Source organism: Rutidosis leptorrhynchoides, chromosome 9, assembly GCF_046630445.1.
Source record: "Rutidosis leptorrhynchoides isolate AG116_Rl617_1_P2 chromosome 9, CSIRO_AGI_Rlap_v1, whole genome shotgun sequence".
Classification (NCBI taxonomy): Eukaryota; Viridiplantae; Streptophyta; class Magnoliopsida; order Asterales; family Asteraceae; genus Rutidosis; species Rutidosis leptorrhynchoides.
Window position 1 is genome coordinate 242,775,724 of NC_092341.1, and position 72,089 is coordinate 242,847,812.

General features: G+C 33.4%; 2 protein-coding genes across 3 annotated transcripts; both read right to left on the reverse strand.

The window, feature by feature from the left end:
• Window positions 1-5,418: 5,418 nt before the first annotated feature.
• LOC139866616 (uncharacterized) lies at window positions 5,419-8,856 on the reverse strand. Of its 2 annotated transcripts, none has more exons than XM_071854903.1 (8): window positions 8,714-8,856; window positions 8,487-8,597; window positions 8,189-8,393; window positions 7,605-7,663; window positions 7,296-7,348; window positions 6,968-7,190; window positions 6,323-6,431; window positions 5,419-5,910 (listed from the first exon to the last, which is right to left on the reverse strand). In XM_071854903.1, exons 1-8 carry the CDS (start codon window positions 8,822-8,824, stop codon window positions 5,651-5,653), a joined length of 1,131 nt encoding a protein of 376 aa, XP_071711004.1. In that variant the 5' UTR covers window positions 8,825-8,856; the 3' UTR covers window positions 5,419-5,650. The 2 variants fall into 2 exon arrangements, with proteins under 2 accessions (XP_071711004.1, XP_071711003.1); XM_071854902.1 differs by having other exon boundaries at window positions 5,419-5,913.
• An 8,556-nt stretch (window positions 8,857-17,412) lies between these two features.
• Window positions 17,413-18,396, reverse strand: LOC139868633 (uncharacterized). Its single transcript, XM_071856965.1, has one exon. The coding sequence runs from the start codon at window positions 18,394-18,396 to the stop codon at window positions 17,413-17,415; it is 984 nt and encodes a 327-aa protein (XP_071713066.1).
• Window positions 18,397-72,089: the final 53,693 nt, after the last annotated feature.

A 72,089-nucleotide genomic window follows, 5' to 3' on the forward strand; every position in this document is an offset into this window, starting at 1 on the left:
AATCATGTCTCCGGGTAGGTCTCTTAAAATATTGGGTTGTCTATCCATTTTGTGTTTTTAAACTGTAAAATAGACAAGAGTTAGATTCATAAAAAAAATACTTATTAATACAAGCAATTTTTACATATATCATAAAGCATAAGAACACTATATTACATATATTACACCACACGAATACAACTATCTTATTCCGACTCGCTCGTTTCTTCTTCTTCGGTTTTGGTTCGTTTTGCCAAGTTTCTAGGGATATATGATGTTCCCCTAATACGAGCCGTCGTTGTCCACATTGGTTTAGAAAAACCTGGTGGTTTAGAGGTTCCCGGGTCATTGTTACAACTTAAGGACTTCGGGGGTTGACGATACATATAAAGTTCATCGGGGTTGGAATTAGATTTCTCTATTTTTATGCCCTTTCCCTTATTATTTTCTTTTGCCTTTTTAAATTCAGTTGGGGTAATTTCTATAACATCATCGGAATTCTCGTCGGAATCCGATTCATCAGAGAATTTGTAATCCTCCCAATATTTTGCTTCCTTGGCGGAAACACCATTGACCATAATTAACTTTGGTCGGTTGGTTGAGGATTTTCTTTTACTTAACCGTTTTATTATTTCCCCCACCGGTTCTATTTCTTCATCCGGTTCCGATTCTTCTTCCGGTTCCGATTCTTCTTCCGGTTCCGACTCTTCTTCCGGTTCCTCTTCGGGAACGTGTGAATCAGTCCACAAATCATTCCAATTTACTTTTGACTCTTCATTATTATTAGGTGAGTCAATGGGACTTGTTCTAGAGGTAGACATCTATCACATAATATCAAACACGTTAAGAGATTAATATATCACATAATATTCATATGTTAAAAATATATAGTTTCCAACAAAAATGTTAAGCAATCATTTTTAAAGAAAACACGGTCGAAGTCCAGACTCACTAATGCATCCTAACAAACTCGATAAGACACACTAATGCAAATTTTCTGGTTCTCTAAGACCAACGCTCGGATACCAACTGAAATGTCCCGTTCTTATTGATTAAAAACGTTCCATATTAATTGATTTCGTTGCGAGGTTTTGACCTCTATATGAGACGTTTTTCAAAGACTGCATTCATTTTTAAAACAAACCATAACCTTTATTTCATAAATAAAGGTTTAAAAAGCTTTACGTAGATTATCAAATAATGATAATCTAAAATATCCTGTTTACACACGACCATTACATAATGGTTTACAATACAAATATGTTACATCGAAATCAGTTTCTTGAATGCAGTTTTTACACAATATCATACAAACATGGACTCCAAATCTTGTCCTTATTTTAGTATGCAACAGCGGAAGCTCTTAATATTCACCTGAGAATAAACATGCTTTAAACGTCAACAAAAATGTTGGTGAGTTATAGGTTTAACCTATATATATCAAATCGTAACAATAGACCACAAGATTTCATATTTCAATACATATCCCATACATAGAGATAAAAATCATTCATATGGTGAACACCTGGTAACCGACAATAACAAGATGCATATATAAGAATATCCCCATCATTCCGGGACACCCTTCGGATATGATATAAATTTCGAAGTACTAAAGCATCCGGTACTTTGGATGGGGTTTGTTAGGCCCAATAGATCTATCTTTAGGATTCGCGTCAATTAGGGTGTCTGTTCCCTAATTCTTAGATTACCAGACTTAATAAAAAGGGGCATATTCGATTTCGATAATTCAACCATAGAATGTAGTTTCACATACTTGTGTCTATTTTGTAAATCATTTATAAAACCTGCATGTATTCTCATCCCAAAAATATTAGATTTTAAAAGTGGGACTATAACTCACTTTCACAGATTTTTACTTCGTCGGGAAGTAAGACTTGGCCACTGTTGATTCACGAACCTATAACAATATATACATATATATTAAAGTATGTTCAAAATATATTTACAACACTTTTAATATATTTTGATGTTTTAAGTTTATTAAGTCAGCTGTCCTCGTTAGTAACCTATAACTAGTTGTCCACAGTTAGATGTACAGAAATAAATCGATAAATATTATCTTGAATCAATCCACGACCCAGTGTATACGTATCTCAGTATTGATCACAACTCAAACTATATATATTTTGGAATCAACCTCAACCCTGTATAGCTAACTCCAACATTCACATATAGAGTGTCTATGGTTGTTCCGAAATATATATAGATGTGTCGACATGATAGGTCGAAACATTGTATACGTGTCTATGGTATCTCAAGATTACATAATATACAATACAAGTTGATTAAGTTATGGTTGGAATAGATTTGTTACCAATTTTCACGTAGCTAAAATGAAAAAAATTATCCAATCTTGTTTTACCCATAACTTCTTCATTTTAAATCCGTTTTGAGTGAATCAAATTGCTATGGTTTCATATTGAACTCTATTTTATGAATCTAAACAGAAAAAGTATAGGTTTATAGTCGGAAAAATAAGTTACAAGTCGTTTTTGTAAAGGTAGTCATTTCAGTCGAAAGAACGACGTCTAGATGACCATTTTAGAAAACATACTTCCACTTTGAGTTTAACCATAATTTTTGGATATAGTTTCATGTTCATAATAAAAATCATTTTCTCAGAATAACAACTTTTAAATCAAAGTTTATCATAGTTTTTAATTAACTAACCCAAAACAGCCCGCGGTGTTACTACGACGGCGTAAATCCGGTTTTACGGTGTTTTTCGTGTTTCCAGGTTTTAAATCATTAAGTTAGCATATCATATAGATATAGAACATGTGTTTAGTTGATTTTAAAAGTCAAGTTAGAAGGATTAACTTTTGTTTGCGAACAAGTTTAGAATTAACTAAACTATGTTCTAGTGATTACAAGTTTAAACCTTCGAATAAGATAGCTTTATATGTATGAATCGAATGATGTTATGAATATCATTACTACCTTAATTTCCTTGGATAAACCTACTGGAAAAGAGAAAAATGGATCTAGCTTCAATGGATCCTTGGATGGCTCGAAGTTCTTGAAGCAGAATCATGACACGAAAACAAGTTCAAGTAAGATCATCACTTGAAATAAGATTGTTATAGTTATAGAAATTGAACCAAAGTTTGAATATGATTATTACCTTGTATTAGAATGATAACCTACTGTAAGAAACAAAGATTTCTTGAGGTTGGATGATCACCTTACAAGATTGGAAGTGAGCTAGCAAACTTGAAAGTATTCTTGATTTTATGAAACTAGAACTTTTGGAATTTATGAAGAACACTTAGAACTTGAAGATAGAACTTGAGAGAGATCAATTAGATGAAGAAAATTGAAGAATGAAAGTGTTTGTAGGTGTTTTTGGTCGTTGGTGTATGGATTAGATATAAAGGATATGTAATTTTGTTTTCATGTAAATAAGTCATGAATGATTACTCATATTTTTGTAATTTTATGAGATATTTCATGCTAGTTGCCAAATGATGGTTCCCACATGTGTTAGGTGACTCACATGGGCTGCTAAGAGCTGATCATTGGAGTGTATATACCAATAGTACATACATCTAAAAGCTGTGTATTGTACGAGTACGAATACGGGTGCATACGAGTAGAATTGTTGATGAAACTGAACGAGGATGTAATTGTAAGCATTTTTGTTAAGTAGAAGTATTTTGATAAGTGTATTGAAGTCTTTCAAAAGTGTATAAATACATATTAAAACACTACATGTATATACATTTTAACTGAGTCGTTAAGTCATCGTTAGTCGTTACATGTAAGTGTTGTTTTGAAACCTTTAGGTTAACGATCTTGTTAAATGTTGTTAACCCAATGTTTATAATATCAAATGAGATTTTAAATTATTATATTATCATGATATTATCATGTATGAATATCTCTTAATATGATATATATACATTAAATGTCTTTACAACGATAATCGTTACATATATGTCTCGTTTAAAAATCATTAAGTTAGTAGTCTTGTTTTTACATATGTAGTTCATTGTTAATATACTTTATGATATGTTTTCTTATCATAGTATCATGTTAACTATATATATATATCCATATATATGTCATCATATAGTTTTTACAAGTTTTAACGTTCGTGAATCACCGATCAACTTGGGTGGTCAATTGTCTATATGAAACATATTTCAATTAATCAAGTCTTAACAAGTTTGATTGCTTAACATGTTGGAAACATTTAATCATGTAAATATCAATCTCAATTAATATATATAAACATGGAAAAGTTCGGGTCACTACACCTTGTTGCCGCCGTACGCCGCCGCCGTGCCTCCCGTGTTGCCATGAACAGCCTCTCTCTCTCTCATTCTCTCTCTCTACTTCAATTTTTTTGTAGTTATGATTAGATAAAATCCTGAGAAGTTGGCGAGAATCAATTGACAGATTTTAACTTGTATCATATATTTCCAGGACTGCGCAGATCCAATAAGTGAATCAAAAGCTCTATAGCTAATCTGCATTTCTCTATCTAGCTTGAGTTAATAAGCAAATGCATAAAATCCAAATATATCTTGAAGTTTGTAATATGTCAGCACACTTGCTGTTTAGGTAGATCCTTGGACGCTTGGTTATGAAGCAAAACCTTTTTTAAATTTTTATTTTTGGCAAAAAACATAATTAAATACTCCATCCGTCTCATATTAATAGTCCACAGAAAAAAAACATACAAGTTAAAAATAAGTGACTGTTCTTTACTTTACAATTTTACCCCTTAGTTATGGGGAATGATTCTCATACACTGTTTTTTGATCCTCACACACCCTTTTACCCTATTATTAGGGAGGAGTTCAAGTAAATTGGTGTGTGAGGATCAAAAAACAGTGTGTGAGAATCATCCCCCCTTAGTTATTGCCTATCTTTTTGTTTTATATATATGCAAAAGTTAAGGATATAAAGGAAATCTACCTTGTTATTGTTATCTATTTATGAAATGTTATTGTTATCTATTTATGAAAGTGAACTATTAATTTGGAACAGCAAAAAAAAAAAATAATGGACGATCATGATGAGACGGAGGAAGTAAATAAGAGACTCGTATCATCAAAACGATGGAGGAGTCGATAAGTACAAAGGTAATGAGAGACGTACAAACTAACAAAATTCCCTACACAAACAATGCAACCAAAATTGGACGCTTGGTACCTCCCACACTAATTGTGCACAATATTCAATGACTATTATGCCCGTGAACAATAACTTTGACAGTTTTATAAACAGATGTATTTTAATAATTTCACAATTTTTTTAAACAGGAAAATTTCATTAGTTCGCTAGTTTGCTTTTTGCCCCAGGGAAATGGGGCCACACCATACCTTATATATTTATTATACAGTACTATAAAATAAAATGGTACATTCACATGCTAGAAGGGATAAACATTCACACGGTAGAAGAAGTAAAATAAAATGTGCCGGCAACTGATATTATGAACTCAGATCAATGACATGACTTCAGATCCATTTCCCTCGTTTAGGAACTTAACTTTATATATCAACTATCTAAACAAATTAAATAAACTGTTAACACTACAAGTTAAACTACAACAATTTCAATATATTACCTACCATAACATTCTTAAAACATAAGCTTTAAATCGCCTGTAACCCCAAATTGCATTTTCAGACAGATTTTATTGAAAAGGAACAGGAGGACCTTGCTTCTTATTAACAATAGCCATAGCCAGATACCGACTACCCATACCTATGGGCGTCTGCTCATCCGGACCTTCCCAAAACGGGACTTCACCATCCCCAACCAACCGCCAGTACCCTGTTCTTAGAGATTCCGCTTGCTCCTCTGTGCAGTTTTGTAGCAGTGCTTCTACACGAAAATTTATTCCAAGATTACCCAGAAACCGAGACTGAGTGATGGGCCCGTACACACACACGTCTTCTGCACATTGTATCAAAGTTGTCACTTCACATTATATGTTTGGTATTTTCCAATTTAGGTTGCGTTTGAGAAAACATAATCTGAATGATTCAAAGGTTCTGATTATGGTTTTGAATGACAATAACATGTTTGATAATTATTTTGAATGATGTAATAATTTCAATGTATTAACCTTTAAAAAGAGTGAACTCTATGAATGGTGTACCCCAAGTTGCATGTAATGTCCGGATTACCTTTTACATTGGTAATTTTTTATCTTTAAATTACCTTTTTGAGGATTGGTAATTCTTCCATTTTTTTTTATTGAGACTCGCGAGGTATATTAAATATCTGACTATAAAAAGAAAATTCATAGGAGAAATTTTCATATATTTTGGGACGTTGAGCACAAAAAAGGAATAATATAGACCTGAAACTTCCTCAGCGGAGTGTCTAATTGCAGGAAAGTCCACGTAAGCACTTAAATCGGCAGAACCAGGATCATCCAGCATATCAACAAACTTATGTTTTCGAATTGCCTATACCAAGTATAACAAAAACCCATAAGCTTAACGACTGAAACGAGTCGTGTAAAAGAGAAAAAGACATAAAAAAATATCATCTGTTATGCATGATCAATAAATAAGGAAGTAAAAGGATTAAAATACGAAACCTCAAGGTTTGCAAGGATTAAGTAAATATTCTAAACATCACAGAGTGTTATTGAGGTGCAAATCAAACCTTTTAATACGAAAATTTCTCAATTTGGGATATGGGTCAAACGATTCAAAAGATGATCAAAACACACTCAAATGTTAACAACCTCCTAACTTACTATTTACTAGATCAATTCTTTTTTGTATTAGTTATTGGAGTCATGTTTAAAACAGTAACTTTAATGAAATTCAATAAAAGAGACGCAAAAAAATTGGTAGTTCAACGAAACTGAGGTCAAATTCGTTTTGACTGGAGGTCAAAATGTACCCATTAGACCCATTAACCCCCGTATAATTGCAGAGAGCAAACAGAGCATTTCAGGTGTGTTTCCAAAATAGCAATTAGCTTCATTAAATACCTGAAGACTGTCAGAGACTATTCCATCCAAACCGTAATCGATTATTAGTGCTCCACCACCATCACTACTTATTCTCTTGGCAATAGTTTGTGTTAAATCCATTGCTTTAGGGCAAACCTCAACATGTTTGAGTTTAGTTAAATCTTCAGTGTTGGCCCACTTGCAACGTTTTAGAAGATAAAGAGTGGCTGGTGTAGGTTGAGGAGAGAGTACAACACGGAACCTGAAAAGTCAATAGTAAAGGGAAACGATTACTTATGTCAACAGGCTCATGAAAACGTTGTCAACGGCATTAAATGATACGATAAAAGTCCATTTTGAAACGTACTTCGAATCTTCAGCTACGTCAATCATTTTTTCGCACCAGCCACGAGAAGCTTTCTAGAAGAAGCAACAGAACAATGAGTAGTAACGTAAAGAGTAGCTTTCCAACTATATGCTAGTAGTTAATAAACTATTTTTCTGAATATAAAAGTTATAACTACATACAATTTTCTGTTATTTACTATTCAAGAAACCAAAAAAGAAATTTTTTTATGGAAAAGCACTTGGGAAGGAACAAACTTTGTTTTACAGAAAAACCATAACAGATTAAATCAGTAGTAAATGAGAAAATCAACAAAGCAAGTAAATAAACCTGAAATTGATGAACAGGCAAGGCATCGAAGAATTCATGGGCAATAATGATTGTTGGCACTGTATGAAGTAGAAAAATATGAAGTCAGAGAAGGAAATTATCCCTTGAGCCTTTCAGGACTTGAATATTATATATCTGTCTTTCTATCTGCATGTAAAAGTTCAGAACCACACATATCCATTCATATTTCTTAAGAATAAAGCACGACAGGCACAAAAATCAAGGATCAATTGCTGAAAGTAACACTAATATTGATAGTTCCATGTCTTCAAATTAGTTGGTAAAAATGTTTACCATATTCAGAACATATACAAAATGCACAATTAACAATGCAGAACCAATTGTAAATAAGATAGCACAAAAAACGGCATTTGGTTGTTTTTGTAACTCAGAAAAAACTCCAAAATTGTGAGAATAAGCGTATTACTGCATATTCCAATTATTTAGCTAGATATAATTTAAAAAATGACATTTGAGGACTGAATTAATGTCATTAATGCTCTGTAAATACTTAAAGACACTACAAAAAACATGAGATTTGCGAAAACAAATGCAACGAAATGTATAGGTGGTAGCATCCTTACAGCCAGTTGGAACCTCATCTAAGGTCGAGTGCCATGAGACAGGCGTTCCATTCAAGGTGGTAGCAATACTTTCATCAAGATTAGTATCAGCACTATCCTCGTTATTGCATTTTAACGTTATCTTTTGAATCTTTTTTAGTGCTGGACTCACTTCAACCATATGTACGTTTAAGGATTTGGTGAATTTCTCAAACTTTGAAGCACCCTGTAGTGGCAATTGCCATTTTATTGACGTAGAATTAGCAAAATATATGAGTAAAAAGAAGTAAAACAGATAACAAGGATAACAGTACTATACTCGCAGAAGATCAGCCATGAGTGTTCCTCTTCCTGGCCCAAGCTCAACTAGATTGATCCTATCGGGTTGACCCATTTGCTCCCATAAACACATCACCCAAACGCCAACCATCTGTAGCAAAAACAGACTCAATAGGTTAAAAGCCGAATACTTTTTGTGTGTAAGCCCTAATCTAACAATCACAAACTTTAGGAAAATAATAACCAAAGTTCCACATTAAGTATTACCTCTCCAAACATTTGGCTTACTTCGGGTGAAGTTATGAAGTCACCTTCTGCACCAAAAACATCCCGATTGATATAAAACCCAGCCTTGGGATTTATCAACACTTCCTCCATGTACTCAGCGACCGATATTGGACCACCTCTAAACTGAAAAAGATAAAAAACTCACTATCAAAATGAAAGATTTGCCAAAACCACCCAGAAAAGCAAATTAACCGACAAACAACATCCTAAAATGTTTAATATTCCCTGAGATCGTAAAAGGGCTTGATAAACAAATGCGTTATGATTGGAGGGTACGTGGTTTGAACTTCTATCCAAAAACAAACTAGAGTATTCACGTTCATATCTTGATAAACAATCATACTCTAAGCAATAGGGACTACGAGTACCACTCTACTCATAGACAATAGTTAACATTAACATTATCTACATATAACCTACCAATACACATAAACACATTCGATGCTTCATTCTTAATATCAGCTCAAACAATAAAAACCAATAGTACTGAATAATTAAACCGATCCTGATTGATAAAGAAGAAGAATGATAAAATAACAACTATGACCTTAATTATGCTTTTCAGGTGCTTAACAAGTTCGGAATCAGCAGTCGGTTCATGAGAATGATCTGCATCAAGCACACATAGCTCATTACACATCTCAATTAATATTGATAAGTATCAATTAATACAGGTATATATATGTATATGTATATGTATATATAAGAGAAAGAAGTTGAACCAGGAGGATTATTTAATCCGGTCCGGTCTATGGATATTCTGGCGGACGGTTGAGAAGTGAATTCATCGGACAACTGAGACTCCGCCAGATTTTCGACGACCGGAACTTGAGGAGGTGAAGAATAACATCGACGGAGAGAGTCAACAGTGGCTTGTTGATTGAACGGGAAACGACGTCGTTGTGCTGACGAAGCTTGTGCAATGATTTTCCGCAACATTTGGATTGAGTGATTTCTTTCACCTACTAAACCCTTGAATTGAAAGACGGTGGAGTAGGGTATGTGAACAACGGTATTGATATTGATATCTAATTTTATTTTATTTATTATTATTAAGCGAAAGAATCAGTTGGGTTGGGTTGGGGATGTAACTCAGACGGGTCTGGAGCAGCGTTGTAAAAATCGGGATTACTCCATATTAATCCCCTGTTACTATTACTCCTTCAAGATTTCAAAATCAGTTTAATCAACTAGAAAAGTGTAGCGGTGCGTTTCGGGTTACATGATCATATAGTTGACGTAGCGTTATGTATTTACGAAAATAAAAACGCTTTGTTACGGGTGTTTTTGAATACACGTCATTAGTACCTAGTATACCTAATGGCATATGCATTTTTAACGTCATGAAATTTGTGTAAAAATAGAAACATCACCATCGATATTATGTAGGTAGTTTGTGTTGTTTATTATAAGTGTATGTATATGTATTGAAGATAGCTCGAGGTGTTTAGCGTTTTTTGATAAGCGTCCGTTTCGCGTATAGTTAGTCCCGTTGGGTTCTTTAGTTTTTTTCGAGTTGAACGGTGGTGTCGGAAAAATTTAACTCACACCGAGCGAGAAGATAGGGCCCGAAATTCGGGTGAAATTAGTTTCTTTTATTTTAATAAAATTATATATTACACTGTATACCCCTGGAAAAGTGTAAACTTGAGGGACCGTTCTGTAAATTGAGCTGAAGTTGAGGGGCGGATTGCAGTGTGAACGCAAGATCAAAACGACAATCCAAAACAACTGAAACGACAAAAAATACGGGTGTGTTTTAGTATATACGTATAATATAATAATTTGTCAACTTCGCTTAATTAATCAAAAATCATATTTTTCGATTAAAGTAATTATTCGATTGATTAACAAAATCAGTTTAATCAATTTTTCGATTAGTTAGTCAAAAATCATAATTAATCAATATTTTTACATAAGTTTAAATTTAAATTTTAAAGTTTTTAAAGCAAACGATTTTAAACAATTGTAGTAAAATTTATGTTTATATTTATATTTATGTCTATGTTTATTGTTTTATTCTAACTTTATAATATAAATTTGAAATTTATTATTTATATTTATAAAAAAAATAATCTGATAAATTTTTGAATTGCCAATTATCCCTTCCAAAATTCGGTCTATGTGAGTTTTGCAACCTTGAACAGGAGAGATCCTCGTTTTTATTTTCTTTTAACTTTGTATATATTAATTAGTATATTATAAATAATTATATATATTATATTATATTATATTTATGTTAAATATTAAAGTAGACAATGCTAAATGTAGCTATAAGCCTATAAGTGCTACGTTTAATAATATCATATTTAAGTTTATAGATTTTCTTTAATTAATTAAAAAGTTTAAATATTCATTTAATATATACTTTTCTTATATAATTTTAGTATTAATAAAAGTTGTTATAAGAGTTATGTTTAACATTTTCTTAATTTATACTTATATTTATTTTCTGTTTTAAAGACAGATCTCTTAAGCGAAACACTAAGAGTGCGTTTGTTTGCCTCTTAATGGAATGGTTCAGTGCTTAATGCTGAACCATTCAGCATTCAGTGCGTTTGTTTCTGACCTCTGAATGACATATGGAGCTGAATGGTTCAGAATTCAGTGCTGAACCATTCAGAGATGAAACACTCTCTTAACTACTAAGAGCCTAAATTTTCTGTAATTTTCTCCTAAAATTCTATCCTTAACACTTAACTAACAAGTATATTGAATATTTTATTCATGTTACACTTTGATAACGTAATTTTACTCAGTTTATATCGTTAATTCTAAATGATTATTAAACAGCTTATTTTTATTCAGAACAAAATTTACTCAGAGGCATTGAATCATTCAGATTCTAAACCATTCAGCGCTAAATCATTCAGTTTTATCAAATTCACACTAAATCTACTAAATTTTTTTATTAGATCCACTGAGCTTATAGACTATTTATACAATACAAAATTTTAATATGTAGTATACTTAACAAAAATTGATCTGCTATAATTACTTTCACTGTCTATGAGAACTGTTATTACTCTCTGCTTTTTTTTTACCAGCAGTACAGAATCAGAATCCGGAGAGACTTAACCACTCATGCATTCATCTCATACAGTTGCATAACCCGTTCCAACTGTTGCCAAGGAGGAAATCCTATTTATACAATACAAAATTTTAATATGTAGTATACTTAACAAAAATTGATATGCTATAATTACTTTCACTGTCTATGAGAACTGTTATTACTCTCTGCTTTTTTTTTACCAGCAGTACAGAATCAAAATCCGGAGAGACTTAACCACTCGTGCGTTCATCTCATGCAGTTGCATAACCCGTTCCAGCTGTTGCCAAGGAGGAAATCCGACCCAATCTGAAGGCATTGGCGGAAAACATCCCTCCCACTGTCTTCGCAACGCAATGTGCGAAAGACACAATTTGGTGAAATTCAAGGCTCCTTCCTCTTAGTATCAAGATGGGAACCTCGTCATATGTTATTCGCTATTTCTGTTTAAAAACTCACTATTCAAATTCAAATACTATTATTATTCAGCCTTAATTTTTTTTCTTTCTGAAAAGCTGTGAATATCATTAACTCTTAAAAAATTACAAGACGCCATACAACACTAACAAACACCAACATTACAACAATAACAAACACCAAAAGATGTAAACAGTACGAAACACCGAAAAGAACTCCACAAAGAAAACAAGCTCTAAACTAATTCTATGATCCAGATGCTGCACCTTTTGGATTGGCTTTCCAATCTTCGAGGGTAAGGCTGGTGCGTTTACTTCTGACCGAAATCCAAAGATGAGACATTACCTTCAAGCTTGCTAATACATCTTCGTTGAGTATTGCACTATTCTTTTCCTATTTTTCATGAACTAATGTATTCGTCTAACACCAAATTAACCACAATAGCACATACCTTGAGGCTAATGCTAGCTCATCTAGCACCTGCGACCCCATTTGATAATTGCTAGTGATGATGACATTTGAAACGCCATTAGGAAGAGCACTCGAGCAATCCCACCAGTCTAAGAATCCCCTGTAGAGACGAGTAATGAACTTACAGTCAGTAAATAAATGATTCGGGCATTCGGGCGAGACGAGGCAAAAAGGATACAAAATAGAATTATCTTCACGTTCAGCTAATTTTGAACGCGTTGGGATACCATGTTTAATTAAGACGATGCTCACGTTCTGTGTATTTTATATATATATATATATATATATATATATATATATATATATATATATATATATATATATATATATATATATATATATATATATATATATATGGGTAGGATCAAGAGGGAAGTAACCATTCGGGGGGAAGCAAAAACTTTTTTTTTTCGTTTTTTGAAATAACTTTGTTCACGAACATTATAGATGAGATGAAAATATGAACATTTAGTAGAGACACTTTGTGATAAATGTTTTTATTTTGGCGGGAAAACGCTCGAAGAAGTAATATATAACAATTATCGTGTTTTTCGAGCATATGTTGAGGTTTTAGCTATTGGGGTTTAGATATTAGGGTTTAGATATTAGAGTTTATAGGGTTTAGATATTAGAGTTTAGAAATTTAGGATTTAGATTTAGGGTTTAGATTTAGGATTTAGATTGAGTTTTTAACACGAACGGTTTAGAGTTTAGGGTTTAGGGTTTAGGGTTTAGGGTTTGGTGTTTTGAGTTTATGGAATAAACCCAAAACACCAAACCCTAAACCCTAAACCCTAAACTCTAAATCGGGCTAAATTTTACTTCACAAAACATGAAAAAAAGACGTTCATATTCTTCACGAACAATATTATCTTGAATGTTATTTTTGTCGATCGTTTTCCCGCCTAAATAATGACATTCATCACGAAGTGTCTCTTCTAAATGTTCATATTTTCGTGTTATCTTGATGCCGGAAAAAAAAAATTCCAAAAAAACGAAATTTTTTTTTTTTGCTTCCCCCGCTTCCCCCCGATTAGTTACTTCCCCATTGATCCTGCCCATATATATATATATATATATATATATATATATATATATATATATATATATATATATATATATACACACACACACACACACACATATATATATACATCTATATAAATCAAATTTTTTTTGTGAATTGTGGTTGAAAGTTATTTTAGGATGTTTGTATCTATATATTATATCTATATAATTATATATATAATCAATCCGTGAGTTTCTTAATTAAGTCAATATTTTGATTCAATAATACCCCACCACTAAACAATTATATGTATTTAATTTATTTTTACATCCTGCTGAAGAAACCTCCAAACGAATTGAGACTATAGGATTATTTGATTATAATATCACAAAAGATACGCCGTAAATGAATTAAAGATATATGTATGTATATATTAATAAATATATAAAATATTTATATAAATAAATTATGCTCTATATATACAAGGAAAGTCCACCAAAAATCTTGAACGAATTTATTTTTATGTTTGTCGCGAGTTACGTTTCACCGCCATTACCGTTCAACTCGAAATAATTTTACGAATTAAACGCAATAAATGGTATTCGATACGGAGCTTCGATGCAATACCAACGGAGCATTTCTTTTTAACGATAAATATGAAAATAATTTGAATTTACAGTTTAAATCCTTAAAATATTTATGAACATGCAAATATTAATTATACATTACGACTCCCCCGAGTATCCTTATTTTGCTAAAATGACCAACAAATTTTCTAATATAAAACATGCGGGTTACATTTTTATTCAAAAATTAATTGTATATAATATTTGTAAAATATTTTACCACCATCCAATGCGCATGCTCTAAAACCAACACCACGGGCTCTTAAACTCAAAAGAATAATTAAAAAGATATTAAGGCGAGAAAAAAAAAATTGTAGACGCTAAGTTACTAACATCACTTTTAAAATTTTATCGACACCACGGGCTATTATACTCAAAAGAATTTTCAAAATTTGTCAACACCACGAACTTTTAAATAATTGTTATACTTTTTGTAACTTTTTCAGTATCGCTATTTACATATCAATATGAAAATACTATTTACATATCAATATGAAAATACTATTTACATATAAATATGAACTGCAAATTACATTTTTTGCACTGTTTTTTACACACCCGTGCAACACACGGGCTCAAAAAATAGTGTGTGTATATATATATATATATATATATATATATATATATATATATATATATATATATATATATATATATATATATATATATATATATATATATATATATATCCCAAATTCCCAAAAGCCTGGGACATATAAACTATAAAGTCCTTTAATTAGATGTTACTCAGTATTATGTAATTAATAATCCAAATTGTTGTTTAATCGTATACCCTATTCGACGAATTTAGTTTGATTCAAGTTCAAGTGTTGCAGTGGCATGTGCACGCATAGTCTTAACGAGCACTGTATATTTATGTCTTGATAGATATAAAATGTAATGTAATGTAATAACGCAAAGCAATTAAACTTTCTCCAAAACCAAATCTTGGTAACTACATTTTCCAGCATCCAACATTTGATTTTTATGCACGCCATTTTCATCTTCAGGGGAACTCCTAATCTTATCATCATCATTCACAACATCTAAAATCATTAAAATATAAAACATAGACACGCTACAAACCAACACAAACATGTTAAGAACCATCACACTTTGAAACGTAAAAATGTCTGCAAACTGATAAACAAATCCAAACGAGCTAGCCGTGTACAAGAACCATATTGTTAACTTCAACCAAAATTTCTTACTCTTTTTCTCATTTTTAGGCATAGAGTGGTACTTGGACAGGCAGTATTCGAACAATAAGATGGCCGAAAAAACTAATAAAAAACTTAAAACTAATGAATATTCGTTTTGGTGGTACCCTTTTTTAACAAATAACCTAATCGTGTTAGGCATCATGATTAGGAAGTAATAAGGGAACATATGATATTCGTTGTCGTTGGTATTGTTGTGGATCGTTTCATGACGGTTTTGGTTTGTGTTTTTATATACAGGCGTTGTGAGTGACATTTGAACTGATCTAGTTGAGTATGTGATTGGTAAAAGTACTTTGAATTTTTAATCTTGAGGAAAATTTACGTGATGAAACTTGACAACGGAGGAAGTGCGTTTTATACCATAGTAAAGCAATTAAAAGTGATACCTTTTGGAAATTTCCATCGACTTTCAAAGAAAAATGAACCTCACTTCTTTGTCGTTGCGAGTGCAATGAAAGGAAGCTTGAAGGAATGCACTAATACAATTATTATAATTATGATTATGATTTCTAATTATAATAAAGTATTGAAATAATAAAACTAAACTAGAAAAATGAATTTTTAAAGGTTTTTTGTAATTGAAGTTTTTTTTTTTAACAGCGATTGGGATCACCCGAGGGGGACTTTACCACTCGTTGCGATCATCTCCCGTTTCGACTATGCCGATGCAGCGATAATAACCCCGCCCCCATCGCTGCCCGGAGGAAACCTTGAAACCGATCCAAGGGCACGGCCAAGTAAAACCCCCTCCCCTTTACCCCCAAACGATATGGGAAAGGTGCCATGGGTGGATACTTCATGGCAGGGATGAAATTGTGTTTTTAATATGTAGCCAACGGGGGTCGAACTCCTGACCTCCCCTAAAGGAAGCAGGCCACCAACCGCTGGACCACCAACCTTGAAATTGTGTTTTTTTTGTAATTGAAGTTGATATTATATGGTTGTACTTATAGGGCTCCCAACCATGACAAGCGAGGACTAGCTGTCATATCAGCGTCACATCAACACTTTCTTACTATAACTAACTTAGGACAAAACACTCTCAACCCTGACATAATTCCTCAAATAAATTGAAACCCACTTTATGTCAATGTACAAATATAAAAGGTAATTGTACAAGTTTTTTATAATTAAAACATTGCATGACATCCGCCCTTCATTGGGCGTGAGAAAGAAAGAAACCAGGGCGGTTTAGTGCCATCAGCGCCCTCAGGGCGATGATCACGACCAAGATTGTAAAATTCACTATTCGGAGATTGATCGGTCGGAACTTTGAAAGGATTAATTGGCAATTCGGGGATTAATCGGATTGTACTTTGAAGTTTTACATATTAAATTTCAAAAATTATTTGAGTAAATATACAAGAATATCATAAACATAAATTTTAACATAATTGTCTAAAATTATTAATCTTTTTCAAAAACTCTAAAGTTTCAGTTCAAATTCATGTTAAAATATTGACCAATTTTGACTTTGACCGACTTTGATTATCAAATTCGATTTTGACTCATCAATCTACGTTGACCGATTAATTAGACCAATTCCAACCATGGCGCCGTCATGGGCATTTCCTCACTGCCACATCAGCTTTCTCTCTCCTCATTTCTCACCACTTCCTTCCATAACACTCGCATAACACACCATTGCTAACCATGACATACTTCCTCAATTTTTTATTAGTATTATTATTATTATTATTATTATTATTATTATTATTATTATTATTATTATTATTATTATTATTATTATATAACAAATAAAAAATTGTTTTTGAACATCACATTTATTAAACAACAAAGGTTAATACGGTTACATTTTTTTAAAAGGAAAACGACATAAACTTGAACATAAATTAAAAATTACATAAAAAAACACTATTAAACTACTCATCATCGTTGTAACAGTCTTCGTCTTCTTCGTTGTCCTCGTCTTCGTCTTCTTCGTAGTCCTCGTCCTCGTCTTCATCATCATTGGCGGTTGTACCGGAAGGCCCAACTTGTGGTACGTGTCTAACACGAAAATTTGCAGGAAGATTCCAAATGTGTTCGATGAGCTTTTGTCGTAGTAGATGATGAATGGTGGAATCTCGCAATTCTTTATTAACCCGAATGTGCGCTTGAACCCTTTCTTCAATTGATCTCCTTGTACGACGAGAGGGCCTATAGTTTTCTTCAAGGTCACACATTGCCCTTCCGTTGTCCTCGGTGATCATGTTGTGTAACATAACACAAGTGTGCATAATTCTTCGGATTCTTTCAACACAGAATTGTCGGGAAGGGTTTTTAATTATTGCCCAACGACCTTGAAGCACTCTGAAGGCCCGTTCAATATCTTTTCGGGCAGCTTCTTGGAACCTTTTAAATTTTGCACATTCAGGGGTAGGTGGACTTTTGAAAGACTTAACCAAAGTCGCCCATTCAGGATATATCCCATCGGTTAAATAATAACCTTTAGTGAAATTACACCCACTAACCGAAAAATTACACGCAGGTGCATTATCTTGAAGTAGGTCGTTAAATAAATCGGATTGATTAAGCACATTGATGTCATTGTTTGAATCGGCGGGTCCAAAATAAGCGTGCCAAATCCATAAGTCATACGATGCAACCGCTTCTAACATGATTGTTGGGTATCCATGATCGCCTCTTGTATAATGACCTTTGTATCTATATGGGCAGTTTTTCCATGCCCAATGCATGCAATCTAGACTACCCAACATGCCCGGAAAACCGTGTACTTCAGCATGCGCAGTTATAAGACGTTGTACGTCTTGTGGAGTCGATTTTCGCAAATATTCAATAGCATACAAATGAAATACACTTTTACAAAAATTATTCAAACATTCGTATGATGTTTGTTGACCCATATGTAACTACTCATCAAAAGCATCAGATGCAGTACTGTACGCTAATTGTCGTATAGCGGATGTGCATTTTTGAAAAATATTGAAACCAAGCAACCCGGTAGCATCCCGCCTTTGATAAAAATATAAAAAATAATCCGGACTAGGGTTCTTGAGAATAATTAATTATACCTTGGCAAATGCGTATGAAGAGTGGCCGACTCATTCTATAACGTCTGCGAAAATAATCCCCGGGAAAAGTGGGATTATCTGAAAAATAATCATTCCATAAGCGCAAACCGGTTCCCTCTCGATTTCTATATAAAAATCTTCTAGGCGCTCTTGGGATCGGTTCGACGATTTCTTCTTCTTCTTCTTCTAGATCTATCATATCCAGCAGATTGAGTGCGACATTACCAAAATCCGAACTCGCAGCATCTTTTGCATATTTTGTGAGACTATCCAATTTTGGACCCATTTTTAGTGATTTTTTTAGTAATATTGAGGGTTTAAAAGTGTGATATATATTAGTGTAGGATGAGAGTAAAAGTGTGATGTATGTTTATATGGGGATAGTATATATATATATATATATATATATATATATATATATATATATATATATATATATATATATATATATATATATATATATATATATATATATATATATATATTGGAGGTATTGAAAAAAAAATATTACAACGGCTATATAGCCGTTTAAACAGCCACAATCACACACTTCCTTCGTTCTCGAATATGCTTATCGATGAAAAATTCCAGGGCGAAATAGGCGAGGGCGGTGGAGGGCGGCCGAGGGCGGCACCATTGCCGTCGGCGCCCTCCCACGAAGTTGATGAAGACATTCCCCATCACTTGCCGATGGGAATGGTCTTATACGGATTTTGAAAAAAAAAAAAGGGAACAGACTGCTCTTTAAAATGAGTAGTCGGGGATTAGTCAGAAATTAAACGGGTTTTTTTACAACAGTGGTCACGGCGGTGCCTAGGGTGGTACTGAGAGCACTTTTAATGACCATTAATATGTTGTATAAATGGGTTAATGTCAACTTTTACAAGGCAGTAATAAAAAAGTATAAGTGTTTTTTGCACTTTAACAAAACTCGTAAGGACTTTCATTAGAAGAATCTACTAAACATATTTATGGGCTCCATTGTTTTTCGTTCTGATCTTCCCTTGGCGGTCCTTCCTTTTCCCCGGGGTTTTCCTTCTCCGATGTCCATCTTATATTTCGTTGAATCACCACAAGATTTGGATGCTTCAAGTTCACCATTTACCTTCCTCAACGTGCTGACAGGTTTATTATTTTAGAACCGTGTAACGACCCAACCCGTTATCCGACCAAAAATACGCCTTAATTTTTTTTTTCTTATTCAGTGCATCTGGACGGCGTCCAGTTGTGAAGGGCAGGACGGCGTCCAAGCAAATGGGACGGCGTCCAAATGAACTGCCAGGGGCTGTCCCCGGAGTCCAACTTACGCGAACGAAAAACTCGCTTCCCGACACTTTTAGACGAAACGGTTTTCACAACGTGTTATAATAATTAAAACTAAGAGAATTCCACAATAAAATCGTGTTTTACAACACCGGGCCCACATTGACCCAAATTACGACAAGTGGCCATTTCGACCCATTTAGTTCAATTCAAAACATAGACCGAGCATGGTGATTGAGGATACGCTACCTAATCCTAATCAAATCCAAAAGTAAGTCTCCTAAAGCAAACTACGCAAGTTCACTAGCCCCCACGCTTACCCGAGCCACCGCCTCCATGTAAATCTATAAAAATGTAAACAACGAGAGGGTAAGCTAACGTTTAGTGAGTAAGAATATACTACATACATATATATGAATAAAATGGATACGCCATACAAACAAATAATAGCACATACCGGAGCATCCAAGTATAATACTAGCAATCTAAGCATACCGTTCAACCGTTATACAACAAGCTAAAACCCTAACTTGAATATCAAATCTAACAAATGAAATTCGGAGTTAGAACTTACCACAACAACCAAAACGTAGCTAGGAGCGAGATGAACAACTTTAAAACCAAAGATTTTGATCGATTCAAGCTTCTTCTTCCTTTTCTCAAGCTTTCTCACTCTTCTCTCTCTCTAGAACTTGAGGTTGAAGATGAGAGGATAAGTTAGGTGAGAATAAGGTTGAATGAGCTCAACCTTGCTCTTTTGTGGCTTAAAACCGGCCACCAAGTGAAAAGACCAACATATCCCTTTTAAAATCTTAAAATTACACAGCTAGCCCGTCAGACACTTTGGACGGCATCCCACATATTGGACGGCGTCCAACACTTCTTTACTGGACGGCGTCCCAAAACTTGGACGGCGTCCCATTCAACTGAAACAGGAACAGGGTCTTACAACTCTCCCCCACTTAAACATGATCGTGTCCTCGCGATCTGCGCCACTTAATCGCACGGCCCACACTCTATAGTCCCTTGACACACGTTCCAATACGACTTCTACCACATGAATCATTAACTCGATGATCATTCCATTTACCAAATACACATGTGCACACATTTCGAGACATGCAATGCACAAATCATCCGAAAACTACTACAAACGTTTAGCATACATGGAAACATCACGCGTTTCTTCCAATTTCTCTAGGCGATTCTTCCCAACGAATCACCTTTAACACTAAATCGTCATCCGCGATTTATCAAATCCACAAATCCGAGCACTAAAACTTTCTCAATCCCTCACATCGGGAAAAACTCAACCAATCTCTTACCGAGATATCAATCCCTTAGCGTACCCTTGCCAAGTACAATGCTAAAAGTAACCAAGTCTCAACCTAAGGTCAACAACCCGAACGATGAAGACCGAACAAAATGAATCCTTACGGATAACACTTATCACTAAAAATCCCTTGTAGTGCGCAAAACGACCAAGTAACATCATAAGCAAACAGCTAAAACCGATAGTGCCTAAAACGACTATGGCATAACCACAACAAGTAGTATAACATCGCGCACTGCTACACCATAGTGAATCCTAACGGACTACACTAACCATCCACCCCAAACAAATATCCATTAGTGTACTTAACACCGCGTAACACTAACCCCAAGGTGGTGCCTTAACACCGCGACTAACCCACCCAAGTAAATCCATCATACACATACGCGCATCATACGTACGCGTACACAATCCCAACACAATCGAGCAAGAACCGCCCATATCGCACATAGGCACTAAACAATAATTCTCTAGAAGAGAATCCGAAACGCACATCCCATAACTGAGGGATCTCACTTGCTCGTCAAACACGTCCATTATCTCTAAATGAGATTCACCATATTACCACCTCGGTGATAATTTAAATCCAAAACCATAAGTACAATTTATTCCAAATCGTACTTTTACCACAATCGACCAACGTAGGTCTCAACGCTAGCTCCAAATCCATACGATCATCGTCCAATATCAATACACTAGAACATCTTCGTGCGAGAGTTCAAACTCCCCCACTTAGAACTCCGTTCCATAACCACATCACAATACCTTGCTCCAGCCTTGAGCACACGAAGGATTTTAACCTATCCTTAAACACTTCGAACAAAGAGTTTACTACAATTACACAAACTTTAGTCTTGTAATCCTCCGATTGCTCTAGCTTGTCAAATTTCCACCTAGTCACTCATGTACCTAGGGGTTTCTCTCCGGTACCCTAAGTACAATGTAACCGCAACACCATCGTAGTCGAATACCACGCTAGTAGGTATGAAAGAGGCACCTAACATCGCATCACGTAGACTCCATTACCAACATACATCGAGATCAAACACTCGATCTTTAGGGTTTTATCCACCCGTCGAACCTCATGGTTTATCAACTTCAACACGAGAGCAACACGCGCTTAACAATCGACCACTAAAGCCCATACCTATGGCTCGGTAGAAACATTTCTCGAATACTAAGGAATGCTTGGTTGCACCAAGTCTTACCCCCTTCGCCCATCAATCAAAACGTCACCGTAGGGTAATTCCATTAGGAACGTCACCCATAACAATACTATGCTCAACACAAGGAATTTAACAAACCCGAACTCGTCGGCACATAATAAATAATCAAATGACATATTTATTAAAATGAAAAGTACCTTAACGTCTTCTCGTCACACCCGTCCCCGCTAACTCGGGACACTCCGACTTGCGATGTCCTTCTTCTTGGCAATTAAAGCACAATGTGCCATCGCCCTTTGGCACCGAACATTCCCAAGACTTGTGACCCCTCATGCCACAATTGTAACACCTAGACGCACTAGAATCTGATATACTCGTCCGTATACCACCCATGCTCACACTTGCACCCTTAGTCCTCTTACTTGGAGCGTTATACGAAACAACCCTTCTCTTACTTAAAGGTTCACTAACCTTCGATTGCGAATACGATTCGAAACCCCTAGCCATGGCGAATAACTTCGCAAACGAGTTCACTTGACCAAGACTAATCTTGCTCCGCAAATCATCATTCAAAGTTCGATAGAAATCTCCCATCAACAAACTATCTCGTCCTTTATACTCCGGGTAAAAACGAGCCTTCGCCATAAAGGTCATCTTGAGAGTATTCAAATTCATAGATCCTTGTTGCAAATTTCACAAGTCATAACGCAAATCTGACAAATCGGCTTGCGTCCAGAACTCCTCAAAGAATTCCTTCTTAAAATCGTCCCACGATAACCCCATAAACGCTTCACCACCAACGATATCGATTTTACCATCCAACCAATCCTTTGCCCTACCTCGCAACAAGCTAGTAGCGAGTCTCATCTTCTTCTCAGGAGGGCATTCAATAGTACGAAAGCACCCTTCGACATCCGAGATCCACGTTGTGCTTACCAAAGGATCCGGTTTCCCGTCATAGATCGGTGGTTTAGTCCTCATGAAGCTCTTATGACAACACTCCATTTCACCACTATTTCGAGATTCAGAATACTTCTATCCATTTCTTCTCGAAACGCACCCATTTGCTCCGCAACGGCGGCCGCAACTCTAGCATTAAACTCAACGTCGTTCGTCTCGATCCCGTTTCCCGTTGCCATTCTAAGGAATGCAAAGAGATTAGATCATGAACGTATAAAACCATACGCACAATACCGCCCCATATTGCTCAACACTCGTCATACATCACTTTGTTAGACACGATTTGCACCCGTAATAAGGTTTGCAAGTCCTTATTACGCACACACGCCGTATCAACTCGTTAGTACAACAACTATCTTGCTCAATGATATTCGTAACGCAACACTACAACAAAAGTCCACTTATAGGACCTTTTTTTCTAGGACCTTTTAAAATTTAGTCCTAAAAGCCACTTAGATAGGACCATACATAATTTAGGTCCCATTATGATGTACGCTTTTAGAGTTGGGTCCTAAAACGCTATTTTGTGGGACACATTATTTTTTTGTGTCCTATTAGCTCATATTTTCATAGGACACTTAGACAGTAGATCCTATTAGAGGAGCTTATAAGACATTTATTTGTTAGGGTCTCATTATATGTTTATGTAATAAGACACTTGATATGAAGGTGATGTTATGCGAGGTGTATATAAAATAGTTATTAATTTTTGCTGGAAAAAAAACTATTAAATACGATACAATTTTACACAAGATATTTATTTATTTATAGAATGGATATACTTAAACCTTGCTACAACACTTATAGGCAGTGTACCTAATCGTACAGTAGTGTAGTTTTTAGTAAGTCCGGTTCGTTCCACAGGGAAATCTTTAAACAAAGCGTAACGCTATATTAGTTTACTTTTATAAAAATACAAACATATATATAAGTAATATTATTATTATAAAGGGGGGTTTTTACCGTTTAATGACCGGTTTGTCGGTTTTAAAACTTTAGTCGCAGTTAAAACCTAATGTAAAATAAATAAATAAAAGACTTAATTTAAAGCGTAAAGTAAATAACGATAATGAAATTGCGAATAATAAAAGTGCGATAAAATAAAATTGCGATAATTAAAAAGTACGATAATTAAAAGTGCGATTAAATAACAATAAATAAAAGTGCGATAATTAGAAGTGCAATTAAATATAAAATAAAGGAAATTAAATATGAAATAAAAGAATTATGCTTATTTAAACTTCCGTAATCATGATGTTTGACGTGTTGATTTTAGTTTTATGCCCATGGGTTAATTGTCCTTTGTCCTGGATTATTTAATATGTCCGTCTGGTTTTTGTCCATAACAGTCCATCAGTCATAAATATAAAGTGCGAGTGTCCTCATCAAATTATTCTTATACCCGAAGTTAAATATTCCAACTAATTGGGGATTCGAATTGTAACAAGGTTTTAATACTTTGTTTAATGAATACACCAGGTTATCGACTGCGTGTAAACCAAGGTTTTACTACTTTGTTAACAATTACACCAATTACCCTTGAATGTAATTTCACCCCTGTTTTAATTATTCTAGTGGCTATTAATCCATTCCCGTGTCCGGTTAAATGAACGATTATTCGTACATATAAATACCCCGCCCATCGTGTCCGATTGAGTGTATATGGTAATTTATAGGGACGCCCAATTGTAAATCTTTATATTAACATTAACAAACTATCATTTAGTTAAACAAATATAAAGCCCATTAATAGCCCATAGTCTAATTTCCACAAGTGTCGTTCTTTTGTCCAAACCCCAATTATGGTACAAAGCCCAATTACCCAATTTTAGTAATTAGCCCAACATCATGATTACTTCGTTTTAAATAAGCATAATAATAACTTAGCTACGAGACATTAATATAAAAAGGTTGAACATAACTTACAATGATTAAAAATAGCGTAGCGTTACACGGACAGAATTTCGACTTACACCCTTACAACATTCGCTAACATACCCTTATTATTAGAATTATAATTAAAATTAAAATTAAAATATAAATTATATATATATATTTTACGTATATATGAGAGAAGAGAGAAAAATAGATATAAATTGCGATCCGAATTCGGTTGCTTTTATAGGAAAAGTTGATTTTTGGGGCTCCGCGACTCGCGGCAAAATCCTCTTCAAACTCCGCGAGTCGCGGAGAATGAATTTACAGCTCACACCCTTGGAGTCTTTCTCTGCCGACGGTTTTATAATATATATATAATATATATATAATTAATATAATTAATTATATATTATATTATATTTATATGCCTAGTTAACTTGTAATTTTTAGTCCGTTGCGTCGAGCGTTAAGAGTTGACTCTGGTCCCGGTTCCGGATTTTCGAACGTCCTTGCGTACAATTTAATATCTTGTACTTTGCGTTTTGAATCTTGTACTCTTGTAATTTCGAGACGTTTCTTATCAATAATTGGAACCTTTTTTATTGTCTTTTGTACTTTTGAGCTTTTTGGTCGTTTGCGTCTTCAATTCGTCGAATCTGTCTTTTGTCTTCACCTTTTATTATTTAAACGAATATCACTTGTAAATAGAACAATTGCAACTAAAATCTTGTCTTTCTTGAGGAATAATGCTATGAAATATATGTTCGTTTTTAGCATTATCAAATATTCCCACACTTGAGCGTTGCTTATCCTCAAGCAATATTGTCTTGAAATACTAGAATCACTTCTTTATTCTTCACACTTTGTACATCAGTGATTTCTATACGGCGGTATAAACAATGGTAGTAACGATATGGTTTACAGTCCCACATGACTATAAAAATTTAGATCTATTAAGGAAATTGGATCTTTATGAAAACATTTGATCTTTTGAAAATTAAATCTAGTTTTTACCCTAGATAAGTTTTCCGGGATAACCCTTTACCGGTGTTTGCAAAATATTTTTGTGGGTTTGGTGGGGTTCAGAATTGAAAATTTTAGCTCAAAACTTGCTGTTTTGTGTCACCCACTTGCTAACCTTGTATTAGGAAAGCAACACGTCCAGTTTACTTGTTCCGTATATTACCTTTCGGCAAACTACCGTCCGGTTGTAAAGGAAAGCGTTGAACAAGCAACTGTTAAGGCAATGTCCCGTGACATGCTTTTGATTATGGTCTATAATGTGTCGGACGCAATTACTATCCTTGGTATGAGCAATAGTAAAGCTCACCCTTATAATTTTTCGGTCTGGCACAAGGTCCTGTCTTTGACCACTATGCAACCACCGTTCTTACGGTTGACACCCGATTTAGTTCAGGTGACCTAATGAATTCCAGGTGAATTCCTAGGATTTTACGTTCAATGGTAATGAACGCATTGAAAATAGGGTTTTCAGAAAACAAATCGGTTTGTAATTTTGATCAAAATATTTTCTCGTTCAAGCTCGAGTTTAGATATCATTGAATTCCATGAGTTTGTAATTCTCAATCTTTAAGGCCAATCTCTAGGATTGAGTAATATCAGTCTTAAAAGCTGATTTTTAATCTTTAAGGAGATTATCCTTTCTGGGGATCTGATTCATTAGTCTTATCAAGCTAATTTGCACGGTGCCCCCCCATTGTACGAGATAAATCCTTCTCATGGTTAGGATAAATCTGACCACATGGCGACCCTGTTTAATGCTGAGGTCCGTGGATTTCCTGCTGATTTTAGTGATGAATTTTCTAGATTTTTCGTCAACCTACAGCTGGTCTGGACGACAACTTCATGACCTAAATCAAGAAGCGCGTGTCTTTTTCGGAAGACTTTACTTCCTTTTAATGATAGAATTGATTCATCGTGTAGATCCATCTCTTCTTTTCTTTCATCGGGTAAAACAGTTTAGTTTAGTCCAAAGCAAAAGTATTTTCAGTTATTTGTTACAGATATATATGACATATGTTTAAGATAACTTGATAAATTTTCCCACACTTGGCTTTTATTTTCCTTTTTATCGTCCTCTATTCCATTTTAAATGAATTTTAACATTTTAGTTTGTTTCTTAATTTATGTCCTTTCCGAGGTAACAATAATTTCGGTGTTAAAACCTAGTTTTATCGTTCATAAATATGTATAAACATGATTTTGAATTCATTTAATTGAAAATTTTGAAAAATTTTACTAGAATTGGATAGTCAGTATATAAGACTAGGGCTGTTCTTTTTTATCAGAGAGCACTAGATTCTAATACAACTACTGCTTTACTAGTATTTTTAATGGTAACCAAGTGTTTAAGATAAAAATTTTAAAATCCGAAAGAATTTAACCCCTTCCCACACTTAAGATCTTGCAATGCCCTCATTTGCAAGAAATTAGTAACAATTTAAATTATTGAGGGTGATTTGTATGAAAATGATTAAATTTTTACCAAAGGTTCCAAATATATTGGCGTTTGTTTGCTGAATGATAAATGGTGCACATCATTTGTTCATTCCGTCTTGTTGTTATTTCACATATATTTTGCATCTTGTCGTCAAAATTAGTTGCTTTTGCTGAACTTAATGCCAGTCTTTGAAAATGCGTTGTTTTACCCTGTTGTGTACATAAGATAAACTGCAAACATATATACATATTTTTGAAGTTTGGTATATTACCCCACATTCAAAAATTATTAAAATCTAAGGATAAAAGTTAGATAATTATAAAAATGATTACAATATTAACAAAAGTATTAAACATATCAATAATTACAAATTACAAAATAAAAAAAAAATAATAAGTAAACTAAGGATGATATTGGTACCAATAGGGGTTCCAGGCATAACCATAGGTGCTATAGAATGCTTCGGCAGGGTCATACGTAGGATATGGTGGCTGCATCTCTATAGACCAAGGAGGGAAGATGGGTTTCGGTGTAGGAATATAGTTTCTACCTATATGTTGGCAATGAGCTATAATTTGGTTCTGATGAACTTGCCAATCTTCAAATGCTCTCTGTCTAGCATTTTCGTATTCCTGAGAAGCTATAAACCTATGCATTTCTTGCATCTCATTCCCCCCTCCTACATTACCTTGCTGCTGGTTTCTCTCCACCTGTGGATGTCTACCATGGTATCGTACTGCGGCGTTATTTCGCCTCTTCAAAACTTTCGCACCATGGTATACATTTAAACCTATAGTATCACGGGGTTCCGGCTCTTCTAGTAATAATCCCCCCCGACTTATATCCACACCGAGATATTCACCAATCAAAGTAATAAAAATACCACCTCCTATTATGCTATGTGGTCGCATCCCCCGAACCATAGCTGATAAATAATAACCCACACAATATGGTATACTTACAGCGCTTTGTGGGTCTCGAATACACATATGGTAAAACAAATCCTGTTCATTTACTTTTTCTTTGTTCTTACCCCTTTGTGTAATCGAATTAGCTAAAAACCTATGTATCACTCTTAATTCGGCTCTATCTATATCCAAATAAGAGTAATTTCCCCCTTTGAAACGGTGATGGCTTGTCATTTGACTCCACACACCGTGTGTATCAAAATTCTCATCTATCTTTCTACCGTTTAGTATCAATCCTCTACAATCGGCAGACGCTAACTCCTCAGGCGTATATATACGTAAAGCCTGAGCCATGTCCAGTAAAGACATGTGGCGCATCGAACCGCCTAACAAAAATCTAATAAAAGAACGATCGGTTAAACTAGCTACCCGATCATTCAACTCTATACTACATAACAATTCTTCACACCATACTTTATATACAGGTCTACGTATGGTGAATAAACATACCCAGTCATTAAAAGAAGAATTACCATACCTCTGTACAAGTAATTCCCTAATTGGCCCGGCCAATTCTACAGCTTCTAAGGGTCCCCATTCTATGACCCTCGGTACCTCAACAACCTTAGAATGAAGAGTATGCAAACCCCTTTGATATTTTGGATAATCTATCCAAAGTCTGTCAAATCTCAGGTTCGGGTGCAACTCTTCCAAGTGCATATCAGAAAAGGTCATGACTGGATGAGGTATATCCTGCTTGTAGTAGTTATCCACCTCCTGTTGTTCCAAATTCTCAGCAGGAGCATTGCGGGCTTGGGATGAAGATTCACCCCTTTCATTCTGCAAAACACATCAAACACAATTTTTGTGCATCAAAATATGCATTAGTGTCAGCAAAATCATCAATCAAAATAATTACAATGACATTATCAATTTATATCAAACTTAAGCTCATTTTCACATTTTTATCAAATCTACACTTTTTCAAATAAGCATATACGAAAATGTTCGCCAAGTTCATAAGCATTCAACTTAAATAACATGTCAAAATAATCATTACTAGCAATTAAACAAGTCTCAAATGGCATTATCTTTCAAAAATCAAGTTCATGAATTTTAGACTTGAAAAAGTCCACTTTAATTCTCAAAATCATGTTTAGGCTCAAAGTTTGGATCATTTAACTACCTAGACATGTTACACTACTCAATTTAGCAACAATTCATGACAAAAATCGACCATAACCTGTTTATATCAAAAAGCCCCAAATTTGCTCAAGAACACAAACCCTAGATTATTCAAAATTTGAAGTTTAAGGCTTCTAATCATGTTAAACAACATCAATCTAGGTTATACAAGCATAATACATAAACAATTTAAGCCTAATTACACTAAAAAGCATCAAAATCAAATTGGGGAAAAAATAGCTCAAGAACACCAAATTTCGGATTAAATGGTGTTTAGGTGTAGAAATTTACCGTTTTTCTTGAGTAATTCTTAGATAGCATCCTTCTCAACATGATTTTAGCAAAAGATTTGGTGATTAACGGTTAAAAATTGTGATTTTTGGGGTGTTTTTGGGTGGTTTTTCGGAGTATTTCGCAGCTGTTTTTGAGTTTGTTGAGTGTGAAACTGAGCTGTTGCAGCTCTTATTTTTTTTCTGTAATCCGGTCCTCCCGCGAGTCGCGGGGATTTACCCTCCAAACTCCGCGACTAGCGGAGTTTGGTATTTTTTTTTATAATCATTAACTTATTAAAACAATTAAGTAATTAATTTTAAAATTTTGTTTCCCTTGTTATTTAGGACGAGGTCGTTTCGGATCGATGTCCTAGTCCGTCCTTCGACAAAATTTTAAAATTTGTCTTTTTGTAGCGATTGTTTTAAAAGCTAAGATTTTTGGGTTTTTTCAATGTTTTTGGCATACTCTAATTCAATAAGATTAAAAATAATGATAATAAAAGTTCTCGTCCCTCCCTCGGGTAAAGCAATTTCGGTTCAAAGACCTAGTCTTCAACTTACGACGAATTTTAAAAATCATATTCTTAACTTAATGAGATAAAGTAAATTTTTGTTTTTAAATTCACACAACTTAAATATAAAATTCAAAATTAATATTAAAAATTCACACCAAACTTAAAATTGAAATGCATAAAATTAAAAATTCATATTTTAAAAATTACAAGTTCACATCAATCTTAATTTAAAAATTCATATTATAAATTCATACCAAACTTATATTAATTTTTCAAATATTTACAATTTTAAATATATTTTTTTTACAAAGTTTACAATATTAATTTAAGATTTAAATATTAATTTTAAAAACATGGTAAAAATAAAATTTAAAATCTTTTTGGCTTTTTATCCCACTTTAATCAATCAAATATTATCAAAAATATGCGCCCCTCTTTTCGGTAAAGTAATTTCGGTTCCAAGACCTAATTTAACTCATGACGAATTTTTGAAATATTTTAGGTTGATTGATTAAAGATATTTATACCTTAAGAATAAACGTTAAATTTTGCAGTGATGTAATAAATTTTTGAATGATATCAATAATTTCGGTCGCCAAACCTAATTTTATTTAATACCAATTTAATACTTTTTAGCGAACAAATTAGCGTTTATTATCAAAAGGTTAAAAATAAAAATAAAAATAAAAAATGTACAGACATACCTGTGAAATAGATTTCTTAGTTATATGATCTATCCCATTCATAAGATAGTCGGTTTAATTGGTTTTCCATGGCTACATAGGCGTAACCTCGAGCATTCATTATCTTTTCTTCTAAACATATGAACGGTCCGTCTCTGCATAAAGTAACAAATTCGGTATTTGAATAGGTTTGATTATTTGAACATTTACCTCCATGTGACCATTTTCCGCATTTGTGACATCTTTCTAGGTGTCGTGCTCTTCTTTTCGCTGCGGATTTTGATTTTCCTTTACCAAATTGTAACTTATTATCTTCGCATCTGGATTCTTTTCTAACTCCGTCCATTCTTTCTCTGATTACTGATACTATTTCACTCGGTAGTATGTCATTATTACGTTTAGTGATCAAAGCGTGTAGCATTAGACCATGGTTTAGCTCACAGGCAGTCTTCATTTTGTAAAAACCTAAAAAAAATAAAAATTCAGAATGGGGGGAGAAGACTAGTTCTTTAGGGTCTGCTAGGGAAAGACCATTCGGGTTTCATTTTCGAGAACTACACGAAAACAGACAATCTAACTCTAACAGAAATACATATTATCCTTTAAAGACTTGGTTCTCCCCACACTTAGTTAGCTGTGGTGTCGAAATTGTGATTAACTTCGTTGTCGACTTCCATCGGACCATGTATGTAATGTTTAACTCTGTGACCATTAACTTTAAATTCAATCCCATTTGAATTTATCAATTCTATCGTTCCGTATGGGAAAACTCTTTTGACTATGAATGGTCCAGACCATCTTGATTTCAATTTTCCAGGAAATAGCTTGAATCGTGAATTGAAAAGAAGAACTCTGTCTCCTTCTTTAAATTCTTTTGAACTTCTGATTCTTTTATCATGCCATTTCTTCGTTCTTTCTTTATAGATTAACGAATTTTCGTATGCTTCATGTCTTAATTCTTCTAATTCGTTTAGTTGACTTAATCGTAGACGTCCAGCATCATGTAAATCAAGATTACATGTTTTCAAAGCCCAAAATGCTTTATGTTCAATTTCTACTGGAAGATGACATGCTTTTCCATAAACAAGTCTAAAAGGTGTGGTTCCAATTGGAGTTTTGTAGGCTGTTCTAAAAGCCCAGAGTGCATCCTCCAATTTAATGGACCATTCCTTCGGATTTGATCCTACGGTTTTCTCTAGAATACGTTTTAAAGCTCGGTTGGTATTTTCAACTTGTCCACTTGTTTGTGGATGATATGCGGTGGAGATTTTATGAGTTACTCCATATCTTTTAAGAACTTTCTCAAGTTGATTATTACAGAAATGAGTACCCCGATCACTTATTAAAGCTTTCGGTGTTCCAAACCTTGCAAAAAGACGTTTTAAAAAGTTGACTACAACTCGTGCATCGTTAGTTGGGAGAGCTTGTGCTTCCGCCCATTTAGATACATAATCAATGGCTACGAGTATATATAGATTATTATGAGATTTTGGAAATGGACCCATAAAGTCAATACCCCAAATGTCAAATACTTCACATACTTGGATGACATTTTGTGGCATTTCATCACGTTGACTTATTTTTCCGGCCCTTTGACATGCATCACAGGATTTGCAAAGAAGGTGTGCGTCTTTGTAAATTGTAGGCCAATAGAATCCAGCTTCATAAACTTTTCTTGCTGTTAGTTGAGGCCCATAATGCCCTCCTGTTGGTCCTGTGTGACAATGGTTTAAAATTTTACTAGCTTCATCTCCAAATACACATCGGCGTATCATTCCATTGGGACAACTTTTAAACAGATGTGGATCTTCCCAAAAATAGTGTTTTATATCACTGAAGAATTTCTTTCGTCTTTGGTACGATAATCCTTTTTCAAGGAATCCACAAACTAAGTAGTTTGCATAGTCTGCAAACCATGGGATTTCATTATAATCTATCTTCAATAGATATTCATCAGGAAAGTTGTCTTGTATGGCTGATTCATTTAGAACTTCTAATTCGGGATTTTCAAGACGAGAAAGATGATCAGCGGCGAGATTTTCTGCTCCTCTTTTATCTCGGATTTCAATATCAAATTCTTGTAAGAGTAAGATCCAACGGATTAATCTTGGTTTAGCATCTTGTTTTGAAAATAGGTATCTAAGAGAAGAATGGTCGGTATAGACCACCGTTTTTGCTAGAACGAGATATGATCGAAATTTGTCAAAAGCAAAGACAATAGCAAGGAGTTCTTTTTCAGTAGTTGTATAGTTTGTTTGTGCTCCTTGTAACGTCTTACTAGCATAATATATAGGTTGAAATCGTTTTTCAATCCTTTGTCCTAAAACGGCTCCCATTGCAAAATCACTTGCATCGCACATTAGTTCAAATGGTAGATTCCAATTTGGTGTTATCATGATCGGCGCATTAGTGAGTTTTTCTTTAAGAATATTAAAAGATTTGATACACTCATCTGAAAAGATGAATGGAGCATCCTTTTCTAGGAGTTTATTCATAGGAGTGGCAATTTTAGAAAAATCTTTTATGAAACGTCGGTAAAAACCGGCATGCCCTAGAAAACTCCTAACTCCTGTAACATTGGTGGGATGTGGAAGTTTAGCAATTACATCTACTTTAGCTCTATCCACTTCAATTCCTTCTTTTGAAATGTTATGTCCAAGAACGATGCCTTCTTTAACCATGAAATGGCATTTCTCCCAATTAAGTACTAGATTTGATTGTTCGCATCTAATTAGCATTCGTTCCAGATTAACTAGACATGATTTAAATGTATCACCGAAGACTGAAAAGTCATCCATGAATACTTCCATGCATTCTTCTATCATGTCGTGAAAAATCGCCATCATGCACCTTTGAAAGGTTGCAGGGGCGTTACAAAGTCCAAATGGCATGCGTTTGTAAGCAAAAGTACCATAAGGGCACGTGAATGTGGTTTTCTCTTGATCTTCGGGTGCTATTGGAATTTGAAAATATCCGGAAAATCCATCTAGAAAACAATAGTAACTATTTTCGGCTAATCTTTCCAACATTTGATCTATGAAAGGTAAGGGAAAGTGATCTTTTCTGGTGGCGTCATTTAATTTTCTATAATCAATACATACACGCCATCCTGTTACAGTCCTAGTAGGAATAAGCTCATTTTTCTCATTTGTAATGACAGTCATCCCACCCTTCTTAGGTACGCATTGAACTGGGCTTACCCATGGACTATCAGAAATTGGATATATCAAACCTTCATCTAGCAGTTTAATAATCTCTTTCTTAACTACATCTTGCATATTAGGATTTAGTCTTCATTGGCGTTGCACATACGTTTTATGACCTTCTTCCATAAGGATTTTATGTGTGCAATACGAAGGACTTATTCCTTTAATATCATGAATCTTCCATGCAATGGCTGGTTTATGAGCTTTCAACACAGAAATGAGTTGTGATTTCTCATTTTCAGTAAGAGAAGACGATATTATTACAGGTAATTCAGATTCACCATGTAAATAAGCGTATTCCAAATGGTTTGGAAGTGGCTTTAACTCTAATTTCGGAGGTTCTTCTATCGATGATTTATATCGATATCTGTCTTCTTCTTTTAGCATTTGAATTTCTTCTGTTGTTGGTTCATATCCATTAGCTATAAGTGTAGCTAACATTTCAGCTTCATCAATTGGTTCATTACCTTCTCCTAAAGAACATTCTCCTGTTCCTTGTAATTCTGGAAATTCTTCTAATAATTCTGCATGTGCATCTATAGTTTGAATATAATAACATGTATCATCTGCAAATTGTGGTTGTTGCATTGCTCTATCAACTGAAAAGGTAACACTCTCATCCTCTATACTTAGGGTCAGTTTCTTACCGAACACGTCTATCATTGCTTTAGCCGTGTTTAAGAATGGTCTTCCTAATATGAGAGGAACTTGAGAATCTTCTTCCATGTCCAAAACAACAAAATCTACTGGAAATACTAAAGTACCAACTTTAACTAGCATGTTCTCCATTATCCCTCTAGGATATTTTATTGATCTATCGGCTAGTTGTATGCTTATTCTGGTTGGTTTCAATTCTCCAAGGTCTAGTTTAGCGTATAGTGAATACGGCATTAGATTTATACTAGCACCTAAGTCTGCCAATGCTTCTATTGAACTAAGACTACCCAGAAAACATGGAATTGTGAAACTTCCTGGATCAGATAATTTTTCTGGTATCTTATTCAACAGCACTGCTGAACAATTAGCATTCATAGTAACAGCCGAGAGTTCTTCCATTTTCTTTCTATTTGAGATTAGATCTTTCAAGAATTTAGCATATCTTGGCATTCCTGAAATCACATCAATGAAAGGAAGATTTACATTTATCTGTTTAAACATATCCAAAAATTTGGATTGCTCGGCTTCAAGTTTTTCTTTCTTCATTTTACTCGGGTAAGGAAGTGGTGGTTGGTATGGTTTAACATAAGGTTTATCCTTAACTGTGTTATCTTCATTAACCTTTTCAACTACCGGTTCTTTTTCCTTATCTTGATCAGGTTGTGGTTCTTGTGGAGTAGGAATAGTTTCATCAGAAGTTACAGGTATTTCAGGTGATTTAAGTGTTGTACCACTTCTTGTGGTAATAGCTTTAGCTGTTTCATTCCGGGGGTTAGCATTTGTATCACTAGGTAGACTTCCCGGTTTTCTTTCACCTATTAACCTTGCTAGGTTACTTACTTCTTGTTCCAGATTTTGAATAGAAGCTTGTTGATTTCTAAATGCTTGAGCATTTTATTCATTAGTTTGTTTTTGAGATGTGAAAAACTGCGTTTGAGTTTCAACTAGCTTCGTCATCATATCTTCTAAATTCGGCTTTTTATCATCGGTTTGTTGTGGTGGTTTGTTTTGAAAATTTGGTCTTTGCTGATTGTAAGTATTATTGGATACTTGTTGATTGCTAGGACCTTGTTGGTTGTTGTATGGAATATTTCGGTTATAATTCTGGTTTTGATTGTAAATCGGTCTTGGCGGTTGATAATTATTCTGATAATTATTTCCAGGTCTTTGGTTTATGTATGAAATATTCTCTCTTTGTTCCATTGTTAATTCAATACTGAGACAATCTTTTGTCAAATGTGGTCCTCCACACTGCTCACAACTAATTCGTATTGAGTGAATATCCTTAGTCATCTTTTCCATTCGTCTTTCCACAGCATCTATCTTTGCGGAAATGGAATCTAAGTCATGGCTAGAATCGGCTCTAGCTGCTTTAGATGATCTAATGATATCTTTTTCTTGGTGCCACTCATGTGAGTGGGAAGCAGTGTTATCAATAATTTTGTAAGCATCAGTTTCGGTTTTCTTCATAATAGAACCACCAGCTGCTATATCTATGTCTTTCCTTGTAGTGATGTCGCATCCTTGGTAGAATATTTGTACTATTTGACAGGTGTCTAAACCATGTTGCGGACATCCTCTTAACAACTTTCCGTATCTTGTCCACGCCTCATATAGAGTTTCATTTGGTTTCTGTGTGAACGTAACAATTTCTGCCTGAAGTCTTACGGCTTTAGATGCAGGAAAGAATTGTTTAAGAAATTTGTCAACTAAAACATCCCATGTATCAATCGCCCCTTCAGGTAACGATTCCAACCAATCTTTGGCTTCTCCCTTTAAAGTCCAGGGAAATAACATGAGATATATCTGTTCATCCTCCACTTCTCGGATTTTAAATAGTGTGCAGATCCTATTAAAGGTACGTAGATGTTCATTTGGATCTTCCTTCGGCGCACCACTAAATTGGCATTGATTAGTCACCATGTGTAAAATTTGTCCTTTGATTTCATAATCTGGCGCATTAATGTCTGGATGAGTAATTGCGTGACCTTGGCCAGTGCGTTTAGCTCTCATTCGGTCTTCCATACTTATAGGTTCCAGATTCTCCATAATTGAATTTGTTGAATCGGTATCACTAGATGATTCTGATTTAATGGTTCGTTCCTCAACAATCTCTGTTTGAATGATTGGTGGCTCCGGAGGAAAGTTTAGTGGTTCAGGATCTACGAACCGTTCCTGAATATTTTCCGGAGTCTCAATTGTGAGGTTGGGTTCAAAAAATGGATTATCGGAAATTTGAACTGAAGTACTTGGTCGACTGGATGACGATTCTAAAGAAAAATCAACGGCGGTTATATTTGCTAAATGTCTTGATCTAGTTACAGGTGGTGAACGTACAAAAGGTGATGAACGTCTTGCTCGGTGCATTCACTGAATATCCTATTAGTTTTTAAAAAGGAAAGAAAAATTATAATAAGTTATCCAATCAATAGACTTTTCTGATTTTGCCCACATTTCGAATAGCCAAAAGATGCAGCAGAGGGGCAGGATTCGTTTGGTCTCAATATAATTGAGGACTGTTTGGCTCCAATAACCCGGTCCACGTACAAATCCAACTATTACTACGAACCAGAAAATTTTGATGTCTATTAATTTAACCACTTAAAATAAATTTTCGTAATTTTAAGAAATTTAGATAAGAAGTAGAAAAAATTCTAAGTCCTAAAAACTAGAATGGCGAGAAATAAGAGAGAAAAAGAGTTCGTCGCAAAAGGTCGAAAAAGAAAAAAAAATGGTTGAAAAATAAAAGGTGACGGAAAAATAAAAGAAACTTATAAAAACTTAAAAATACTTAACTAACCTAATCTTATTACTACAACTAACTTAAAATTATAATCGCAAATTGAAATTACTAATTGGAATGATAATTGGTACATAGTAAAAGTCGTCTAAAAATATTAAAGCTTACAGGAAAAACTAAATCCCAAATGGAAATAACTTAAAAAGAAACTAAAACTTAAAAAGGCGTCGCAAAATTCTAGAGCACCTAAATCTTAGTCTAAAGAAAAAGCACTTAAGGAATTCTACGGCAAAGTCTAAAAATCTAGGAGTAAAAATAACTATAGCAAAAACTAAGTTTAAAATTAAATATGAGCTAAAAATACAAATATTACGCTACAACGATTAAAAAGGGACAAAATATAAAAATATACAAAAAGTTGTAAAAAGTACAATTTTTATAAAAATATTATTTTTATATTATTTTTTTTTAATAAAACTACTAATTTTACAATTTAATAAAACTAATTTAAACAAAATAAAACAAATTAAATAAAAAGAAATTTTAAAATAAAACTTAATTATAATAATAATACATAATTAGGGTTTATATTAATAATAATTAATAATAATCCGTAATAAATGCTGAATTAGGGCTTCTGTCGGCGTGTCAGAAAGTCTTCGCGAGTCGCGGTAGTTAATGAAGAAAACCCCGCGAGTCGCGGGGTTCCAGAATTCAGATGACAGCTTTAAATTTGACGCGTTTTTTTCTTTATTATTTTTTTTTATTTTCTGTTTTTAATTTTTTTTCTATAAATAAAAGATAGTTAATAAAACTTATATTTTTATAAACTAAAATAAAAATAAAGAAACTTATAAAACTTAAATATTTAACAAAATCTTAAAAATACTTATATTTTTGTTTTTCTTTTTATATTTTCGAATAATTAAAACGTATTTTTATAAAAACGAATTTTAATAAAAGTTAACTAAAAATCTTTTTTTTTTATATTAGCGTTGCGCTTCCGGCGTTTAAGAGTGTCTCCGGCAGCGGCGCCAAAAATACTTGATGTTATGCGAGGTGTATATAAAATAGTTATTAATTTTTGCAGGAAAAAAAACTATTAAATACGATACAATTTTACACAAGATATTTATTTATTTATAGAATGGATATACTTAAACCTTGCTACAACACTTATAGGCAGTGTACCTAATCGTACAGTAGTGTAGTTTTTAGTAAGTCCGGTTCGTTCCACAGGGAAATCTTTAAACAAAGCGTAACGCTATATTAGTTTACTTTTATAAAAATACAAACATATATATAAGTAATATTATTATTATAAAGGGGGGTTTTTACCGTTTAATGACCGGTTTGTCGGTTTTAAAACTTTAGTCGCAGTTAAAACCTAATGTAAAATAAATAAATAAAAGACTTAATTTAAAGCGTAAAGTAAATAACGATAATGAAATTGCGAATAATAAAAGTGCGATAAAATAAAATTGTGATAATTAAAAAGTACGATAATTAAAAGTGCGATTAAATAACAATAAATAAAAGTGCGATAATTAGAAGTGCAATTAAATATAAAATAAAGGAAATTAAATATGAAATAAAAGAATTATGCTTATTTAAACTTCCGTAATCATGATGTTTGACGTGTTGATTTTAGTTTTATGCCCATGGGTTAATTGTCCTTTGTCCTGGATTATTTAATATGTCCGTCTGGTTTTTGTCCATAACAGTCCATCAGTCATAAATATAAAGTGCGAGTGTCCTCATCAAATTATTCTTATACCCGAAGTTAAATATTCCAACTAATTGGGGATTCGAATTGTAACAAGGTTTTAATACTTTGTTTAATGAATACACCAGGTTATCGACTGCGTGTAAACCAAGGTTTTACTACTTTGTTAACAATTACACCAATTACCCTTGAATGTAATTTCACCCCTGTTTTAATTATTCTAGTGGCTATTAATCCATTCCCGTGTCCGGTTAAATGAACGATTATTCGTACATATAAATACCCCGCCCATCGTGTCCGATTGAGTGTATATGGTAATTTATAGGGACGCCCAATTGTAAATCTTTATATTAACATTAACAAACTATCATTTAGTTAAACAAATATAAAGCCCATTAATAGCCCATAGTCTAATTTCCACAAGTGTCGTTCTTTTGTCCAAACCCCAATTATGGTACAAAGCCCAATTACCCAATTTTAGTAATTAGCCCAACATCATGATTACTTCGTTTTAAATAAGCATAATAATAACTTAGCTACAAGACATTAATATAAAAAGGTTGAACATAACTTACAATGATTAAAAATAGCGTAGCGTTACACGGACAGAATTTCGACTTACACCCTTACAACATTCGCTAACATACCCTTATTATTAGAATTAAAATTAAAATTAAAATTAAAATATAAATTATATATATATATATTTTACGTATATATGAGAGAAGAGAGAAAAATAGATATAAATTGCGATCAGAATTCGGTTGCTTTTATAGGAAAAGTTGATTTTTGGGGCTCCGCGACTCGCGGCAAAATCCTCTTCAAACTCCGCGAGTCGCGGAGAATGAATTTACAGCTCACACCCTTGGAGTCTTTCTCTGCTGACGGTTTTATAATATATATATAATATATATATAATTAATATAATTAATTATATATTATATTATATTTATATGCCTAGTTAACTTGTAATTTTTAGTCCGTTGCGTCGAGCGTTAAGAGTTGACTCTGGTCCCGGTTCCGGATTTTCGAACGTCCTTGCGTACAATTTAATATCTTGTACTTTGCGTTTTGAATCTTGTACTCTTGTAATTTCGAGACGTTTCTTATCAATAATTGGAACCTTTTTGATTGTCTTTTGTACTTTTGAGCTTTTTGGTCGTTTGCGTCTTCAATTCGTCGAATCTGTCTTTTGTCTTCACCTTTTATTATTTAAACGAATATCACTTGTAAATAGAACAATTGCAACTAAAAGCTTGTCTTTCTTGAGGAATAATGCTATGAAATATATGTTCGTTTTTAGCATTATCAGAAGGTCATATGAAATAGGCCTTTAGAGGCCATTTTTTACTAGAGTCTTATTATACTGTAACATATTAGGACACTTTAAATGTCAGTCCTATAAATGTATGTTATTAGGACAAATGATTTTTCGGGGTCCTAAATATCATAATAGCTAATATGATATAATATGACATTTAAATTGTCTATCATATAAAGAGACTTTATAAGACATTTAAATGTGTTTGTCTCATTATAGTAGATATAATAGGACACTTAAATTCTTTAAGAGGACTGATTACTTACATGTGTCATAATTATCATATGATGTCATAGGACACTTTAAATGTGACTCATTAAATGGGACTTTATAGGACATTTAACGGTTTTGTGTCACATTACGTGTTACTTTATAGGACACCTTATTTAAAAGTCATATTAAATATACTATTATAGGACATTTATTTTGTCCAAGTCGTATTATATATTTAGCTAATAGGACATGTAATACTTATGTCGTATCATTGATAATTTCTAGGACACTTCTAGTGTTTGGGGTCTTAATTATCAAGTCATTACATAGGACACTTTTGTGTGACTCATTAAATGGGACTTTATAAGACATTTAAAGGTTTGGTGTCATATTACGTGTTACTTTATATGACACTTTATATAAAAGTCATATTAAATATACCATCATAGGACATTTATTTGTCCTAGTCGTATTATAACTAATTAGCTAATAGGACATGTAATACTTATGTCGTATCATTGTTAATTTTTAGGACACTTTTAATTTTTGAGGTCTTAATTATCATACTATGGTATCGGACACTTTAAGTGTGACTCATTAATGAGACTTTATAAGACATTTAACAGTTTGTTGTCACATTACTTGTTAATTTATAGGACACCTTATATGAAAGTCATATTAAATATACTATCATAGAACATTTATTTGATTTAGTCGTATTATAACTAATTGGCTAATAGTACATGTAATACTTATGTCTTATCATTGTTAATTTTTAGGACACATTTAGTTTTTGGGGTCTTAATTATCATGTCATTACATAGGACACTTTTTTGTGACCCAATAAATGGAACTTTATAAGACAATTAACTGTTTGGTGTCATATTACGTGTTAAATTATAGGACAGCTTATACAAAAGTCATATTAAATATACAATTATAGGACATTTATTTGTCCTAGTCGTATCATATCCTAAGCTAATATGACATGATATAATTATGTCGTATCATAGTAGATTTTTCGGACATTTTGAATCTTTAATATGACGCAGGAGGTTTTGATGTCTTAATTATCATGTGTTGATTTGAACAATTGGCTAGTGATCAAACGCATATGTAACAATGATGGATGTGCCCATTGTATCAAGTGTTGATTTGAAGTAAAAACGATATGGTCGTAGCCATCGTTCAACAATCGAATACATCAACATGGAAACAAATGCATAGTAAAGCAGTTTTAGGTTTACAAGTTATACAAACATATAGGAAACCTAAAATAAATTAAATAGAAATGGGCTTCTGTGGGTAAAGCATTACAAAATATCCAAAACCGAAAGTCAAATTGAAACAGTACAAATTTAAATCTCCTGTTAAATCACACAAACATCCCACATTTTTTTACCTTAAACCGCCTTACTAGTTCGTGATGAGTAAAACCTGTGTAATTGTATATAATATGCCATTAATTCACCATTTAATCTATATAGGAGGGACAGTTTTGATATCATATTAAAACCTATGTAACTGAAATTTATACAGCTTGTTAGTTGTATAAAACAAGACCCAGATTTCAAGTCAGATTACATCATAATACATCATGTATTATATTGTTCAGATACAAAACAAGATCAACAACATATAATCCAGAATAGTGATCAAAATATCCAAAACATACTACTTCTAAAGTATTGTACTAGTTAATCAAACATACATGATTATTAAACATAATAAACAAAGTACATAACCAAAATAAACATAGTTTGATCTGCAACAATAGAACACAAATCGAAATGAAAGGAGTTGATTGAAACCCACTCTATTACCTGAAGACGACCCACTGTTAGAACTTTAAGTTTCAACAATTTGACGGAAAACGAGCAGCAAATTTTTTTGTGAATCCACGGGGAGATTAACCAGCAGCATGACCAGATGAAGGACCGGGTCCACGAACAGAGGAAGGACCGGGAGCAAAAGAACGACCTAGTTTTTGTAGACAAAAACGTAACGCCTTATTCGTCCAATCTAAATCATTTTCCAAACCACTGAATCGGGGATCTTGGATAGCTTGACTGTTGACATTAGGTATTTCTTTCCCTGCATCACTTTTTTTAGCACCATAACAGTTTTTGTTTTCAATTATCTCTAGATTTACTAAATGTGCTTCATCAAAATATGTCGTAGTTGCCAACTCTGTCAAAGAAAGTAAATCACTCTCAGTAGTATCCCCAAAACCTAGAGCTAACTGGGTTATATAGGCCCCACCACAAACAACAGCATTATGTTTCTTCCCCGAGCTCTTATATAAATACCAAGCTAAACACTTAGCCAAATTACACGGTGTATTATGAACAATATAATACATATACAACAAGTCAGATTTTGTAACGTTGTAAGTGCAGGTTGAACGTTGATTTATCGTTTCAGCAATTGCTCGATGCAGTATCTTATAACATGGTTGAGTGATCAGTGTGGATGACAGGGATGTTTGGAACTCCCATGTTCCAAAAGTGGTCCAAAAATCACGTGCTTCAACACCAGACGACCAACTAGTTATACCAGTAATAAAATCCTGACTATCGACTTCATCAGTGGTATATAACTTCATAGCCATCGCAAATTCAGAAAACGAAAGTTCATAATCTTTACCTAGTAGTGAGAACTTCATAGCTGATCTCGAAGTCACACTATCAACGTTCTTGTTGAACCGATAAGTACTAAAGAATTCATAAACGAGTTCTTTGTAAACTGGTTGTGTGATGTTGAATAACCTCTTCCAAGCGGGAGTCAACCATTTTTCGAACTGAGTATGTACATTGAGTTTTTCAAGTATTGGCCAATGTAAGGTACGTGGCCCAATGATCTTATTCTTCCACATAAGCTCCTCTATCGTTGTGGCAGGCTTTATATGAGGTGGCATCAATGAAACCTTTGATGTTTGCTTCTGTGTCTTATGTGTCGAGGTTTTGAGAGAACCTGAAACACATGCTTCATTGGTCCCATTGGTTTTTTAATTTTGTGTTGTTTGTCGTGTTATACGGGTAGCCACAACGTTTACTTTTGCCATTCTCTTTCTTTTTGTCATTTTCTGCAAAGAAGCAATAAAAAAATTAGCACAACATATATGGTGATTTAAGGTAAGCAAAAAAATAAAGATAAATTACAAATTTAAAAAATTAATCACAAAGAGTTAGAACATATATATGGATTCAGTATTTTACAGAGCCGAGTATTATGATAGTTAATACAGTTTAGAATAATTTAGTCCGATTATGGAACCATATTTGCAGCTTTAAATATATTACCTTTTTAGGAACTTCAGCATCTGTATCATCTTCTTCGGAAAGAGGCGTTAAATATAAATACTCTTCGTCTGAATCGGTAGATTCCACTGGTTCATCAACCCGTGCCATATCGAGCATCCGACTAATACGTTTCAAGCCTAACTCGCTTAGTTTTTCTGCATTCTCTGCCATCCTCACTCTTCGTTTAGCTTCATAATTAGGCTCCAGTCTCGTGGAGCTGAGACTGGAGTTGTATTTATCTTTTATTCGTATTACCTAGAAATAATTAAGTAACAGTACTCAACAACTATATATACAAAATCTGTTCATATTTTATAAATAAAGTACTAATATTATCTAGTAATTACCGGGTTAGTAAGTTTAGTCCTTGGATTATCATCATCATCAAAGACAGAATCAGAATCAAAATCAAAATCATGAAGCATATACTCAGTACTGGTAGTATCCACACCTTTTTTTTTCAATTTATTTGGTTTATCACTCGCTGTCATAGTCACCGTGTCTCTATGTTCATAAACAACCAAAGCATTGATGGGTGTTTTGTTTTTTGATGGCGTAGTCTTATTGTTGAGCACTTTCTGCATAAAAATATAAGAACTTGAAATAATTAATTGATGTAATTAACATTATATTATATATCTACTAATAAATCAGTAATATTTCAAGTCATAATCAAAATTTAGTAATACAAGGATCACAGTAGTTTCTAATGGCCATAATTAATACATGAAACTTCAAATATTATAAGTATTTATCATTACCTTTTGAGAATCCCCAGTAGATTTACAAGCTTGCATAAGTCTTGAGGATTTGCGTTGTGGGGTTCTATTATCTGCCATTGCTTGAATCTAATTCAAATAATAACAAATTAATCAGCAAGTTATCAGACAAATTATAAACTTGTGTTAATTATTTTTAACACAATCAAGTAAAATTATGAATGTCTAGTTTCTCAATTTAACCTACAATCGGATCCAAATTATCTGCCATTGCTTGAATCGAATTCAAATAATAACAAATTAATCAGCAAGTTATCAGACAAATTATAAACTTGTGTTAATTATTTTTAACACAATCAAGTAAAATTATGAATGTCTAGTTTCTCAATTTAACCTACAATCGGATCCAAATTATAAATATCTAGTTTCTCAATTTAACCTACAATTAAGCCCTAAACATTTATCTACTCTAATAAAGCATTCATGCATAATCGTACCAGCAAAAAGTGGTTGAATAAATACAAACTATAAACGGAAGTTAATATGGTTAGAAATCAAGCTTACCTGTTCTTGATTATGGATTAAGATGATGCGTAATTCTTCCGCGATAAGAATAGGGTTTTTGATAGAAGTCGATGTTCACGAGAAAATAGAATGGGATGCGAGAAAATAGATTGGGGGTTTTGTTACAGTTATTAATATTAATATTAATATTAATAATAATAATAATAAATAATGATAATAATAATATTAATATTAATATTAATATTAATAATAATAATAATAATAATAATAATAATAATAATAATAATAATAATAATAATAATAATAATAATTAATAATAATAATAATAATAATAATAATAATAATATAATACAAAATAAAACTTTACTCAATATATGGGGACGATTTTAATTTTTTTTCCAGTTTCGAATTCCAGGACGGTTTTAGATACAAACCCGATTACCCGACTCATATACACGAAGGAACCCGAATTCATATACCAGCCTTTTGTTAATTAAAATTTCAATAATATAGATATAAATAGGACCAGTTAAACTTCAAGCAAATATATTTTAACAAGAATATGACTAGTAATATGATTCATCTACTTATTTCATTTCTAAATTCATAAAACTTCACACTCTAGCGTTAAAAACTAATTAGTAGAAATTCAACTAGCTATTTTACACTATTAACTTATATTATACAATGGACTGATTCATAACAACATATAATATTAGAGGTTGATCATATAAGCATATCAACCATAAATCTAACAATTTACTTTACAATCCAGTAGTAGAACAATAGTAAAAATTGTCAACTAATATTCATGCCATATACAAAAAGATACTAGTTTCTTTCCATAACTTATAATAATAATGCCATGTCATGCAATACATTAAACATAACACTAAACATAGATGTTTTAAGCGAAACTAGTTCCATAAAAAAAAACAAGTTTAATCCACAAAGAAACGATCACAAATCAAACGAAACTAGTAATATCCAAAAATGAACAACGTCATATGCTTGGAATCTGCATATCTATCAAACGGTGAAATTTTTCCAAGTCCTTGGAACTAAACCAGTCTTCCTTCATCTACAAACACAGTAAGGCATAATTGTAACTCACTTGACTTTATAATGTCAATAAGGATATGTGTGAAGTAAAATGGATCAAGGCAACTTACACAATATGGGTATCCATCCAATAGCTTAAACCTTTTAGGAGCATCCTCAAGAAAGAGCTTGATATAGTAGAGAGCAAAATAACCACATGAATCAGCATCAGTTTGTTGTAGAACCTGTCGGTTTACACATGTTTACGGGTATAACTAGGCAACCATGAAACAACATACCAAAACTATGTAGGCAACCATGAAACAAGCACACAAAACTGATTAATGCAAATAGCACACAAGGAAAAAATTGTGAGACATGATAAAAACCTTAGGAACCATAAATGGTATTTGGCACGAGTTTTCTAGAGATTCTGTCATCCCTGAAATTTTATATACATCAACGACAAATCTGCCATGTGAAATGAACGTAGAACAAAATTAAACAGGGTTCTAATTAACAAATTATATAAATACATATTTGTCTAAAATAACATTACTGTTTAATCTTTTTTTGAAGCATTTTAGAGAAGTCGGTTGAAGACAATGAATCTAGAAACAAGATGCACTGTGAATTGTTCATTCCATCAAAGTTACATAATATTGTGACCACCCAATGACCCCTGCAAAATAGATATGGATCTATTTATCACATGCCAACAAAGCTACACATATGTAAGTATACACCCACATACACCCACACACACAATGCTCAAATTGAAAAAACCAAAACACTCAAACATATATACTATACATGTACCTACCCGATTACAATGGGAAGAACCACATATCTAGTAGAAAATATGTTCTTCTTCTTCACCCAAGCTAGCCCTCTATCGTGGCATTTGGAAGTCAAGTACTTCAAAAAGACATTATGATTCAATGTATGAGAATCTAGATTTTTTTTTTTTTTTTTTTTTGATAAGCTGCTCCATAAAGTCCTACATAGTAATTAGCTTCTGTTATTATTGACACAACACAAGAATAAAACACTATAATGGTTGTTACTCAAAGTAAAAGAATAGTTGTAGCTCACTCCAAGTATTCTGAGCATCTATGAGAGTTCAACTGCCGTGAGCTTCTCAAATTCATTCTAGTCTGACGATGTATGTTGTGTGGAAGGTGATCATCTTTTTTATCGGATGCATGGAAAAAATGACATATGTCTCAGAATCCTCGTTATCATCATCTTCAATCTCTGCCTCATCGTCATTCTTTGCTGTCTCATCATCATCGTTGTCAGTCTCACCATCATCGTTCTTTGTCTTACCATCATCGTTCTCAGTCTGAACATCCTCGATTTCTGTATCAGCATAATCGTTTTATGTATCAGCATCCTTGTTCTCTTTCTCAGCCTCCTCGTTATCTATCTCATCATCATTGTTCTCTGTCCCCTCATCATCATTCTCTATCTTAGCATCCTCGTTCTCGTTTTGTTCTATTATAAACATAAGCACATTTTTAGACATAAGCACAGTTATAGTTGTATAGAAGTAGCAGCATCAAAGAATCTAATTATTGGATTAATGACTGCAAAAAATGAAAAAGGGAAGGTGAAGCATAAGCATTACCGGAGGGATGACCATCCGGAGGTAGTAAATGTGTTGGAGCTACAAAAGATAAACCTTGATTTTGAATTAAAAAATATATAGCATCATTCATCGAACGCAGCTGCCTTTGAAATTCACTGAATTTGTCAGCAGGTATACTAACGGGAATGTTATTCTTTTCAATAAAACGCAATGGTGGTTCTTTTTCAGCTATCTTTAGTTTCTTTAGTTGCGCTTCATCAAAAAAGGTTGTGCTTGCCACCTATTTAAACTTGTTGAGATCATCGTGAGTAGCAGCATTTAACCCGAGTGCTAGTTCTGTGATGTAGGCGCCACCACAAACTGCACTTTGTTCTACCTTTCCGGTGCTCGTATATAAAAACTTAGCTAAGCACTTTGCCAAATTGCACAGTTTATTGTGAACAATAAAGTACATGTATAAGAGGTCTTCTTGTGTAACATTGTTAGTGCATGCACCCCTTTGGTTTATTGTTTCTACAATTGCTCGATGAAGTATCTTATACGATGGGTTAGTGATAGTTGTCTCTGAAACGATCTTTCCGTAACTTCCAGACCCAAAAGTTCACCAAAACATGAATGGCTTGACGTCACTCGGCCAAGTTGTCATCCCCGAGCTAAAAGATGTAGTTTCCACTTCCTCAGTGGTATATAAGTTCATCGCCAAAGCAAATTCAGCAAAAGAAAGTTTATATTTTTTTTTTTTGCATAATGTGAATTCCATTGCTGCTTTGGAAGTCACACTATCAACATACTTATTGAACTTATATGTACTAGTTCTTTGTAAACCTGTCTTTTAATTGCGAAGAATCTCTTCCAGACGGGACTGATCCATGTTTCATACTGAGTACTCACATTAAGTTTGCTGAGGGTATCCCAATGTAACGTTCTTGGGCCCAAACACTTCTTCACCCTAAGTGCTTTTAAAGTAGCGGCAGGTTTAATATGTGAAGATATACTTGATGTGTTTATCTTTTTTGGGGGAGTGGTGGGTTTGAGTGATTCTTTTCGTTTTGTACTCCTACTCTTATTGTTCCCAACTGGTGCTTTATTATTTTCAGTTATTTATTTTTTTCTTGTTGGCAGGTCATTTGGCAATCTGCGTTGTGCCATTCTCTTTACTGCCATTGCTTGTATCTAAAATAATAATAACAAGTTAACAACATAATCAGCAAGATATAAACAATGTGTAAACCTGTTTTCATTCATTATTCTAGTAAAAATCTAAATGTCAAAATTCTCAATTTTTAACCTTTTGGTGGATCCAAATTAGAGAACTTAGCCCTACTCATTTATCTACTCTATCAAAGCATAAAAGCATAATCGTACCATAACAGGTGGTTGAATACACATAAACCTCAAACAGTAGTTAATAAGGTTCGAAATCAAACATATCAATTTTATAATCTAACACAGCATACATGCATATTAGGCATTATCAATTTACCACTGTCAATGTACCAATTTTCTATTATACTACCCTAATCATCCCAAAATCAGAGGTTTTATAATCACAGTCGATAAACGGAAGATAATACATTGTTCAAATGCAAACATACCTGTTGTTGATTATGGATTAGGCGGCGAAGATGATGATCGGAGATGTAAGTCGGTAGTGATAAAGTAGGGTTAAAATTTCGATTATGTGAGATGATCGTCAGACGAGTATATGAGAGAAGTGTTTCGGGAATCAGTTTGAACTCCGTATTAAATATTAATTAATAATTAGTAATTACTAAAAATAAATAATAATTCATATGTATATATAAATTATATATATATATATATATATATATATATATATATATATATATATATATATATATATATATATATATATATATATATATATATATATATATAATAATCTACTTATATTACATATTTATTTTTAATATATTTATTTTTAATCTAAAAATATATATAAATTTAAATTTATTTTAAATATATATATAAAATTATAAGTTACTTATATAAGATATTAATATTTAATATATTTATTTTTAATTTAAAATTAAATGTAAATTTAAATTTATTTTAAATAGATACTACTGTAATTACCATGAGATATTTAATGTTCACAACGTTGTTTTATGCTTTTTAGTTCTTATAATAAAGTACATATGTTATCTCACACGGGTGTTTTGGTCATTTATATAGATATTTTCAACATTGAGTAACATACATTAATTAAAAGAGTATCTCAATTCTTAATTTCACCGCAACCAACTTACTGCCACCACCACCAACAACCTCATGGCTCGTGCAAGTGCCACCCTAGACAACCATCACCGTCACCATAATTGACCAGCATTACACCATGGTGAACCAACGTAATCAACCTAGCTAGTGCCACCAGCTACCACAAAATTCAATCCGACACCACCATGGTCCTATCACAAACTTCGACCATCATCGTCATCATTTATACTATAATACTAGTAGAAACTCAGTATTGTGAAGTGTTAGCATTTTAGGGATACGTGTCTTTAGCAAATATAGTTAATGACACAACACCATCCTGAATACTTCTTTGTAATCGAATCTCTTATAAGCATTCATTGATGAGCAATCATCCTTTTCATCAACAATTTCATACAAATCGTACATCATATAGACTAAACAAATATCTTCTGACCATCCAAATTTGTCTCAACATCTTCGATGTTTGAAATATTTATTCCCAAGGATATAAATAGTCAAATGGCGTTTAATTAAGGAATTTATTTATCTTATGAAATCATAAGAGCCACCGTGATATTTATCTTATGAATCACAAGAGCCACCATGCAATTTATCAATCTTTCTTATCGGGGTGTGCAATAGATATAAAGAACCAAGAAAATGAATCGAAAAAAGATGGGTTCGAATTGAAGTCGTACCGAACAAATTAATAAATTTGTACAAATTAAAATATTATAAGGCATATTATTCAATAATTCAATAAAAGTCCAATAACATCCTCCTCCTTTATTTGGCCTAGAAATATAAACGTATGCACAGATGATAATCGGGACTTCCATCTAGTAGATTATCCTTTGATTTGTCACTGAGAAAACCTAATCGATGTCGCCTCTTTGTTTATGTGGAAGACGTGCTGTTATTCGATTATCAAAGACGTCTACAAACCCCGAAAGGCATTTTTTTGTTTGTTCTAAAAAGGTTGGTTCGATTTTCATTAACTATTTTGTTTTCCCTAAAATTACTCACACTTTATTCTTGTTATTTAATGTTAGGGTTTGGAATGTTCGTTTTTTATGTGGTTAGATCCACCGAAGCCGAACATTAGTGTTGAAGAAAAATGCAAAAGTGAGGAATTGATGATTTTTCTTGAAGAAAAATGGAAAAGTGCAGAACTGAAAGCAACTAAATAGAAGATGATTTCAATTTTTACTTGGTTCATTTTTTTTGTATGTTATAGTATTTTAGTACTGATGCATTTCCTATGTAGTTAATATGCTGAATTGAACAGTTTTTGTTCATCTCGGCTCTTTTTTGTAATTGAATTACATGAAAATCCAATTTCTTTATTCTGCGTTAAAGTACTTTTTTGATCAATGAAGTATAATGTTTGTTCAAACAACTTACTTGTGACACCGCTGATTTTTTTTTTTTATATACGTGGCGGAAGCATAATATTAATTTAATACGATATCCACATTAACTATTGTTAATACAACCTGTGTCACGTGTCATTACAAAATACTTGTTTATACAGAGAAAGACATATTTACAAGAAGATTATTGTTTTCATAAAGCACGACAACATCAGAGTTGACTCCTGTCAAACATAACATCATCATGCCCGTCTTCTCCCAAAAGCACTATCTACAAAAGCTAACAACCTGCAGGGAGGAGATGGAGGGGAATTAGCACGAAGCTAAGTGAGTACGACTAACTACAGGCCATAGCATACATAAGTGTTATACTAATCATGTCACATAGTCTAACACACAAACATCACCCAAGTAACGTCTACAGAGACTCTGGCGGCTCGGCCAAACCATTAACCACCAGCTGATCGGACTGGGGCTTACCAGAAGTTCCTCCACCACCGTATGTATATACATAATCCACACGCGACGGACGCGTCATTCACATATATATACACCACGGCTGTCTAGGCCACCACATGAGGAACCCAACCCGCAGGTTGATCTCTCCTACCGAGGCCACCACACAATAGGGACGCACTGGGCTCCAGCAGACAAGCATCAACCAACATGCAGTCATCACAATGTACCAACTATCCACAATACTAAGTATATCTAACAAGCATGGCAGTCATAATATAACATGCTACAATATACTATATTCTCCAGTTAGTCCCACTCACCGATTACCAGCAAACGAGAAGGTGTTCAGCTATCTAATCACTGAACCTTCTCTTTCTCCTTTTCTCCTGAGAAATACATATACACGAGTTAGTTTATGTCCATAAACACCAAATAACACAAATATAGAAATTTTGTCAGAAAATCTGTCCGCTAAAATTTTTCTGTTTAACACTTTGCACTTTTAAAATTTTCATCAAAATCTCAAAATACAAACGGGCAGCATAACGGCTAGAAATCAACACTTAGTAAAAATTTCACTGTCTAAGACCATCGGTCGATCGTCAGAGACTATCGGCCGGTGGACTACACCATCGGTCGATTGTTAAATTTTCAACCGTTCGTCAAAGGACTTCCACCATCGGTCGATCGTCTAGTCCGTCGACCGATCGTCTCACTCCATCGGTCGAGGGTCAGAGACCATCGGCCGAGGGTAGTTCATCTGTAACAGCAGCAGCCAAAGTGACGGGTTTCAACCCAAAATCACCAATTCTCGATCTAGAGCTCGTTTTTAACCTCAAAACTTACCAAATCTGATACACTAATCATTTAGAAACATAAACCCACAAGGTTTTGACACTAACAACACCAAATCAATGCATTTTGACCCAATTTACACCTTTTAAGAAAACTAACACAAAATCTCAAATTTCTCAAAGATTAAAGCATGAAAAGCTATGATTCTTACCTTGTTAGAATCAGTAAATCACGAGGAACAAAATGATATAAACGATTTGAGCTCTAGATCAAAGATTAGAAATTAGGGTTTGAGTATGTGAAGGAGATGAAGGTACGGGAGGGTTTGGGAGTTTTCTAGAAAATGAGAAGGGAAGCCAGCACTTAGTCACTTAATTGGGTTTAATTCCCACACTGAGTGACACACGGGTATTTATCAGTTATCTGATATCTTTCGTACATCATTTGGCAAACCAAACGAAGTCCAAATTAAATAAACAAACCTGTTCTGTGACCCTTGTCACAAACTGGTCCTAACCTCATCATTAATTAATAATAAACATTAAATAAAAATAAAAGCATATAATAACGCAACACCAACTTAAGGGCAATCTAGTAATCTTACATCTAGGCCCACTTGAGGATGTTACAAATCTACCCCCTTAAGAAGATTCCGTCCTCGGAATCTGATCAAGGTCAAACAACTGGGGATAGCGCGTCCTCATTAACTCCTCGGTTTCCCACGTTAGGTTGGAACCTAAACTGTGTCGCCACTCTACTAACACCATTGGAATCAGCTTCCTTCTTAACTTGGTGACTTTCTTGTCCACTATCTTAATCGGTTCTTCTACTAACTTTTTACTTAAATCCACTTTCAAATCCTTCAGCGGAAGAATCAAACTTTCATCCTCTACCTTGCATTTTCTCAAATAGCACACATTGAAGGTGTTATGAATCCCTGCTAACTCTGAAGGAAGATCTAAAACAACGGTCTGATCATTTAAAATCTCTTTGATTGGAAATGGTCCAATAAATCTCGGCGCTAACTTACCACGTTTACCAAATCTGATAACCCCTTTCCATGGCGAAACCTTCAAGTAAACACGATCACCTACATCAAATGTTACCGGACGCCTGCGCGGATCAGCATACATCTTTTGTCTATCTCTAGCTGCTTTTAACTTCTCACGTGCAATTTCAACTTTTTCTGCGGTTATCTGAACAATTTCAGGACCTGCAAATTGTTTCTCACCTGCTTCTAACCAATATGTAGGAGTTCTGCACTTTCGACCATACAACATTTCATACGGCGGCATACCGATACTCGAGTGATATGAATTGTTGTAAGCAAACTCTATCAAAGGAAGATGCGAATCCCAAGAACCACCATATTCTAAGACACACGCTCTCAACATGTCTTCTAATGTCTGAATTGTTCGCTCACTCTGACCATCTGTCTGAGGATGATAAGCTGTACTAAGATTCACACGCGTACCCAGATTCTGCTGCAAACTGTTCCAGAAGTTCGATACAAACCTAGTATCTTTGTCGAAAACTATAGACAATGGCACACCATGTCGGCTAACAATCTCTTTCAAGTACAATTCTGCTAAATCACTCAACGAAGCTGTTTCACGAGTAGCTAAAAAGTGAGCACTCTTTGTCAGACGATCCACTATCACCCAGATCATGTCATGTCCTTTCTGGGTTCGGGGTAACTTGGTTACAAAATCCATCGTTATGTGATCCCATTTCCACTGAGGAATTTCTAACTGTCGTAAAGACCCATACGGTTTCTGATGTTCTGCTTTAACTTGTGCACAAATATGACATTTTTTGACGAAACTTGCAACATCTGTCTTCATTGTCGGCCACCAATACAACGTTTTCAAGTCTCTATACATCTTTGTACTACCTGGATGAACGGTCAATCGAGATTTATGCGCTTCAGTAAGGATTAAATCCCTCAAATCTCCAAGCATAGGCACCCAAATTCGGTCTTTATAGGTCTTTAATCCTCTAGAATCATTGCATAGGTCAAATTTTCTTTTCTTCATTAGTTCAGTCTTTAGGTTTTCATCATTTAATGCTACTAACTGAACGGTTTTCAAACGATCGATCAAGTCTGAAACTAGCTCAATTCTCATAAATCTGACATTTTCGACTGTTTTCTTGCGACTCAGAGCATCTGCAACCACATTTGCTTTACCCGGATGGTATTTAATCTCACAATCATAGTCTTTAATCAATTCTAAACCTCGTAGTTGACGCATATTGACTTCCTTCTGCGAAAAGAGATATTGAAGGCTGTGATGATCTGTATAAATTTCACAATGTGTACCATACAAATAGTGTCTCCAAAGCTTCAAAGCAAACACAACTGCAGTTAACTCTAAATCATGAGTAGGGTAGTTTCGTTCATGATTCTTTAACTGTCGTGAAGCATACGCTATAACTTTATTTCTTTGCATCAAAACACATCCCAGACCTGCACGTGACGCATTGCAATAGACTACAAAATCTTCTGTTCCTTCTGGTAAAGCTAAAACTGGCGCTTGACATAACAACTGTTTGAGAGTCTGAAAAGCCTTTTCTTGTTCATCAGTCCATCGAAAGGCTACATCTTTTCTGGTTAACTTAGTCAACGGACCTACTATTTTAGAAAAGTCTTTGATAAATCTGCGGTAATAACCTGCTAAACCCAGAAAACTCTTAATTTTTGTTGGCGTTTTCGGCGAGTTCCAATTCATTACAGCTTCAATTTTTGACTGATCTACTTTGATACCCTGCTCACAAATCACATGACCCAGAAACTGTACTTCTCGTAACCAAAATTCACACTTGGAGAACTTAGCGTACAATTGTTCCTGTTTTAAAAGCTCTAATACTAACCTCAGATGCGTAGCATGATCTTTCTCGGTTTTCGAATATATCAAGATATCATCTATGAAGACAATCACAAATTTGTCAAGATACTGACGACACACCCTGTTCATTAAATCCATAAACACTGCTGGTGCGTTTGTTAACCCGAATGGCATAACTAAAAACTCATAATGACCATATCTAGTTCTGAACGCTGTTTTCGGTATATCGTTCTCTGCAACACGTACCTGATGATACCCTGAACGTAGATCAATCTTTGAAAAGTAGGAAGCACCCTGTAACTGATCAAATAAATCATCTATTCTCGATATCGGATACTTATTCTTTATCGTTCTCTTATTCAAATCGCGGTAATCTATACACATACGAAGCGACCCATCTTTCTTTTTCACAAACAGAACAGGAGCACCCCATGGTGAAGAACTTGGTCGGATAAACCCCTTATCTAACAGTTCCTGAATCTGAGACATCATTTCTCGAATTTCTGACGGAGCTAATCTGTAAGGAGCTTTTGCAACTGGCGTAGCACCTGGAACCAAATCGATTTTATACTCTACTTCACGTACTGGAGGTAACCCGGGTAGATCATCTGGAAACACTTCGGGAAATTCTGACACAACGGGAATATCGGTCACCTGTTTCTTTTCTTTCTTAACATCAATCACATAAGCTAAAAACGTATCATACCCTTTCGATATCGCCTTCTGAGCTTTCATTAGGGAAACCATAGGGAAGTTAAATCCACTGCGCTCTCCCCTAGCTATCAGTCGGGATCCGTCGGCCAAACGGAAAGAAAGCATCTTCTTATCACACTTAATATTAGCCCTATTAGCTCTTAACCAATTCATGCCTATGACTACATCAAAGCTAGGTATAGGCATCAACAAACAGGTTAAAGGAAAAGAATGGCCGTCAATCTCGATGGTAAGTCCAGACACAGATGATGTGCATGGAACCCTCTTACCATCAGCTACTTCTATTCCCAAAGGTTCATCTAACTTCCTAACAGGCAACTTCAACTTATCACAGAAGCCTAAGGACATAAAATAACGATTCGCTCCTGAATCAAACAACACACGAGCTGGCAAGGAGTTAACCAAGAACATACCGGTAATGACGTCATCGATAGCGGTTGCAGCGTCTACCGTCATCTGAAACGCCCTCGCCTCTGCTGTTGGAGGATTCTTTCTCTTCTGCCCAGCAGTAGAAGCAGAAGATCCCCCAGAAGTAGCCGACCTCGCCCCTGACCCTGCCCCAGAACCGGCTCTCGACGCGGATGGACAATTCGCTGATCTATGACCTACCTGATGACAAGTCCAACACACATCGGACTTAAAGGAACAAGTTGTTGTTTCATGACCTAGTACTCCACATCTCAAGCATCTTCGGGTCATTGGAGAACATGGACCGGCATGAGTTGACTTACAAACATTACACCAACCAGACTGACTAGAACCCGATCTACTCATACCAGACTTACTTCTCTGTTTAATCCCACCTGACTTCTTACCACGAAAACCTGATTGCTTACTCGACTGCTGAGTCGACTGTCCACCTGATTGACCTTCTGATTTACCCCCAAAAGGTCCACCTTTTGAACTTTCTCTTTTCGCTGCCATTATATCACCTTCTGTAACTTTAGCCATCTCATGAGCATGTGCCAATGAGGTTGCAAATCTTGCAACTGTCCTATATTCTGGCCTAATCACCCGCATAAAATGCTGAATCTTATCTTTCTCAGTTGGTACCCACTGTTGAACAAACCTTATCTTAGATGTGAAGTCTCTGAAAACTTCATCAATCGTCATACTTTCTGTTATCCTCATATTCAAAAACTCAGTTTTCAACCTTTCCATTTCATACTCAGAACAATACTGCTCACGAACTTTAGCAGCAAATTGTTCCCAGGTAATCTGACTGATCTGTTCCCTAGGCAAGTATGCTGTAATAGAATCCCACCACTCCATCGCTTCACCCTTGAGAAGTCTACTTGCAAACAGTACCATAGATTCAGGTTCACAGAAACACGCTTCTAATGCTCTTTCTACTTCTCTTAGCCAATTAAGTGTCACGGTAGGGTTTGTGTGACCATGATATTCTGGAGGTTTGCAATCAATAAACTGTTTATAAGTACACTTCTTTCTTGTTTCAGGAACTTGGAATGGGTACATCATTTGGTTTGGAAATGCCTGGTTAAACGGGAATGGCATTTGGAGATTTTGGTAAGTGTTTTGTGGAAACTGGGATTGGGAACTACCACCAGCTTGGTTATAATAGTTTGGAGGAAAAGTTGTGTTTAATGCAGTGGTATTAGGGTTCCATTGCGCCCGTTCTTGTTCTAGTTCCTTTATTTTCTCCTGAGCTTCTAATAATCGACTCTGTAGGTTTATAACTTCTTGGGAGGTTTCTTCCTCTGATGAAACGTGCCCATCTTCGTCAGGGGCTCTGAATGTACCAGTTCCGGGGGCGATAGGGCCAGTAGCGTTAGCTTCATTATCTGCCATTACTGCACTACCACAACACTCACACCAAAGCTTAGTATAAACTCGGTTAGTACTACCAACTAACACACAACCTGTCCTAGTACTCACTTAACCCATCCCCGGCATGTTATGTTTGACATGACTTTACTAAGTTTGGGAACATGACATTCAGATCACAATGCACATGCTGCCAAACTCAGCTCTGATACCAACTTGTGACACCGCTGATTTTTTTTTTTTATATACGTGGCGGAAGCATAATATTAATTTAATACGATATCCACATTAACTATTGTTAATACAACCTGTGTCACGTGTCATTACAAAATACTTGTTTATACAGAGAAAGACATATTTACAAAAAGATTATTGTTTTCATAAAGCACGACAACATCAGAGTTGACTCCTGTCAAACATGACATCATCATGCCCGTCTTCTCCCAAAAGCACTATCTACAAAAGCTAACAACCTGCATGGAGGAGATGGAGGGGAATTAGCACGAAGCTAAGTGAGTACGACTAACTACAGGCCATAGCATACATAAGTGTTATACTAATCATGTCACATAGTCTAACACACAAACATCACCCAAGTGCCGTCTACAGAGACTCTAGCGGCTCGGCCAAACCATTAACCACCAGCTGATCGGACTGGGGCTTACCAGAAGTTCCTCCACCACCGTATGTATATACATAATCCACACGCGACGGACGCGTCATTCACATATATATACACCACGGCTGTCTAGGCCACCACATGAGGAACCCAACCCGCAGGTTGATCTCTCCTACCGAGGCCACCACACAATAGGGACGCACTGGGCTCCAGCAGACAAGCATCAACCAACATGCAGTCATCACAATGTACCAACTATCCACAATACTAAGTATATCTAACAAGCATGGCAGTCATAATATAACATGCTACAATATACTATATTCTCCAGTTAGTCCCACTCACCGATTACCAGCAAACGAGAAGGTGTTCAGCTATCTAATCACTGAACCTTCTCTTTCTCCTTTTCTCCTGAGAAATACATATACACGAGTTAGTTTATGTCCATAAACACCAAATAACACAAATATAGAAATTTTGTCAGAAAATCTGTCCGCTAAAATTTTTCTGTTTAACACTTTGCACTTTTAAAATTTTCATCAAAATCTCAAAATACAAACGGGCAGCATAACGGCTAGAAATCAACACTTAGTAAAAATTTCACTGTCTAAGACCATCGGTCGATCGTCAGAGACTATCGGCCGGTGGACTACACCATCGGTCGATCGTTAAATTTTCAACCGTTCGTCAAAGGACTTCCACCATCGGTCGATCGTCTAGTCCGTCGACCGATCGTCTCACTCCATCGGTCGAGGGTCAGAGACCATCGGCCGAGGGTAGTTCATCTGTAACAGCAGCAGCCAAAGTGACGGGTTTCAACCCAAAATCACCAATTCTCGATCTAGAGCTCGTTTTTAACCTCAAAACTTACCAAATCTGATACACTAATCATTTAGAAACATAAACCCACAAGGTTTTGACACTAACAACACCAAATCAATGCATTTTGACCCAATTTACACCTTTTAAGAAAACTAACACAAAATCTCAAATTTCTCAAAGATTAAAGCATGAAAAGCTATGATTCTTACCTTGTTAGAATCAGTAAATCACGAGGAACAAAATGATATAAACGATTTGAGCTCTAGATCAAAGATTAGAAATTAGGGTTTGAGTATGTGAAGGAGATGAAGGTACGGGAGGGTTTGGGAGTTTTCTAGAAAATGAGAAGGGAAGCCAGCACTTAGTCACTTAATTGGGTTTAATTCCCACACTGAATGACACACGGGTATTTATCAGTTATCTGATATCTTTCGTACATCATTTGGCAAACCAAACGAAGTCCAAATTAAATAAACAAACCTGTTCTATGACCCTTGTCACAAACTGGTCCTAACCTCATCATTAATTAATAATAAACATTAAATAAAAATAAAAGCATATAATAACGCAACACCAACTTAAGGGCAATCTAGTAATCTTACATCTAGGCCCACTTGATGAAAGGACCCGTTCATATACATTATAAACGATTCACAATAGTTGATTACATTGCGAGGTATTTGACCTCTATATGATACATTTTACAAACATTGCATTCGTTTTTAATAGACAATCTTTCTTTACATCGAAAATTGACAGGCATGCATACCATTTCATAATATCCACTATCCAACTATAAATTGATTTAATAATAATCTTTGATGAACTCAATGACTCGAATGCAACGTTCTTCGAAATATGCTATGAAAGACTCCAAGTAATATCTTTAAAATGAGCAAATGCACAGCGGAAGATTTCTTTAACACCTGAGAATAAACATGCTTTAAAGTGTCAACCAAAAGGTTGGTGAGTTCATTAGTTTATCATAATCATTTATTTCCATCATTTTAATAGACCACAAGAATTTCATTTCCAGTTCTCATAAATATACGTCCCATGCATAGAGACAAAAATAATCATTCATATGGTGAACACCTGGTAACCGACATTAACAATATGCATATAAGAATATCCCCTATCATTCCGGGATCCTCCTTCGGACATGATATAAATTTCGAAGTACTAAAGCATCCGGTACTTTGGATGGGGTTTGTTAGGCCCAATAGATCTATCTTTAGGATTCGCGTCAATTAGGGTGTCTGTTCCCTAATTCTTAGATTACCAGACTTTAATAAAAAGGGGCATATTCGATTTCGATAATTCAACCATAGAATGTAGTTTCAATTACTTGTGTCTATTTCGTCAAACATTTATAAAAATTGCGCATGTATTCTCAGCCCAAAAATATAAAGGGTAAAAAGGCAAATGAAACTCACCATACTGTATTTCGTAGTGAAAATACATATAACGTCATTGAACTAGTGCAAGGTTGGCCTCGGATTCACGAACCTAAATTAATTATATATAATTATATATTGGTCAATATTTGTCTAACAATTAGGTCAGGTCATAGTGTACCACAATCCTAATGCTCGAGACTAATATGCAAAAGTCAACAAAAGTCAATTTGACTCAAAATGATTTCCAAAATTTATACATGATTATAATATATTTTAAATATCGTCGTTTTATATTTTTAAATATTTTTAAAAGATTTATTAGAGTAAATAATATAATTCATTTATTAATAAATAAAATTTTATATTAAAATTTATATAATAAAATATACTTTTATATATATTAAGTAATAAAATTTATAGGGTTCATTTAATATCATAAAGATAATATGATAGGTATTATTAAAGTAATTTATTACACGTAGTAAAATATGTTTGTATTACATATTTATTTGATAAAATAATATCTATAATGTTAGTAAGTAAAAGTTGTATTATTTTGTAATAATAATTATTATTATAAAAATATCAATATTTATAATTACTAAGGTGATATTATGATAAAACGATAATTCTAATTATGATAACTTTAATATTTACGATAATTTTTAATATTATCTTTAAAATAATAATTCTATTTAAAATGATAATAAAAATGATATTTTATAGTAACAATGATATTTCTATTAAAATGATAATTTTTGTTAAAATGATAATTCTTGTTAAAATGATAGTTTTGATACTAACGATACTTTTAATAATAATAGTAATGATAAAAATAATAAGAACGATAATTTTATCTAAATCAATATCTTATAATATTTTAATTTCATCATGATACTCTTACTCATTATTTCCTAATCGTTTCGTTTAATAGCTTTTAATCGTCTTTTATATCGTGCTCATAATAATGATAATAATAGTAATCAAAATAATTAGGTGTTACTAATATTAGTTTTAATTACAATAATACTAATAATGATAATTACTATGACATTATTAACGATAATGATAATATAATAATAATAATAATAATAACAATAACCATTTTTAAATAATGATATATATATATTAATAATGATAATAATAATAATGATAATAATAATAATAATAATAATAATAATAATAATAATAATTAGATAATAATAATAATAATTGAATAATAATAATAATAATAATAATAATAATAATAATAATAATTATAACTTTAATGATAATAACGATAGTAATAATAATAAAAAAACAATTTTTAATGATAAATCCTTTTATTGATAAAGATAATAATAATAATAATAAGATAAAACTAGAACGACGATAATAACGACGATAATAATAATCATTTTTAATAATAATACAAAAATTCGATGGACTATAACTTCAAATCCGTTCATCGAAATCATTCGATATCTAAATAAAAAGTTCTTAATTTTTCGCTAGCTTTCCAACGACATGCATATCTTATACCTTATCTCAGTCGCATATATAACTAATTCAGGATTCAACATAATCTAACTAAAGGCAATATCAAAAGTACAAACATGCATAATCCTATATACTCGAGCATTAGTCAGGGATACACTATTAGTATGTAAAAGTTAAATTATGAGTACTCACGTATCAATATTGAGATTCAATATTGCAGGAAAGGTACGTAGACGCAACGGAGATGATAAACACTATATTGACCTCATGAGCATACCCATGAACTATACCCAATCACCTCCATAGCTATAACCCATAATTTCCTTAATCCAATCCCACTCGAAAAACAATTTCAAAATCACCCGGACCGCACTCCGACGTAATATTTTATGTATACTAATAATATCTTGAAATAATACGGAGTAAATATATATATGTAAATCGATTGAGAGAGTTTAGAGAAAAATATTTTCAAGTTTCTATGAAATAATGAAACCTATTGAATTCTATTTATAATAGATTTTTGAATTATTAAAGTGAATTATTAAAGTATGAATTATTAAAGTGAATTATTAAAGTATGAATTATTAAAGTGAATTATTAAAGTATGAATTATTAAAGTGAATTATTAAAGTATGAATTATTAAAGTGAATTATTAAAGTCAAAGTAAAGTAAAAAATAAAGTAAAGGTAAAGTTTAAGTATAGTAAAAGTATAAAACTATGTACGTATAATACGCGTATAAATATATATAATATTAATTTAAATCGTTATATATATTTAATAAAATAAAATATAAATATCGTTATCTTTATCATACTGGTTAAGTAATGAGTTGTCAAAAGTGGTTCTAGATATTTATAAAAGTTATATACGTTTTAATAATAAAGTTCTTTTTAAACTGAAAACGTTTTTATACGTTTGAAACTAAATAGATCAATCGAGTCTTTATGAGATTCAATCTTCCACTATCCTTTGTCTAGTTCTCAATGATTGACAATTTGTTCATATTTATAAATCACTTTACCATTTTCCGAATATTGTTAAAATGAAAAGATTTCTCAAATCAACGTGGGCCTTTCAACAGAGACTTGTAATCATAATTTAATATATCTGATAATTCAATCATTTGATCTTATCTTCTAATTCCATTGATAAACATTTTGAAACAGATACAATCATATAAAGTATTTAATCTAATATTTTGTTTACGTTTCAAGTTATAATATATATACACATATACATATATAATCATATTCGTTTAATGGTTCGTGAATCGTTGGAACTTGGTCGAGGTTGAATGAATGTATGAACATAGTTTAAAATTCTTGAAATTTAACTTAACAAATATTGCTTATCGTGTCGGAATCATATAAAGATTAAAGTTTAAATTTGGTTGGAAATTTCCGGGTTGTCACAGTACCTACCCGTTAAAGAAATTTCGTCCCGAAATTTGAGTGGAAAGGTCGTGAATGATAATAAGTATGTTTTCATGATGCATACGGGCTGAAAATTAGAGTTTTATCATCAGTGAATAATTTGGATAAACAATTCATTTATATGAAGAGTACGAATGAAGCTAACATAGAAGAGTGAAATGAGTAAGTGTAGATTCATCTTATCATTTGACGTAGATATGATTGATTCCCAGATTTTAAGGGATTTGAAGAAAATCTTCTTAATAAGATTTGACTCTCCGGTAATCAAGGGAATTAGGATCCGCTTTAAATGCGATCATCCATTTTAATTGTTCTGTCGGAGATTTTCTTATAAATTCACCTCCTTCGTTTCCTTACAACTCACACCATCTGTTGAAGCATTTTATGCAAGTCCCTAGACATCTACCCACGTCCATTGCAGGTACAACAGTTTACAGGCCACCATGATTGCTCGTTATTATCCTATCTGTGTTTGTATGTGGTTACAGGAACTGCAGGAACGAGATTTAGATGTTTGACTATGTTAGACTTAGTCAGACGTACGAGTGAAGCCTCACTAGTACGGCTGACAGGCTCATACGCATGGTTGATGCTGAGCTAAGTCACAGTTACAACCTAAATGATAAGACACGAGTGAGTGATCACCCGTACGGTTGATGAAGCCAACTCGTACGTGTGATGAATGAATCGTATGGGTGTGTCAACAGCAGGGATATATAAAGTCTTATGTTCTTCATTTTAGGTTAAGCCTCTCATTTGTTACACACACTTAGATCTAGTGAGCTCCTTCGATTCTCTCTCAGTCCAAATCACCCAGGTGGTGAATAATAGCTCTAGGTGTTGATCTAATCACACTTGATTTAGTTGTGGTTTGACTAAATTAATCAAAAAAAACTTAACCTATTCACTAGAGGGTTTGATTCACTTATTCTGCCATTGTGTGAGTTAAATCTGTTAATTTCTAAGTTCCTAGTCGTGTTTCATCACCTTCTATTCTTTCCCCCTCAACTCATATTTTAAAGTATTCATTAATATGCTCCATCCAGTTCTGATTCTCGATATACTTCTAACTTTCATATCGGTCATTCTTCTTTTTTTTCATCTACCACCGGAAGAATCTATTTACTTCTACTATACTCTTGGATTTATAGTGTTCCTAGTTCTCTCGTGTCTTTATATTGCTATATGCATCGATATATATGGTTTATAATTTCTGGTTTGTCGTTGGGCTTTATATGTTCCCTTATATTTCAAAGTCTCTGCTTCTGTCTTCTATAATCATTATCATTCATAGTTAATGCTCTCTTTTATTTGCTGCAATTTATACCCCAATTTCTATTTCAGAGTTTTGTCCTTTCGTTTCTTCTTCTTGCGATTAAGCACCGCTTGTAATGGTCCAGAATTCACAGATATGAATTTCGAAATGAACATTGTTAATGTTCTAGGAAGGAAATTGTGATGGGACGATCTTGACTTGTCAAATTACTAAAATACCTTGGAAAAGGCCGAATCATCAAGAAATATTTTCTTGATATTTTAGAGGTTAAATAGAATACAAGAGTCGTATAACATGGCACATGATGATGTTATGATCTGTGAATCATCACGTTCCATTTAGAAACTCTGCATGACTTACTGTAATATAATCACATTGATCAAGTGTCATTATATTATACTAATTCATGCTTCAGTTCCCAACACTACTTCAAAATATTCGTATTTTAAACTTGAATGTTTCAGAATTTAGAAACTAAAATAGTTTCTTTTATGATGTAATACAGATAGCGCGAAGAGGTAAATGATTTCAAATAAGGAAAATTAAGAAAATATCTTCAGAAATATGGAGGATATTTATAATGAAATATATGATGATATTTTAGAATTTCTAATATCAGAGGATGGTGAAGAATATTGTCCGCAGGGGTTTAGAGTCAGGAGCAAGGTATTCGTTAATGACTTCAGCAGATACTGAATTATTTGGATCCTTTGAAGTCAGGTTCAGTCTTTGTAATTTGTCCACAGCCTCCTTCCTACTTTGCTCAATCCGTTTTCCAGTTCCAAGACTTCTCTTTTTCTGCGCTTTGCCAGCACACCTATTCATTATCATCAAACTTTTATTGTTAAGGTCGTTTATAGTTTTTTTTTTTTTTTGCTGCTTCATCAGTATTTTTCCATTTTCGGAGAACCAATTCGTAGTTCGAAGTGTTTTTCAGAATCTTCACATTCAATTTAAGTCCAGAAGATATACGTTATATATACACATATAACTGTTGGCGTAGACATGCTGCGAGATTTCAAAATACTGATTGCTAATTCCCAATGATTCGTATGGAAATTCTCATTACAAGATGCGAATGAGTAAATGATGGGATTTCAATGAATAATTATAATGACTTTTTGGAGAGGCTAAAGTCAAAGGGTAATGAAGTTGTTGATACATCTGTTAATAATGTGGTGGAATGTAAAAGGTTCCCTGATAACGATGGTGTATATCTCAAGGTTATAATAAGGTTAGTCTGACTGAAAAGTCAAAGTTGACTTGCTGGAGCTGTGACAAAACTGGCTACTTTGAATAGGAGTCGCAAAGTTATTTTTGCTAATAAATGCTAAAGAATCTGACGCGGATACGTTGTTTAAACTTTTACTTTGGTTTCAAGAGTTTTTCGGGTACATAACTGTGGGTAACATGTGGTTGGATCATCATCTCGATTGCTCATCATTCGAAGTGTCTTCAGAAATTTTCGAAGGGTTTGAACACAGATTGTAATCGTTAACATACATTTGATGTTCTAACACAGTTTTGAAGTCAAAATATAGCTTGTGAAAGATGTAAGGATCTAAGAGTGATGATTTTGGTCATATCTCAAGTTGAATTTTGAGATTTCAAAATCAGAATATGTAATTAAATTTTGAATGAGTATGGTTGTTTTGATTTCTATAAAAGAATGTATATTGTTGTGAAAGTAGGGAGTATAATGGATGATTTGCTGAATCAGATTCGAAGAATGTAATATATTAATTGTGAATTTATATATCTCTCGGGTATTACCTACCCGCTAAAAAAAATTTCACAATTAATATTTTGTACAAAAGAATTTTATTACAGTCTTTATGAAAATATATATATATGTATATTTTCTTCAGATGTAACATAGATTTAATGAGTTAATGTTAAATTAAACTCATTTGATTTACGGTTGAAACTAGAATTGAATAATCCCTAAAGGCTTTAAAAAGTACATAACTTTTACGCAGTATTTCTTTAATGACATTGAAATTATGAATCAATACTTCGTTATTTGTTGATGTATGATGTTCGGTTCGTGGAATTCTTGTGAATTTCGCAAAGTACGAATGATGTTATCTGAAAAGTTTCGGGTACGTCGATGATGAAAGTGTAAAATCAAATATATACTTGATTTATTATGAATTGGAATTTGTTGAATTTGTTAAGTTGCGGCCGAAGGACGTACATTATTGCATATTTGTAATATGAATTAACCGAGTAGTTAAGATTCACACACAATAGCTTAGCACGGAAAGATTTATTTTTATTTCAAAATATATAAAATATACATATAATTTCTTCAAAGGGAATGAGTTAACTCTTCATAACTCGTTGATACAATATACGGGTTATTGATTCGTAATGATGTCCATAGTGATTCTTGAGCTGACGGAGTTTGTGATGTTATAGGTGTTGTTGATTCTGATGTTGACTGTACTGATGATGCAGGTGACGCTGACGGTACTGTTGATGCTATTGGTAAAACAAGTTTAGCTTGTTAATCACACACCATTTTTGTCAGGGTTTCTACTCTTCCTTCTATCATTTTGGTTCGCTTAACTGATTTATGGTTAGGGCTAGATTAGATAATCTCTAAGACTTTAGAGATTACATAATCTGCGCGGAATGTTTCTCCAATGAAGTTATGAATTAATACTTCGTCGGTTATTGTTGTTGGTATTCCTTGGTATCTACAGGGCGTATGACATTGGTGCTCGTGGGACAGAGTGTAAAGTTGAGGTTTACGACGTGGTTGTGGTTGGGGTGGTAATGGTACTATTGGCGTTGATGATGGTGTTACTGGTTATGCTGCTGATGCTGCTGCTGGTGTTTGTAATCTCTGCACCATATTCTCCAAAGCCACTACCCGAGCGCGAAGCTCGTTGACTTCTTCTATTACACCGGGGTGATTGTCGGTTCGGACGAGCGGATAAATAAAATCTAAAATTTGATGTAATATATAATCGTGACGAGATACTCTGGAAATGAGCGAGAAAATGGTGTTTCGAACAGGTTCGCCGGTAAGTGCTTCAGGTTCTTCGTCAAGAGGGCAATGTGGTGGATGGAAGGGATCACCTTCTTCTTGTCTCTAATGATTGAGGAGGCTACGAACCCATCCCCAATTCATCCAGAATAGGTGATGACTGATTGGTTGATCTATTCCGGTCACACTGCTTTCGGAGCTGGAGTGGGATTCCATTTCAAAATCCGAGGAACTTGAATTAATGATGAATTCCATTTCGTACGATTGAATAAGGATTTTTATTTTTTTCGATATGAAATGATTTTCGGTTATCGGATGGTATTCTAATTACATAGAATATCCATATATATAGAACAAAAGATTTCGTAAATTACGGAGGAATTTACGGGATATATCAGGCAACGTTTACAAATAGATACGATAAGATATGATTTAGCAGATACGCTAAGATATGAATTTTTGTCTATACACTATTCATGCAATCAATGCAGCAAGACGTGTCTTAGACTAAAAATGATAAGCAGGTAATTTCCTGAGGATGATAAGTAGTTAATTTTTGACACAAAATGATAAGCAAAACTATTGACGTGCAGACACGGTCGAAGTCCAGACTCACTAATGCATCCTATCAACTTATCTGTTAGACACACTAATGCAGACCTGGTTCGCTAAGACCACCGCTCTGATACCAACTGAAAGGACCCGTTCATATACATTATAAACGATTCACAATAGTTGATTACATTGCGAGGTATTTGACCTCTATATGATACATTTTACAAACATTGCATTCGTTTTTAATAGACAATCTTTCTTTACATCGAAAATTGACAGGCATGCATACCATTTCATAATATCCACTATCCAACTATAAATTGATTTAATAATAATCTTTGATGAACTCAATGACTCGAATGCAACGTTCTTCGAAATATGCTATGAAAGACTCCAAGTAATATCTTTAAAATGAGCAAATGCACAGCGGAAGATTTCTTTAACACCTGAGAATAAACATGCTTTAAAGTGTCAACCAAAAGGTTGGTGAGTTCATTAGTTTATCATAATCATTTATTTCCATCATTTTAATAGACCACAAGAATTTCATTTCCAGTTCTCATAAATATACGTCCCATGCATAGAGACAAAAATAATCATTCATATGGTGAACACCTGGTAACCGACATTAACAATATGCATATAAGAATATCCCCTATCATTCCGGGATCCTCCTTCGGACATGATATAAATTTCGAAGTACTAAAGCATTCGGTACTTTGGATGGGGTTTGTTAGGCCCAATAGATCTATCTTTAGGATTCGCGTCAATTAGGGTGTCTGTTCCCTAATTCTTAGATTACCAGACTTTAATAAAAAGGGGCATATTCGATTTCGATAATTCAACCATAGAATGTAGTTTCAATTACTTGTGTCTATTTCGTCAAACATTTATAAAAATTGCGCATGTATTCTCAGCCCAAAAATATAAAGGGTAAAAAGGCAAATGAAACTCACCATACTGTATTTCGTAGTGAAAATACATATAACGTCATTGAACTAGTGCAAGGTTGGCCTCGGATTCACGAACCTAAATTAATTATATATAATTATATATTGGTCAATATTTGTCTAACAATTAGGTCAGGTCATAGTGTACCACAATCCTAATGCTCGAGACTAATATGCAAAAGTCAACAAAAGTCAATTTGACTCAAAATGATTTCCAAAATTTATACATGATTATAATATATTTTAAATATCGTCGTTTTATATTTTTAAATATTTTTAAAAGATTTATTAGAGTAAATAATATAATTCATTTATTAATAAATAAAATTTTATATTAAAATTTATATAATAAAATATACTTTTATATATATTAAGTAATAAAATTTATAGGGTTCATTTAATATCATAAAGATAATATGATAGGTATTATTAAAGTAATTTATTACACGTAGTAAAATATGTTTGTATTACATATTTATTTGATAAAATAATATCTATAATGTTAGTAAGTAAAAGTTGTATTATTTTGTAATAATAATTATTATTATAAAAATATCAATATTTATAATTACTAAGGTGATATTATGATAAAACGATAATTCTAATTATGATAACTTTAATATTTACGATAATTTTTAATATTATCTTTAAAATAATAATTCTATTTAAAATGATAATAAAAATGATATTTTATAGTAACAATGATATTTCTATTAAAATGATAATTTTTATTAAAATGATAATTCTTGTTAAAATGATAGTTTTGATACTAACGATACTTTTAATAATAATAGTAATGATAAAAATAATAAGAACGATAATTTTATCTAAATCAATATCTTATAATATTTTAATTTCATCATGATACTCTTACTCATTATTTCCTAATCGTTTCGTTTAATAGCTTTTAATCGTCTTTTATATCGTGCTCATAATAATGATAATAATAGTAATCAAAATAATTAGGTGTTACTAATATTAGTTTTAATTACAATAATACTAATAATGATAATTACTATGACATTATTAACGATAATGATAATATAATAATAATAATAATAATAATAACAATAACCATTTTTAAATAATGATATATATATATTAATAATGATAATAATAATAATGATAATAATAATAATAATAATAATAATAATAATAATAATAATAATAATTAGATAATAATAATAATAATTGAATAATAATAATAATAATAATAATAATAATAATAATAATAATAATAATAATACTAATTATAACTTTAATGATAATAACGATAGTAATAATAATAAAAAAACAATTTTTAATGATAAATCCTTTTATTGATAAAGATAATAATAATAATAATAAGATAAAACTAGAACGACGATAATAACGACGATAATAATAATCATTTTTAATAATAATACAAAAATTCGATGGACTATAACTTCAAATCCGTTCATCGAAATCATTCGATATCTAAATAAAAAGTTCTTAATTTTTCGCTAGCTTTCCAACGACATGCATATCTTATACCTTATCTCAGTCGCATATATAACTAATTCAGGATTCAACATAATCTAACTAAAGGCAATATCAAAAGTACAAACATGCATAATCCTATATACTCGAGCATTAGTCAGGGATACACTATTAGTATGTAAAAGTTAAATTATGAGTACTCACGTATCAATATTGAGATTCAATATTGCAGGAAAGGTACGTAGACGCAACGGAGATGATAAACACTATATTGACCTCATGAGCATACCCATGAACTATACCCAATCACCTCCATAGCTATAACCCATAATTTCCTTAATCCAATCCCACTCGAAAAACAATTTCAAAATCACCCGGACCGCACTCCGACGTAATATTTTATGTATACTAATAATATCTTGAAATAATACGGAGTAAATATATATATGTAAATCGATTGAGAGAGTTTAGAGAAAAATATTTTCAAGTTTCTATGAAATAATGAAACCTATTGAATTCTATTTATAATAGATTTTTGAATTATTAAAGTGAATTATTAAAGTATGAATTATTAAAGTGAATTATTAAAGTATGAATTATTAAAGTGAATTATTAAAGTATGAATTATTAAAGTGAATTATTAAAGTATGAATTATTAAAGTGAATTATTAA

Bases quoted from the DNA above. Each gene is read 5' to 3' on its own strand.
- LOC139868633 (XM_071856965.1), bottom strand. From the start codon at position 18,396: ATGGGTCAACAAACATCATACGAATGTTTGAATAATTTTTGTAAAAGT.
- LOC139866616 (XM_071854902.1), bottom strand. From the start codon at position 8,824: ATGGAGGAAGTGTTGATAAATCCCAAGGCTGGGTTTTATATCAATCGG. The intron at 6,432-6,967 runs GTATTTAATGAA...TACTTGGTATAG, and splicing joins TAGTCTCTGACAGTCTTCAG to GCAATTCGAAAACATAAGTT. The intron at 5,914-6,322 runs GTCTATATTATT...TACAATGTGCAG, and splicing joins CTCCGCTGAGGAAGTTTCAG to AAGACGTGTGTGTGTACGGG.